Below are 51,239 nucleotides of genomic sequence, written 5' to 3' on the forward strand. Positions count from 1 at the left end.
ATGGACATCCAGTTTTGCCAGCACCATTTGTTAAAAAGACTGTCTTCCCCATTTAATAGACTTTGGTCCCTTGTCAAAAATCAGTTGGCCTTAGGCGGATGGATTTACGTCTGAGTTCTCAATTCTGTCCTTTTGGTCTATGAGTCTATCATTGTACCAGTACCAGGTTGCTTTGACTATCATGGCCTTATAGTAGTTTCTGAGATTAGATAGTATAAGGCCTCCTACTTTGTTCTTTTGCTTCAATAATGCTTTGTTTACCTAAGGCCTCTTTCCTTTCCATATAAAGTTGCTGATTAGTTTTTTAATCTCTTTAAAAAATGCCATTGGTATTCAGATTGGGATTGCTTAATATCTGTAGATCACTCTGGGTAGAATTTTCATTTTCACAATGTTGAGTCTTCCTATCCATGAGCATGGTATGTTTTTCCATTTATGTAGGTCTCTTTTGATTTCTTGAAATAGTATTTTGTAATTTTCTTTGTATAGGTCTTTTACATCCTGGTTAGATTTATTCCTAAGTATTCCATCTACTGGTTTCCTGATTTCTTTTTCAATGTTCACTTTGTTGGTTTATAGGAATTCAAAAGATTTTTTTTGTGTATTGCTCTTGTATCTTGCTATTCTGATGAATCTATTAGTTTCCAGTAGTTTTCTTGTAGAATCTTTGGGGTTCTGTATTTATAGAATCATATCATCTGCGAATAGGGACGCTTTTATATTTGTTCATTACTATAGAATACATACAAAATGGCTTTTACAATCTCAGATGTCTCTAGTTGTTGAATTGCCCATGTAATTTTATTACTGTTGTTTATGCTATAATGGATTCAGTAATCAAATTAAAATATAAGATTTATTCTGTCTGGAGTTTATACTAAAATGGAAATAATTTATTTATGAGATTCTTGTTTAAATCATCTCTGTCCCTTTTTTTGTAAAATACCATCCTTAAGATTATAATTTATTCAATCTGAACAAATGTATAGTCCTGTAAGTAAGAGCCATTTTTTAAATTAAAAATGAAAGTTTTTAAAATTAAAATGAAATCCAAAATTACATTTAAAGAGAAACAAAATAATTGATTTGTTATGGTTTTGGTTGTTCCTTAGTAGATTTATTTGAAGATTGAATCTACCTTGAGTAATCCAGCCCATGGAAAAGAAAATGAAGAAATTCTTCATCTTTAATGGAGAGGGTAATAGGTTAGACCAAGCCCCTAATAAGTGGTGATCTCCCAGGGATCCATTAGTACTTTCTGGGTGGGGTTGGAGACGAATTCCCTCTTCCCATGAACCGTCCCATGGCAGCAAGTGTATCTAGATTGAAGGAAGAGATGGAGGGACATAGACTAGTAGGGTTTACCATGGTTTGAAGATCACCACAACAAAGAACTTGTATGTCCCTGTTACTACCAGGGGCTCCATTTCCAAGGCAGGGAGGGAGGGAGGAAGGAAGTTAGTGTTATGGATTGACCTGTGTCTACCCCAAATATGTGTTGTAAATTCTAACCTCCATGACTATGGCTATAATCCCATTTGGGGGTGGGTTGTCTTTGTTATGTCAATGAGTTAGGATTAGTGTTAGGTGTGTTTTGAATCAACCTCTTTTGAGATATCAAAGAGATTAAACAAGCAAGATAGGAGGAGAGATGGGGTAAGATAGATGCCAAGATACACAGAGATCTCCAAGGAACCAGGAAACAGAAGCTGAAGAGAGAAGGACCTTCCTCCAGAGCCGATACAGAATGCCTGCCCTTAGAGCTGGCACCCCGAATTCAGACTTCCAGCCTCCTAAACTGTGAAACAGTGCATTTCTGTTTGTAAAAGCCATCCACTTGTGGTATTTTTGTCATAGCATCACTAGGTAACTAAGACAGTTAGTTTGAAGTTTTGTGAAAGTTATATGTACAAGAGATAGCTAGTTCTACAAGGTTTATAAATAAAAACAGTGGTCAGCAGCCTCCTGCTCAGCCATTTCCCTTTTCCTACAGAAAATCAATTCAACTCTTAAATGTTACTCAGTGACTGAAAGCCCATCTGAGTTACCCTATTTCCCTGGCCTCCACGATTTTATTTTCCTTCTTTCAAGAGGATTGAATTTTGTTTATGAGGGTCTGGATGTTTACACAATTTAGTGGACCTTTTTTAAGAAAAAAAAAGGTAACATTTCAAATATAAAATTAGATAGAGACTTGGAAAAGGCCTTGAAGCTTTAGCTTTTAGCTTCATGGTGAATCTGGCTCTGTCCTTTAAGAGAAAATCCACAAGATCCATTGTATTAAATTACCCCATCGCCACCTATGGACTGTTTCCAAATCCACATACCGTGTCTGGAACACCAAGATCTCTCAATTTTTTTTTTTCAAGTAGCTCCCAAGATCCCACCTCTTCTATAATTTTTTTCCTTTAGACTGCAAAAACAGTAATATTTCTCTAGTTGCACTTTCTCTAAAAATTTAATTCTGTGTTTTCCTTCATTTATCACTATAATACATACTTATCCCATTTGTTTTTAAGGCAATTAAAAAAAAAATCACATGTAGTCATTAGAAGCCCGTGAAGCACATGGTGGGGATGAAGCTGGTTTTTTCATGTTAAAGGAAATTAATTATTGGCTAAATCACTAAATTTGAAGGAAGAAGGCATTTTCTAGATGCTAAAAGCTTCAGGGAAAAATACCACTTCTAATATTTGACTTAATATGCCTGCTTTGCTAGAAAACAGAATGACAAGATATGAAATATTAAAGATGACCAGATGGTTGACGTTAAAGCCACTGAAAACAAAACCAAGTAGGATAAACTCACAGACACAAAATGTAACTCAAAGTGATGGTAGAGCTAAAGCTGTTTTTATTTAGCATTCTGAATCTATTTGCAAATGACAATACCAGAGCTCCAAAAAGGCAATCTTATACATCAAACTGTCATCTAAAAATGTGACTCTTTCCTGCAGTGTCATGTTACTACTGCACTGAAATTTTCATTTTCCTAGTAATACTGGAGGTGGTAACTACAGGATGTATCATTTCTAGCCAGCCATAATGGATATAACCATAGCATATTAAAAGGTTAATTGCTGTGCTACAAACACTGCAGCAATTAGCTTTTAGAGCAAGGAGTAATGTACTTCAAGTGAGAGTTAGTTTTTAAATGAAGGCTATCCTTTGTACTATGTTCATAAAAAAAAGGCTACCCTAAATTAAGTCATTGCATGATGAACTTCATGAATGTCACTTCGAGGGACTGGAGTCCTGGGTAGGGCTTCCAAGGGCTAGGTGAAGAATTTAAGAAAGGAGTTCAGGAGGAAGAAGGCCCATGCAGCTGTTGTAACTGCTTTCCTCACAAGTTGCTCCTTTTCATCTGTTCTCTTCTATGCCTCAGCTTAGCCTAGCCTCCTCTAGCTGGGGCCACCCTACTGCTCTTTGCTCCTCAAATCTCTGATGCCTTACCATCAGGCCAGCTGTTACAAGCAGGCCTGCCCTCAGTATTTGTGCAAGACCCAGGCAAGAGCAAAAATGAAAGGACTATAGTTGTTGTTGTTGTTGATGTGTGCCACTGAGTTGATTTTGACTCATAGTGACCCTATAGGACAGAGTAGAACTGCCCCATAGGGCTTTCTAGACTATAATCTTTACAAGAGCAGATCACCAGGTCTTTTCTCCTGAGAAGCCGCTGGTGGGTTTGAATCATCAACCTTTTGATTAGCAGCTGAGCGCTTAACCACTGTGTCCCCAGGGCTCCTTGGAAAGCACTATATGTCTAAATAGCTAAAAGTCCTAAATTAAGCTAACAAACTGTTAAATAAAATATGTTCTCTTTTCCCATCTTGAAAGCCAGACTTATTTTTTATTGAACTTTAAATGAAGGTTTACAGAACAAACCAGTTTCTCATCAAACAACTAGCACACACATTGTTGTATGACATTGGTTAACAACCCCACGACATGTCAACACTCTCCCTTCTCAACCTTGGGTTCCCTATTATCAGCTTTCCTGTTCTCTCCTACTTTCCAGTCCCTGCTCCAGGGCTGGTGTGCCCCTTTAGTCTTGTTTTGTTCCATTGGTCTGTTCAATCTTTGGCTGAAGGGTGAACCTCAGGCGTGGCCTCATTACTGAGCTGAAAGGGTATCCAGGAGCCATACTCTCAGGGTTTCTTCTGTCTCTGACAGGCCAGCAAGTCTGGTCTTTCTTTTTGAGTTAGAATTTTGTTCTACATTTTTCTCCAGTTCTGTCCGGTACCCTCTATTGTGATCCCTGTCAGAGCAGTCTTGTTGCACTGGACTCATTCTGGTGGAGGCCATGGTAGATGTGGTCCATTAGTCCTTTGAACTAATCCTTCCATTGTGTCTTTAGTTTCCTTCATTCTTCCTTGCTCCCGAAGGGGTGAGACCAGTGGGGTGCCCTAGATGGCCGCTCACGGGCTCTTAAGACCCCAGACACTACTCAAGAAAGTAGAATGTAGAACATTTGCTTTGTAAACTCTGTTATGCCAATTGAGCTAGATGTTCCCTGAGACCATGGTCCCCACAGCCCTCAGCCCAGCAATTCGGTCCCTCAGGGAGTTTGGGTGTGTCTATGGAGCTATCATGGTACTGCCTTGTACAGCCTGTGCTGAAAGCCAGACTTTTATAAAGACAAAAAAAAAAAAAAAAAGTTTTTAATGTATAAAGCTATATTTTAATGAGAGTAGGCAAAATTTCAAAGATGAATAAATTTACTTACTATTACACATGTCTGCAGAGTCTGATGATGGGCTGCAGATGTTTGTCTAAGTAATAAAATAAAAATTTAAAGATTCACAAATAATACATTTATTCAAAATATATTTTTCTTCCCTTCATCTCAGCTAAATCAATTATGTTATTATAATTAAGATTTTAATATAATCAATGTTCTATTAGCAATAGCACCAAATTACATAACTCAACAAACTACATATAGAAGGGAACTTCTTTAGTCTGATAAAAAGTATATATGAAAAGCCCACAGCTAAAATCATACGTAATGGTGAAAGACTGAAAGCCTTTAGCCTAAGATAGAACAAGACAAGGATGCTGCCTCTTGTCACTTCTTTTCAACATTGTATTGGAAGTTCCAGTCAGGTAAATAAAGCAAGGAAATGAAATAAAATTAATCTAGATGAAAAAAGACAAAGTAAAATGATCTCTATTTACAAATGACAAGATCTTGTATATAGAAAGTCTCACACACACACACACACACACACAACTGTTAGAGCTAATAAGCAAGTTTAGCAAGGTTACAGGAAAGAAGATCAATACATAAAAACTGGTTATAGTTCTACACACCAGCAAAAAACAAGCCAAAAGTTAAATTAAGAAAACAATTCCATTTATAATACCATCAAAAATAAATAAATAAATAAAGTGCTTAGAAACAAGTTTAACAAAAATAGTCCAGGAAAACTGCAAACATTGTTGAAAGAAATTAAGAAGAACTAAGTAAATGGGAAGACATCTGTGTTTGTGGTTTGGGATACTTAATAAGGTGAAGATGGCAACACTCTCCCAATTATTCTGAGGATCCCTGGTGGCTCAGTGGTTAAGAGCTTGATTGTTAACCAAGAGGTCGGCAGTTTTAATCCATCAGCTGCTCCTTGGAGACCCCATGAGGCAGTTCTATTCTGTCCTATAGGGTCTCTGTGAGTTGGAATCATCTCCACCACAATGGGTTCGTTTGTTCATTTTTTTGGTTTAATACTGTGAAGATGGCAATACTCCCCCCAATTATTCTACATATTCAACGCAATCCCTATTAAAGCTCCAACTCTCTTTTCTCAGAAACTGACAATGCAATTCTAAAATTCACATGGGAATTCAAGGGACCCAGAAGAGCCAAAACAATTAGGGGGGAAAAAAAAGTTACACTTCCAAAACTTACTACAAAGCTACAGTAATCAAGAGAGTGTGGCACTGGCATAAGGATGTACATATAGATCAGTAGAATACAATTGAAAGTCCAGAAATAAACCCATACATTAATGGTCAATTGATTTTGACAAGGGTGCCTTTAAACAAATGGTGCTAAAACATCTGCTTATCCATTTGCAAAAGAAGAAAGTTGGCCCCCTATACATACCACACACAAAAAATCAACTCAAAATGGATGAAATTCCTAAATATGAGGACTAAAACTATATACTCCTTAGAAGAAAACATAGGTGTAAATCTTCATGACCTTGGATTACACAATGGTTTCTTAGATATACGCAAGCAACCTATATATGTAATTTTTCATACACACACACACATATATATACACATATATGTATATGAGGAGCCCTGGTGAAGCAGTGGCTAAGAGCTCAGCTGCTAACCAGGAGGTCAGCAGCTTAAATCTACCAAGCCACTCCTTGGAAACCCTATTGGGGCAGTTCTGCTGTGTCCTATAGAGTCACTATGAGTTGGAATTGGCTCAATGGCAACTTATTTTTTAATATATGGAACTTCATCAGAATTAAAAACTTTGGGTGTAAAGAAGAAATAACACTAGTCCTTCCAGAAATCAGAAGAGGGAGGAACACTCCCCAGGTTAGTTTATGAGGTCAGCATTACCTTGATATCGAAACCAGAGAAAGACAGTATAAAAGAAAAAACAACCCTACAGGTCAATATCCCCCATGAACATAGACCCAATCCTCAACAAGATATTAGCAAATCAAATCCAGCAAAATATTGAAAGAGTAATACATCATGACTAAATGTCCTTTAGTGAGTGAATGGGTTGATGAAAGTCTTTTATATTTTCATTGTAGTGGTGGTTGCAAAAATCTTTACGTGTATTATAATTCACAGAACTGTACACATACAAACACACATCGATGTTAATTAAAAAAAATAAAGTTTAAGAAAAGAAAAAAACATAATGCAACAGATTGAATGCAGAAAGTTATGAGAACTCAGATGTCTGCTATTAAGCCAGACCTTAAAGCTGTTTGCGAAAATATCTAACAGTGCATGCTTCTCATTATTAATTTTTGTTTGTTTTGAAAATATAGTTGTTTTACATAAAAATATGATATCTATATTTTAAAAAATTGAATGTCAAAAAGCTCTATCAAAAGGTATAAAGGCAACCCACAGAATGAGAGAAAATTCAGCATATATAAAGAACTCTTACAACTGTATAATGAAAAGATAACCCAATTTAAAAATGAACAAGGGATTTGAATAAATACTACTCCAAGGATGATAGACAAATGGCCATTAAGACATGAAAGTGTATCTTTAATCATTAGAGAAATGTTAATCAAAACCACAATGAGATACTCCTTCATACCCACTAGGATGGCTCTGATTAAAAAAAGAAAACAAAAACAGAAACTAACAAGTGTTGGTGAGAATGCGGAGAAGCTGGAACTCTCATACAATGCTGGTGGAAGTGTAAAATGGTGCAGTCACACTGGAAAAGTTTGGCAGTTCCTCAAAAAGTTAAATATAAAGTCACCATGTGACCTAGCAATTCCACCTCTACATATATACTCAGTGGAGCCCTGGTGGCACAATGGTTAAGAGCTAAGCTAAGGCTGCTAACCAGAAGGTCGGTGGTGGGAATCCACCAGCTGCTATTAGAAACCCTATAGGGCAGTTCTACTGTGGGTCGCTATAAATTGGAAACAACTTGACAGCAATAGTTACAGGTTTTTCTTATATATGTTACTGTCGTTGTTAGGTGCCTTCGAGTTGGTTCCAACTCATAGCAACCCCATGCACAACAAATCAAAACACCACCCAGCCCTGTACCATCCTCACAATCATTGTTATGCTCGAGCCCATTGTTGCAGCCATGTGTCAATCCATCTCCTTGAGGGTCTTCCTCTTTTTCACTGACCCTCTACTTTACCAACCATGATGTCCTTCTCCATGGACCGATCCCTCCCGACAACAAGTTCAAAGTATGTGAGACATAGTCTCACCATTCTTGCTTCTAAGGAGCATTCAGGTTGTATTTCTTCCAAGACAGATTTGCTTGTTCTTTTGGCAGTCAATGGTATGTACATTCAATATCTTTGCCAACACCATAATTCAAAGGCGTCAATTCTTCTTTGGTCTTTCTTATTAATTGTTCAGCTTTTGCATGCATATGAGGGGATTGAAAACACGGCTTGGGTCACGTGCACCTTAGTCTTCAAGGTGACATCTTTGCTTTTCAACACTTTAAAGAGGTCATTTGCAGCAGCTTTGCCCAAAGTGTGTATAGTCACCATTTATGTTGTTAAAAAAAAGGTATTTGCAATGAAGAAGTCGTTGGTCTTGCAAAATTCTAGCATGCAATCTCCGGCATTGTTTCTATCACCAAGGCCATATTTTCCAACTTTTGTTCCTTCTTCTTTGTTTCTAACTTTCACATTCCAATCACCAGTAATTATCAATGCATCTTGATTGCATTGATTCAAAATGGCCAATACCAGTCCATTTCAGCTCACTAATGCCTAGGATATTGATGTTTGTGCATTTTATGTCATTTTTGATGACTTCCATTTTTCGTAGGCTGATGCTTTCCACATTCCAATTATTAATGAATTTTCAACTGTTTCTTCTCATTTTGAGTTGTGCTACATCAGCAAACGAAGGTCTCAAAAGCTTTACTCCATCCATGTCATTAAGGTTGACTCTACTTTGAAGAGGCAGCACTTTCCCAGTCATATTTTCAGTCCTTCCAACCTGAGGGGTTCATCTTCCCGCCCTATATCAGACAATGTTCCGCTGCTATTCATAAGGTTTTCACTGGCCAATTTTTTCAGAGGTAGACTGCCAGGTCCTTTTTCCTAGTCTGTCTTTAGTCTGGAAGCTCTGCTGAATCCTGTCCACCAACGGTGGCCCTGCTGGTATTTGAAATACTGGTGGCAAAGCTTCCAGTATCACAGCAACACACAAGCCACCACAATACCACAAACTGACAGACACGTGGTGGTTTATATATACTCAAGAGAATTGGAAAGTTATGTTCCACAAAAACTTGTACATGCCTATTCACAGCAGCATTGTCCATAATAGTCAAAAAGTGGAAACAATCCAAATGTTCAACAACTGATGACTGGAAAAACAAATAGCCATGTGACAGAATATGATTCAGGCATAAAAAGGAATGCTGTGATGTGGATGAACCTTGAAAGCGTGCTAAATGAAAGAAGTCTGACACGAAAGGTTAGATAGTGTATGATTCCATTTAAACATGCTTTATTGCAGGAGTCTTCAAAGCATGAGCTCACTGCATCTACTATCCTTTCTCTTTAACTGTCCTCTTTTCTCCCTCTCCTTCCCCTGGCATCTCCCTCACTTGTAATCTCTTAGTATTCAAGTCAAGTATTGCCTCTTCTTGGTAAGCCCTATGTTGAATCTTCCCCCGGGGCCCCGACACACCCCCAACCAGCAACAAACTAAATTATATGCCACATCCCTGCCTCCCCACCCTCACCCGCGTTTTCACAGCATTTTCGGAAAGGTTGCCGGTTGGAACCCACCAGCCGCTCTGCGGGAGGATGATGTGGCACTCTGCTTCCGTAGATTCCAAAAACCCAAAACAAACCCACTGCCATGGAGCGAATTCCGACTCCTAATGACCCTATAGGGCAGAGTAGAACTCCCCATGGGGTTTCTAAGGCTGTAATCCTCACAGAAGCAGACTGGCACATCTTTCTCCCGCTGACCGGCTTGTGGGTTCGAACCACCCACCTTTCGGTTAGCAGCCGAGCGCTTAAGCATTGTGACACCAGGGCTGCTGTAAGTTAGTGATCAGATCCCCCAAGTTAATAAAAGGGCTTTTGAGGACAGTTATCCAGGAAGATAAGCCTACCTCCACTTTCCAACTCAGATTACTTGGGCAAGTGGACTAAATAGAGCAAATCTGCCCTGTTTAAGAACTCCCAGCTCCTGAAAACCGAAATGAAGTGGGCTCTTTTATAGGAGGCTTTATTATTATTATTATTATTATTATTATTTTTGAGGCTCACCAAGAACTTATAAAATTCTTACTAGGCTAAACCCCTCCGGACTCAAAGGGCGAGACAGGATACAACCCTGTGCTTCAAGAGCCGTAACAAACGGCAAGGTGGAGGGGACATCCCGGTCCCACAGTCTGAGCCCGGCACCCCCGACACCATCCACCCTGCTCCCGCGGCGCAGCGGAGGCGGGGCCTGGGTGCAGGGTAAGTCCCGCCGCCGCCGCGAGCCAGGACCTGCCCGGCCGTGCTGGCGGCGCAGTCTCGCGGGATCGCTCAGCTCTCCCGCCCCGTGTGGCTCCGGCGGCGGCTTGGGTCCCGGACACTCCCCGGAGCCGTCTGAGGCCGCCGGGGGACGGTGGGCTGGACGGGGACGGGGACGGGGAGGGAGAACGGCCTTCGACCGCCGCCCGAAGTGAGGCTCCTCCGGCCCCTACCGGACGGGCGGCGGCAGCCGGGCGGGCCTGGGGCGGCCCGGGCCCCTAGTGGTGCGGGGTGAGCTGGGGCCGCGACCAGGGTAGGGAGGGCGGCCCGAGCCGGTGGGCTGCGAGCCGGTGGGGGCCGCGTCCGAGCTGGGGTGGCCGCGCGCTAGGAGCCGCAGGTGCCAGAGAGGCGGCGGCGGGACAGTCGGCACTCGCCGAAGTTTCCTTCGAAGTTGGAGCCAGCTCCTGAAAGGCGATGCTGGATCCCTGACTGCGGCGGGGACGCAGCTCTGGGCCCCGGGCAGGTGCCCAGCTGTGGGGCGGCCTACCCTCCCCAAGGCTGGAAGACTGGGACCAGGTGCGTGCGTGCGTGTGTGTCCGTGCGTTGCGGGGAGAGGGGGCGTATTCGTAATTCGGGCCCACACCCCAGAGGACCCCCGTCACCCTCCCGGGACAGATTGGCTCGTTTTCCCTTTCGGCGGGATCACTACACTGGAGCTCATGAAAACTACCATGTCGCTCCTCCGCAGAAGGAATCCTGAAAGTCTCCCTCTAATTGTCCTTTTGAAAAACAGGAAAAGTATATCCCCAGAAGACTGCCACCAAAACTGGCTTTTTAGAGCCTTTAAGAAGCTAAGAATTACTCAGGGCTTCAGGCATTTCCCTGGGCCTCAATTTTCCCGTGCTTAATATGATTTCCAGTAGAGGCCCCTAGATTTTATGATTCTTTTCATCCTTTTTCACTTAGTCCTAATCCCCAGTATTCCTTTTTCTTCCTTTCACTCATCTGATGCCCCCTTTTTACACTGTCCTCCCCACGGCAGAGAACAAACCTCCCTAGAGACAGGACTTCCTCAGCAAATGCCGCATTCTCTGCCAAAGCAGGTGGAAAAGTAGCTAGGTAGGATGGAATTTTCCATCGTTTTTCCAGTGCTAGTTACCTAGGGTGAAAATCTTAACTCAGCTCTTTGATGTCCATATTTGAGTTTTTGACAGATGTTACTGATATACCCTCTTGGTTGTTTTTACAGTAATTGACCCAGAACTAATTTTCAGGAAAACAGCTTCTTTCAAAATGGTAAAATAATGAGATGAGGAATCTGAACATTTCGTATTTGGATGGCAATCTTCTGAGAATGAGAAGATTAATACAAGCCATGTGGTAAAATCAGGAATTTGAAGAAAATGGAGATGTTTACATTTTTGCTATGTATTTTTCTACCCCTCATAAGAGGGCATAGTCTCTTCACCTGTGAACCGATTACTGTTCCCAGGTGTGTGAAAATGGCCTACAATATGACATTTTTCCCTAATCTGATGGGTCATTATGACCAGGGTACTGCTGCTAAGGTAATGGAGGTGAGTAGTTCTTCAGACCTTCATACAAAAATAGTTTATGTTCTGTTCTGGAAAAACGATAGATATGGCTTTTTTTAACATAATAAACTTCTTTAAGTTGTGTATAAGTCATATTTTGAATAAACCCTTTTGAAAATGAAATTCTCTACTAACTTACATTTTGTGTACAATTGGGACCCCATTTAGTTAAGGTTCATTTTATAAAGAAGTGTAATTACGAATGATTTTTAAAATATCTTGCTCCCAGCAAATATTTTTGTTTTCTGGAATCTATTATGGTTGTTCCTCCAAAAGTGCAATTCTGATATTTGCCTAATTGACTGAACATATAATTTATGTTGCTTTGATTAAAAGTGAAAAAATTTACATATTTTTCTCATAAGTGATTGTAATGTTCACTTGGCTTTTCTGAAGCAAATTACTGGGAGATTTTGGGGCTGTACAGAGTCTCTTATGGGGCTTTGAACCGGTTCATTCCAGTTCAAACCCTGCTGAGAATTTGCATTTCCTTCCCAGATATACTGAATCAGAATCTACATTTAGCAAGATCCCTGGTGATTCTTATGTAAAATAAATTTTGAGAACCACAGCTCTACTAGTGGTTCTCAGAACGGGTTCCTAACCAGCAGCATTAGCATCACCTGGGGACTTGTTAATGTAAAGTTGCAGCAGAGGTTCGAACCAGAATTCAAAGCCCTGTCTCTTGCTAAAAGTGACTGTTTTTTAAGAATACAACTTAAGTATTCTTTGTCAGATACTTGTTAAACTATGTGTCAGGGGAGGAGCAAGCAACACTAAAGATTGCCTTAGGTGCCTCAGTTACCTGCTCTGGTTTAGAGATATGCAGATGTTAGGGAAGTGTGAGAAGAAAGAGCTACGTGTACAGACAGGATCCTGCCCTCCCATACAGGTCTGTAAGGCTGGGAAGTCCAGTGAAAGGAAGGAGATAAACGTGTTGTTTTGTAGTTTTCTTCAGAAAAACTGTCCAAGGGTGGTAAAGGCTTTTTCCTCAGGTGGTTTATAATAGATGAAATGCCTAAAATTTTAATAAAAATATTACTTTAAAACCTGACTAGATTTGGTTTTGTAGCTTTCAAAGTCTTTCATTGTTGTTCATTTGAATAGTTGTCTGACTACTACTTTGTGGGCTAATGTCTAGAATAGGAGGGCTTTTAAAGACTAGGGCTTTTAAAGGATATTAGAAATTAATGTCATTGTAATCTTTTGGTGTAAGGAACCCTGATGGTGCAGTGGTTAAGTACTTGGCTGCTAATCAAAATGTCGGGGTTCGAACCCATCAGCAAGCTCCCGTAAAGATTACAGCCTAGGAAACCCTATAGGGCAGTTCTACTCTGTCCTATAGGGTCGTTTGACGTCAGAGTCGACAGCACACAACAACAGATCTTTTGGTGACTTTTCAAACTAGTGCAGGATGTCATTTTGAACAGTGAACATATGTGGTGAGACTTCATTGATTAGTCCGAACCATGTTGATGTTTGAGTCTGATTAAAGTATGTAGTGGGAATACCTTCAAGGAATAACTGTCCATTCACATTTTCTGTCATGTGAATATGTGAATACTAGTTCTATAATTCATGTCTTATAGTATTCTTTAAAATGTGTTTTTTTTTAAATCTGGTTTTCTTTTTGTGTGGTAGCCACATACGGTTTCAATTTGAACGTTAACACTGACCTTATAAATTGAAATCATTTAGACTGAGTTCCTTATCATAGAGTACCATTATAAAGGTAGGGGAGAGAGGCATCTCTGCTGTTAAATGCCTATAATTGTAGGATGGTTAGAACTAGTTTTTGTTTCATACATCTTTTAACACCAATTGTTTCTGACTAAAAAAAAAAAAATGCTATATATATGTACATATGTATGTATATGTATGTATGTTTAAGATACACATACCAAAAAACCCAGAAAACCCACTGCCATCGATTCCAACTCATAGTACCCTATAGGACAGAGTAGAACTGCCCCTACAGGGTTTCCAAGGAGCGGCTAGTAGATTTGAACTGGCGACCTTTTGGTTAGCAGCTGAGCTTTTAACCACTGTGCCACCAGGGCTCCAGATACACACACATGTATATTTATATATTTTTAAGATACATACACACACACTTAAGTCACTTAGCTTCTTTCCCAGGTGGTTTTATGTCTGGAAATTATCAAGAAGCATTTTTGTTCTTACCTCCTTTATTTGACTGCTAACATTACCATTCTCTCTGTATAAGCTTCCTCGTATACTAAGCATTCTTATAGCCCTTACTACTTAAAAGTTTTTTCCATAAATCATACTTCAGTAGGGTTAGGGATGCAAAAGTAGAAAGCCATCAAGCAATTGTTTAATACCAGCATTAACCTAACTATACAAAAGGAGGAAAATGGAAAGGCAAAATAATACCAACTTGGGCCAGATTTTAATCCCTATATATATATATATGATTTTTTGGACTTCAAGTATTGTACTTTCCCTGTTGCTCCATCTCTGTTTGTCCTTAGCCAGAGACTTTTTTTTTTTTAGGGCCTGTATTGAATGTCTAAAATCCTGTAATTCGAAATCGAAGTAACCCTAAAGATCATGCAGGGCTTCTTAACCTCTTTTGTGCCATTGACTTGTTCTCAAAATAATGTTTTTTAAATTTAATGTTTAAAATTAAATAAATAAAATGCATGGAATTACAAAGGATTTATGTAGGATTATATAAAAAAGCATAAGATTATAATTGGTTGATTATATTGAAAATACTTCTGTTCATGGCTCAGATTAAGAACCCCTGAATGTCTCACTTATATAGATGAAGAAACTGAGTCCCAGGGAAGCTATGATTTGCCCAAGGTCTGAGCGCTATAATCTGAACACGGTCTTCTCTCTCTACGTGTACCATAAGATTAACTTTTTTTTTTTGACCCTTGACTTTATTGGATAAGCAGGGAAATGTTTCCTAAGACTCAGAATGTGTTCATTTCAGTCTTTACTACTTCTATGCAAACTTCATTTGGATAAAAATTGAAGTGGGTGACTTTCCCCCCCTCTATTAAGCTCTTGTACTTTTTTCCACTCTAATCTGTCTTGAATACAAAGTCTGGTCAGAATTTCTAGACTGAAAATAAAATCTTTACCAGTATCCAATATCTTTAGTCTCGCCCTCAACTGGTGCCAAAATGATTTTATTATAATGTAAACCTTTACAGTCTACTTTGGGGTTAGAATTCTTCACCAGTTTCCTAAAGCTTAAAATATAAAGACTGTAGCGCAGCACCCAGGGTTCTTCTTGTGGAATCTTGCCTGCCCATCCAGCCTTCCGTGTTGCCCCTTCCTACATCGCATACTCTGCTTCAACCATACTGATCTGCTTACCGAATACAAATCCATATTACTCTCTATCACCTCCATACCTTTGTGCAATTAATTATACCCTCTACCTGGTGTGCCCTCTAACTACCCTTCTTCCTTTGGTCAGTTCCTTCAGTTCTCAGATAAAGCAGTCTTGGTGCCTCATGAAGCTTCTTTCAGCTTTCTCTCAAGCATATTTAATCAACTCACTCCTGTGTACTCTTATATATACATTTCTGTTAAGTAAATTCTGACCATGGTGACCCCATGTGTTACAGAGTAGAACTGCCCCCTAGGGTTTTCTTGGCAGTAATCTTTACAGAAGCAGATTGCCAGACCTTTCTCTTGCACTGCCACTGGGTGGATTCAAACTGCCAACCTTTTGGTTAATAGTCACATTTTGTGCCACCCAGGGACCCGTATACTTTTATAGTACTTAGTATTTATGACTGTTCTTATACTTATCAGGCTGTATTGCAGTTATTTACATGTCTCACTAGTTTGTGAACTTGGTAAAGGCAGGAATGGTGTTCAGTTGTCTCTAACTCTAATGCCTAGTATAGTTTGAACACAGTAGATGTTCAATAAAGACTGAATAAAGAAAAAAGGTGGTAGTTCCTGTCCTGACAAATCAGCAAAGAAAATTTGCCCCCCAAATCTTCACCTTCTGTCTGTATCTTCTGTGGTGTCCATGTGAAAGTCATATATTCTAATATTTTTAGGTAGTTTATATATATTCATTCTGCTCAGGGTGCTTCTAATGAGAGAGATTGACATCCTTTATCCTCGTTCCCATATTAGCTCTATGCGTGTGTGTCAGAATTTATTTAAAGAATTGGTTTTTAAGCATTTATATTTAAATGGAATTATTATATGGAAATTTGGACCATATGGGATAATAAACTATATACGTCAGATTTTTTTTTCAAACGTTGTACTTTAGTACTTATAGTCCATATAATTTGACTTTTACTAAAAATGTGTTTTGTAGCTTCTCTAAAGAACAGATTGGGCTTTATACTTCCAAACCAACTGCATTTGGATCCTGCTGGACCCGAATTGAATTTCCACTGTTCACTGTGAATTGGTGTTAGGATGAGGGGCTGAAGAATTACCTAACAATAACAGCAACCAGTTGTCCTTTTAGGAATTCAGTATAAGTCAAGAGATCTGTCTTACTCCTCTTTTATGCCTCAGTGTTCATTTTGTGTGAAGGCTAGTCTGTTCTGTAGAATTTAGGCATTTGTGGTCACTGTTTATCTGTGATTATATGAAATGGTTTAGAGCAGTGGTTCTCAGTTTAGTTCATAGACCAGCAGCTAATAAGCTTATTGGAAGTGCAAGTTCATGGACCCCACCCCAACCCACTACAGCTCCTTTCTGGAGAGAAGACCCAGGAAACTATGGTTTTATAAGCTATCCAGCTGTTCCGTATGGACATTACAGTTGGCGACCCACTGGTTTAGAGCAGGGGTTGGCAGACTTTTTTGTAAAGGACCAAGCATTAAATATTTTCTGCTTTGCAGGCCGTTCAGTCCCTGTCACAGCTATTCAGCCCTACAGTTGCAGCAGGAAAGTAGCCATAGACAATATGTAAATGAATGAACGTAGTTGTATTTCAGTACAACTTTATGTACAAAAACAGGCACTAGGCCGGATTTATCCCATGGACTGTAGTTTGCCAACCATTGCTTTGAAGTATTTGAAAGTGTTCTTAATAATAATATAATATAGCATCTAATAAATAATAAACATTATTGTGTATTCTCATTAATATGTTACCTAAGTTATACGTCATTTATTTTCCACATAATTTTTTTTTATTGTACCTTAGATGGTTTACAGAACAAACCAGCTTCTCGTTAAACAGTACCCATATTGTTTTGTGACGATTGCTTACCAACCCCAAGACATGTCAGCACTCTCCCTTCTCCACCTTAGGTTCCGTGTTACCAGCTTTCCTGTCTCTTCCTATCTCCTGGTTCTTGCCCCTGGGCTGGTGTGTCCCTTTAGTCTCATTTTGTTTTAGAGGCCTATCTAATCTTTGGTTGAAGGGTGAACCTCAGGAGTGACTTCATTACTGAGCTAAAAGGGTGTCCAGGGACCATACTCTAAGGGTTTCTCCAGTTTCTGTCAGGCCAGTAGGTCTGGTCTTTTTTTGTGAATTAGAATTTTGTTCTACATTTTTCTCCAGCTCTGTCTGGGACACTCTATTGTGATCGCTGTCAGAGCAGTCGGTGGTGGTAGCTGGGCACCATCTAGCTGTGCTGGACTCAGTCCGGTGGAGACTGGGGTTGTGGTCCATTAGTCCTTTGGACTAACCTTCCCCCTGTGTCTTTGGTTTTCTTTACCCTCCCTTGCTTTCAATGGTGAGACTAGTGGAGTATCTTAGATGGCCACTACAAGCTTTTAATCCACATTAATTTTTTTTAAGTCAGGTTTCTTTATCACAAACCAAAAGATCTGGCTGAGATATCCTGGTTCTTTAGTTGAACTGAAATTTCGTTGCAGGCATTGCTTGAAATATGGAACTGTGGTTTTTTGCCTTGTATTTTTGAAGAAGTTATTTGTATTACAAAGAGTTAATTTACGATTCTGAATAGCAACTTGGCTTTGTAATGAAAAGGATGTTGTACAGTCTAACTCTCCCAAGTGGAAAAACAAATGGCTGCTGGTTTCCATTGTGTTCCTTTTTGTTCCATATCTAGAGCATTGTTTCTCAAATTGTGAGGTTGACCTCCCTTGAGAGTCTGATCTAGGGAAAAAGGAAACAGGAATATTGTATTTTTCTTTTTGAATTGTCTTCATTGAGGCCTAGGCAAAAGCAAAGTCATGTATTGTTAGGAACGGCATGTGGTCTTCTACTTTTAAACAGGCTAAAGGGAAGGGAGCCAAAAAAAAACCTTTCCATTCCACCTGTTAGTATGGACTACTAAAATGGCTCTGGTCATTTAAAAATAAAGGGATGAAGAAAAACTGGATAAACAAACTTTTAAGAGAAAATCTGTTTTCCCTTGGGCAGTGAGTATTTTTTAAAATTGTCATTTTTCAGCTTTTAGAAGAGTCCAGTGGACCCCTTCCTACTACCACCTTTCCTCCTTTCTAGATAAGGAAAGAAAATGTTTAGTGTGATTAACCTCTTTTCTTTCAGGGAAGAATATCAGAAAATAGCTGTAGCTATTCTTGAAGGAAGCTATTGAGTCGCAAAATGAAATAGATAATGAAAGATATTCCAGGTTAGGTATGGTAGCTACTGTTGTGTTTTAAATATAGAAACCACATGCTTGCCTTCCTTGCGATGTTTTTTTGAAGTGGCAGGGAAAGCATCTTTGATTACTTCTGGTCTGCAGAATAAGGGTAGTCAGCAGAGAGGACAATATTTCTCCTGGAAGACTGCTGGTAGGTCTTTGGTATTCCATGGTCTGAAGTATTTCACTTACGCCCTTGGGAGATTCTGTCTACAAAGGGACATGGCTCTTTCAGAGCATGGGAATACTGATGTGCTGTGGTTATTTCCTTTCCTTGAGACTGTAGTGTGCAGATAGTGAAGTTTCATTACTCTAGTTTATACATTTATCGTATCTTCAGTGATGTTGCTTGAATGTGTACCGAATGTGTAGCTTTCCTGGAGTTATAGTTTTTTAAGTTTACATGTTTTAAATTAAGAATTGATACTTCGCTAGACAGAATCTTTTGTAGCAGCAACCAGATAATACGTATATTTGTCTAATTCCCAAAGGAAAGCTCTATTAGAGAAATAATTAAAAATTCCTAATGTACTCTGCCAAGAAATATTTCAACAGCCACAAGTTTCCCATAAGGGAAATGTACAGATTCCTGCTTTTTCTTCTTTGCTTGTGTTCCAGCTTCTGCTTTGCTTTTTTAAAGAAACTGACTTACCTGAGATTGGTCACGCTTATGAAAATAAGTGGCAAAGTTTGCACCTTTTTCTTATACAGTAGTCCACTGACATTCTCAAAGGATTTACTCAAGACCCTTTGTAACCACTTTGACAGTATTTGCTCTGGCAAGTGTAATTGAAAACATTAAAAATCCCTTTAGATTCTTAATGAGTCAGCTGTCTAGCTAAGGTCAGTAATTTTTTTGTCCTGTCACTCTTTAGACTTCTTCACTGTCTCTAAATTTTCCTCACTATCACTAGAATTTGGCTTTCTTTTTGGTGTCATTTTAAAACAAGAAATAAAGCTTTTATTACTCCATCACTCTGTGTGTTGCTATGAGTAGAAAGCAGAAATCCTGAGCAGAGAATCCGATGCTTTGCAGTCACTTGGACTTGTTCACTGCTTCCATATACCGGTGGGATTCTGATGTATGCTTCAGACACATGACAAATGTTTATATGTCTCAATCTATAATGAGAGTTTGATCCCAGCATGTCCAAGCAGGGTCAAGTCAAAATCAAATCTGGAAAAAAGGCTTATACGCTAGTTATAAACTGTTAATATATATTGACTGCTGAGGGTGCTTGATTAAGGAGGAAAGAACACAGTTTTAGATGGAGCTAAGATATACTGATGTGGGTATATTTTTTAGAGGTTATAGATCCAAACTTGTAGCTTCAGAAAGTGGGAGTATGGGCTTTTGACAAACTCCACTCACTGTAATTTCCTGAGCTCATGAATGTATACTTCAGATAGCTGTGTTTAGCAATAGCACAATTCACACCACCATTTATGGTTTCCTGGATAAATGCTATTATGGTAAACTGGTTGCCACTGAGGCAGTACCAGCTCATGGCGACCCATGTGTACAGGACTGCTGTTTAGGGTTTTCTTGGCTGTAGTCTTTATGGAAGCAGATCACCAGGCTTTTGTTTTGCAGTGCCACTGGGTAGGTTCTGAGGACCAGCCTTTAGGTTAGCAGTCGAGCACAAACCATCGGCACTACCCAAACAAAACAAAAAAACAAACCCAGTGCTGTCGAGTCAATTCCGACTCGGCGACTCTATAGGACAGAGTAGAACTGCCCAATAGAGTTTCCAAGGAGTGCCTGGTGGATTCGAACTGCCAACCCTTTGGTTAGCAGCTGTAGCACTTAACCACTGTGCTACCAGGCACTACCCAGGGATGTTATAATTCCTATAGTTGTTTTGAAATTTATCTCCAGCTCAGCTACTCAAGTCTTTATTACCCTCTTCATAAACTTTAAAGCTAGAAACGTCCTTAGAGATCATCCAGCAGTTCATTGTTCTTGTTTTACTGATGGATACTTTGAGACTCAAAGATGGAAAATTATCTCCCAAAGGTGGTGCAGGTGGTTAATGGCAGAGCTAGGACGAATTAAAATGCTGGCATTATTTCCAGCACAGGATTATATAAAATACTCCAGGTATTTTCTTCTCATTATCCATTTTTTTTTTATACTGTTTGGCTCTGGCTAATTTTCAGAATGGAGGTATGAATTGCCTTCTTAATTGTCATCTTCTTTCTCATCCCTGCCAGTACTATTAGTAACTACCACTGAATTACTGCCAGGGACTGACCATTTCCTTAAGGAAGCTCACTTTTTATTTCTCTGAGCACTAAAACTGTAATCAAAGTAGAACTATTTTAGTTACTGTTGAATGGTAGAATTTCAAAAGCATTACTGACACTTTATGTTGTGATTAGTTACTGCATGAGTTTCAGAGCCATCTCTGGGAAAGAAAGTTGAAAAGGGGAAATTCATGAGCAAGATCACGAAGGCACTGGGTTACTGAGAAAACTGGAGATCTGTCACTAAGGAAGAAGGAAGGGAACAGACTGAAGAGACCAGGGAGTTTGAATCTTTGCTTAATTCACAGTTTATGTAGCACTTACCATGCTAAGTACTAGTTTAATGATATGAAATTCAGAGTATAAAATTAAGAGCATAAGAAATGTCACAATGATTGGAATAATGAGTTCAATAATTGCCTGACTACCCACTATTTAAAGTATTATTATTTGGTCTAAAATTATTTGTTCCAAAACTACCTGCTTCAAGAGGTACCTACATCATCTGGAATGTGATAAGCATAGCTTGAGTAATCTTATAGCCATTGGTTGTCATGTGCCTTGTGAACACTTAGTTTTTCGGACTGGAGGATTTCTTCCATGTAGAAGATTCCCAGTCCTTTTTTGCTCTTTCCTTCCCATGTCTGTGTTAGCATTTTTGCCTGTGATGGTGCTTTGGGGAAGGGTAGTTTTTAGGGAGAGTTGGTGGCAGCATAGTGTAGGGTTAAAGAGGGCACACCCTGGAGTGATATAGACCCAGGTTCATGTTCTGATTCCACCACTTACTATGTGACTCTGCACAAAAAGTTTCATCTCTCAGATCATCAGTTTCCTTGTCTGCAAGGTAGAGATAAGAGCATCTATGTCACAGGGTTGTTGTAAAGATACATGAAAAGGCAATGTGCCTAAAACTTATAAAAAATGGCTAAATAAAGCAGAACTCTGATTTATTGTTAGTAGCTATAGTTTTTGACTCAGGAATGAGGACATCAGGATTCTAATTCAAGCTAGATTTCTGAATTTCAGTAAGAAACTTAATGTCTGAACTTCGGCTTTCTCACTTGTAATCTGAGGGTTTGGTGGGTGATTTTCACGCGGTGACCTGTGGCAGCACTTTGAGGTCAGAGTAGGAGAGAGGAGGAGTGAGAGGTGCTCCACCGGGAGGGCTTCCTGTTCAACCAGAGCACCTGGGCTTTTATTTATTTCACGTGTTGGGCTTCTCTGTAACCTGTTACTTAAAGAAAATGTTCATTGGCAAAATTCACACACAGGCTTTGAAAATAATTGACTTAAAAGCTCTCTCAGATCCCTTCCAAATCTAAAATTCTTTAAGTCTATTGATAGACTCTGCAACAGAACTTGAAAATTGGTGACCTGAACACGTGTTTGTCCTGTGCATACAGTATTTTAAATATTTACGTTAAACGGACAAAATTTAAAAATTGGGAGATTGTGATCATGTAAAAGTCCAGATTGTTTTCTTTTGAAAAATTGAAATACCTGACAATTCTGTGCCCACATTCCCAAATGACTGTCTGTTGGATTTGAGTTGCAACTGCTACCAAACTACCCCCTATTTTCTTACACCTTTTTAAATTTACCTGTGTGGCCTCTGAAGGCATTTGACTTATATTCTGCAAATTGCATGAATGTCAACAATATTGGATTAGCCAATGTTGGTATCTTAGAAGAATTAAAGAAAGGAAGTGACTTGCCATGTGTACCCTTTAAAAGCATTTTTTTACTATAGCAAAGGTACGTGTGTTATTTTTATTTTGCCTGCCATTGAATGGGACAGTAATAGTTCTTAAGTGCTGTCATGGCTATTACAGAGTGGCTTCTGAGTTAGAAGAAGCCACAGTCTGTTTTAATTTTCTCCACCACATAGTCTCATTACCACTCAAAAAAATTAGAAACTGGGCTTATTTGGGACAGTAAGCAAAAAAGTTGTTCTTGTGTCCGTTGAGTCAATTCGGTCTTATACTGACCCTATGTGACAGAGTAGAACTGCCCCTTAGAGTTTCTTAGGCTGTAATCTTCGCGGGAGCAGATCGCAGGTCTTTTCTCCCGTGAAACCACCGGTAGGTAGGTTTGAACCACCAACCTTTCTGTTAGCAGTGGAGTCCTTAACCATCGCGCCACTGCCTATGCTTCCGTTTTCCCACATCAGGCCCAGAGGAGGCCACCTTCCCTGTGGGAGACAGGAAATGAGGAAAAGTGCTGTGCTGTTTGCTTTCTGACAAGTTCCTGTGAGGGGCCAGAGGGTCAGGTCTCAGAGCATCATTCGTGTGAGAGATACAGCGCACCAACTGCGCAGCCCTGTCTCTCCTCAGTCACCTTGTCTTCCCATCAGGACAGGGTGGACGCTCCACTGGCCCAGTATCCTCCAAAGTGCAGTCCTCTAATAGTTGAGTGTGGGGTTCTGTATGTGCCCTTCAAATCAGATTTGTTAATTATAGTGTTCTAATCAAATCTCCTGTTTACTTACTAATTTTTTGTCTGCTTTTAACCTCTAATTTACTAAGAAGATATGTCGAAACTTCTCATTAGGATCATGTAATTGCCCATTTCTCCTTGTCATTTTTTGCATTAAAGCTATTTTATTAGGTATATACAGTACTCAGCAATGCATTTTAAAGTATATTTGTTATAATTTATGAAGAATCTGAATGTTTTGTGGCAGGAGACCATTTTTTAATATTGAGTTACCACATTGCTAAAAACAGAAATCCTCATCCCTTCTTTTTATCTTTCAGAAATTTCTCAGTTTATAGTTCATCAATGATACCTTCCTCCCTACCTTTTTTTTTTTTTTTTGATGTGTGCGTATGTAGAGCTATGGATTTCATTTTTTATTTTTAAACCTTTTCGTTTGTTTCAATGGCATTTAGAAAGGAAAGATGTTAATATGTAGGTTCAGTGCATTCCCCTTGAATCAGAATCTCATTTTCTCTTATTCTACATGTTCTCCTTAGGTAATTCCATTCAGTTATTTCAGTTACCGTTTTTATACTGGTGACTTCCCAATCCATATCCTTAGCCTAATGTAGTCTCTCCTGTTCACTTTATCCTGATGGATTAATACCTTGTTTTTTTTTCTTTATTATCAAAGCAAGGGGAGGGGAAGGAGGTAAACATATGTGGTCAATCTACCATGTTTACCTAGAATTTATCAGAACTCTCTGAGGTACAATCATCACAATAACTAACATTTATCTAGAGCTTACTATATGCCAGACATGGTTCTAAGTGCTTTACATTTATTAACTCAGTCTTCACAATAATCTTATGAGGCAGATACTGTTATTATTCCCATTTTACAGATGAAGAAGCTAAGGCACAGAGAAGTTAAATAACTAGACCCAAAGTTACACAGCTAGTGTGAGCCAGGATACAAACTCAAGTTGTCAGACTCTGAAATCACTTCCTGCTTAAAGCTCTCTGCAATAGTATCCCATTCCTTTACAATAAAGTACAAGTGATTTAGCATATCATTTGTACTCTTTATGATCATGTCCACCTCACCTTTCCAGTCTCATCTCTGCATTCTGTCCCTAACTCCATCTCTTTGACCTCTGAGATTCTTGCCCTGAATGTACCATATTCTCACAGTCCTTGTGCCTTTTTCATGCTATTTACTCTGTCTCACACACTCCTTTGTCTTCCAGAATACTAATACAGTGTTAAGGTATTGCAGCATATACTTGTAAATTGAATATTTGAATAATGTATTTCACCTAGCAAGAAAATCATGCTTTTGATTTGTTTTGATTTAGCATGCATTCTTGAAAACTGTATAATCAATAAAATAATAGTACTCGATTATGTATGATGGGTTCATAAGTCTAACAGACTAAACAAAATTATCTCCTTAAAATTTGGTTGTATGGAGAGGGAAATGTAAAGATTCTTTTGGAAATATATCAGGAAAGTATACATTAAACAGTAAATGTATTAATTTCATCCCTTCATTAGTAAAATGTTTTCTAACCTTATCTTGCCGTTTTACTTTATAGCATTTTCTTCCTCTCGCAAATCTGGAATGTTCACCAAATGTTGAAACTTTCCTTTGTAAAGCGTTTGTACCAAGCTGCACAGAACAAATTCATGTGGTTCCACCTTGCCGTAAATTTTGTGAGAAAGTATATTCTGATTGCAAAAAAATAATTGACACTTTTGACATCCAATGGCCTGAGGAACTTGAATGTGACAGGTAAATTTTGTTTTTGACTAAAAGCTATTGATGGTACTTTAATATTGGTTAGATCTCCAAAATGCTAGTGACAGGCTTACTTCAACAGATGTTTATTGTATACCTGATATATGCCAGATACCCTGGTGATAAATGTTGGGGACATATTGGTAAGCCAAAACAGACATGATTCTTTCTGTCAGGGAATTTACAGTGTGGTGAGAGAGACAGATGATAAATAAATAATTATACAAATAAATGCGGAATTACAACTGTGGTAGATACAACATGATTCTATGAGAACATGTAATGGTACATTTGACCTCAACTGGGAGAAAGGGAAGGTTTCCTTGAAGAGATGACTATTGAGCTACAGTGAGAAGGTAAGACAGAAGTAATTAGGCAGTGAGAGGAGAAAAGAACATTTTAGGCAGAGGGAGTAGCTTGTTCAGAGTCCCTATGGCAGACGAGAGCCTGGCATATTCAGGGAATTAAAAGACTAGCGTGACTGGAGTGATGTGGGTAAGACTGTGAACAAGATAAAGAAGGAGAGAGAGGCAGCAGTCAGGCCACTCAGGGCCTCTATAGTGTATGCTTTCATGCTAAAGGCTTGAAAAGCTCTTGAAGTATTTGAAGATAGAGATTGGGGGACAGGCTGGAGATGATCATGCTGGCTTCTGTGTGTAGAGCATGGGTTTCATGTCACAGCCTGGTGAGGGCTGGGCAAGCTCTCTTTGGCAGTTCACCTTAGGAATCTAGGCTGCTTCCATCTTGCACCTCTGGCAGCCATGTGGATGGGAGAACAAGAATGTAGAGAACTGGCACCTCTTCTTAAATGCATCACATCTCTCCCCTTTGCATTCCTGTTGGCAAGATGTCAGTCTCACGATTACAACTGAACTACTAGGGAGAATGGGAAATGTGTGTCCAGAAGGGAAAAAGATATTCAAAGCAGAGAAAGTGTCAAGTACTGCTGGTTAGTAAGAACATTGTTGTTAGGTGCCACAGAGTCCATTCCGACTCATAGCGACCCTCTATGACAGAGCAGAACTTCCCCATAGGGTTTCCTAGGCTGAAATTTTTACAGGAGCAGATCACCAGGTCATTTCTTCAGTGGAGCCACTGCTGCCGACCTTTTGGAAAGCAGCCAAGTGCTTAACCATTGTACCACCAGAGTCCGACTTATAGCAACCTTATAGGACAGAGTAGAAGAAGTAGGAACATTAAAAAAAATAAAATTGCTTGTACTATTTCACTAGTGTGGTGAGGGCAGAGGGCAAATTGCAATGGGTGAAGGGTTAAGTGGGAAGTGAAACAAGATATACAGATAATTGGCAGAAAATTTGACAAAAAGAGAGAGGAAGAGAGGTGTGGTAACCAGAAGGAGGAAGTCTGGGAGTTTTTTTGTTTTTTTTTTAATGGGGAAGAGCTGACTACTTTTACCAACTACTAGGAGATTACAAGGAAGAGGCAGATGAGGGATTGCCCATGGATTGCCTTCATTGTAGCAGGAGGGAACGAGGATAGGATGGTTACAGATGTAGGTCAGGCTTATATATTTGGTAAGAATTGCTGTGAGAATTCCTATCTGATGGTTTCCATTTTCATTGTGAAGCAGTAAGGGTCTGGGGAGAAAGAAGGCAAGTTTGAAGGCAGTGGAAAGAATGGGAGAGTAAGTAGACCAGAGAGACTTGGTAACATTTTAGGTAAATCAGGTGATCCTGAATTTGTAATGGATCTCATTTGACCTGTTGAGACCCTGTCCAGCAGTGCTAGGATTCTTGGGGGCAAGTACAGAGAAAGCAGATAGTTGGTTCATCTCTGGTTGGGGTTTTCCCAGATGGATTCAGTGAAAAGTCAAAGGAGTGGTGAGAAAGTTAAGGACAACCGAGAAGGGTGTTACTAAAATGATAGACATTGAACATGTAAGTGGATGAGGAGTGAAAGGCAGGAAGGAAAGGACTGATGTTTTGAGACAAGGTAGTGGAGATCCCAATGACGTTAAAAAAAAAAAAGTCATAGTGGGAGTTTTTTAATAAACCAGCTGCAAGGATAGGAACTTGTGGTTAAAAGGCAGGATTCTTGAGTTAACGATTTTAGGAGGTAGTGTGCAGTTACAGGTTGTGGCAGGGTTCATTGTCTGACCATGATTTATAGGTGGCCAGAGTGGGATAGGGATGGTCATTGAAGATGAGGAGGTTAAGAAGCTGAGAAGCCAGAACATTGAAGGGTTGTCCATGTGGATGGTCAAGTCACCAAGGATGGTGACGGCAAAAGGAAAGGAGAGAAAACTGGTGATTCTGTCAACAAATATTTATCGTGCTGTTACTATGTTTCAGGACTGTTCTGGGCCCTAAGGATACAGCAGATGAAAATTCCTGCCCTTGTGGAGCTTACATTCTAGTGGAGGGAGGGAGAAGGTGAAATAAATAAGTTATATTGGAAGGTGATAAGGCATGTGGAGAAAAAGAATATATAACCATTGTTTTTTTTTAATTGTGCTTTAAGTGAAAGTTTACAATTCAGGTCAGTGTCTCATTCAAAAACTTACACATGCATTACTATATGACCCTAGTTGCTCTCCCTACAATGTGACAGCACACTCCTTCTCTCCACATTGTATTTCCTATATCCATTCAACCCACTCCTGTCCCTTTCTGCCTTCTCATCTCACCTTCAGACAGGAGCTGCCCACATAGTCTCATGTGTCTACTTGGGTTAAGAAGCACACTCCTCACCAGTATCATTTTATGTCTTACAGTCCAGTCTAATCTTTGAAGAGTTGGCTTCAGGAATGGTTTTAGTTTTGGGCTAATAAAGAGTCTGGAGGCCATGACCTCTGGGGTCACTCCAGTCTCAGTCAGACCATTCAGTCTGGTCTTTTTACTAGAATTTGAGGTCTGCATCCCACTTTTCTCCTGCACCATCAGGGACTCTCTGTTGTGTTCCCTGTCAGGGCAGTGATTGGTGGTAGCCTGGCACCATCTAGTTCTTCTAGTCTCAGCCTGATAGAGTCTCTGGTTTATGTGGCCCTTTATCTTGGGCTCATATTTTCCTTGTGTCTTTGGTGTTCTTCATTCTCCTTTGCTCCAGGTGAGTTGAGACCAATTGATGCATCTTAGATGGCTGTCTGCTACCTTTTAAGACCCCAGACGCCACTCACCAAAGCGGGATGCAGAATGTTTTCTTAATACACTTTGTTATGCCAGTTGACCTAGATGTCCGCTGAAACCATGGTCCCCAAACTCCCGCCCCTGCTACTCTGCCCGTGGAAGTGTTTGGTTATATTCAGGAAACTTCTTAGCTTTTGGATTAGTCTAGTTGTGCTGATTTCCCCTGTATTGTGTGTTGTCCTTCCCTTCTGTTTAGTTATTTTTGTGAGTCCAAATCTTGTTATTGTTTCACAATGTTTATTTTATCCTAAATGACACTTCAATTTACCGAATACTTATTCTTTCTTTATAGGATTGCCTACTCAGTTTTAAAGCAGGGGAGGTTGTAAAACTTGCAGAACTTTGCTCTGGCACTTAATTTGTAATTCCCCACCCTTTTGGAGTTTTGATCTTTGTAGTTTGATCTTTTGAGAAATGGATACCTTTTTCTTATAAGTAAGCCAAATCAAATTTATTTCACGTTTGAGAATGTTTGATACATTAAATCAGCATGTTCTTGCTGCTGTTAGGTGCTGTCGAGCCGGTTCCGACTTAGAGTAACCCCAGGTACTACAGGACGAAACACTGCCTAGCTCTGCGCCATCCTCACAATCGTTATGTTTGAGCCCATTGTTGCAGCCACTGTGTCAATCCATCTAGTAGAGGGTCTTGCTCTTTTTCGTTGACCCTCTACTTTACCAAGTATGATGTCTTTCGCCAGGGACTGGTCTCTCTTATAATTGGGATGTTGAGTCCATTTTTTAAAATTATATGTGTATTCAAACTGTATCCCACTAATGTTAAGTAAAAATCACAAGCACCCCTTTAGTAAAATGTTAAGTGGGTCAATTACATATAAGAATAATTCTGGTATTATTATACCAGAGAAGTTTTATTTTCTTCATTTCTATAAATAAGACTTCTAGGCCTTTACAGTATCTTCTTTATTTTGGAAAAACAAAAAAAGAAAGAAGCTTCTGATTGAAACTCTTAATTTTGAGCTATTTAAAGGTTTTAGCATAATAAAATGTTTAACATATTTAGCTATATAGTAAAAACGTATAAGCATTCTTATTATTTGAGAAACCATTTCTGAGGTTATGGCATACATGGAGCTCTTGGCTACCCACAAGAATGCCTTTGCATTCCACTGCCTTTGCCTGGGAAGTAAGGTAAAAGGTTCATGAATTCTTAGAGGCCTCAAGGATCCTCAGCTTGTCAGAGCACCCTTTTGTACGTGAGGAGTTTTGCGGCAAACGGGCTTTCTTCTTGCTATGGGTCAAGCTGTCTTCTGATAGCTTGTCAAGAGATTAATCGCTCTCATTGTGACCTATTGCCCTTCTCTTTTCTCACCCTTTTCCTGCAGCAGTGCATTGAGGGGCTATGGAATCTTACCAGTTTCTGTTATTCTGTTTTCTTTCACTTTTTTTTTTCCTGTCTTTATTATGATAGTCAAACTTTTCCTTCAAAAGATCTATCTGCCTTGCCTTCATGAAAATGTACTCTTCTGAGCCAACTCTAACCTGTAATCTGCCTAGGTTTCTCTGTCTTCCCATCAATTATGAACATATAAGGTAGTACTTTACAGTTGAAGAGCATAGCATTAAAATAGTCAATCAATAAAAAATGTTGATGTCATGTATTTAATTTTTATAATCTTTACAGATTACAATACTGTGATGAGACAGTTCCTACAACTTCTGATCCACCCACAAAATTTCTTGACCCTCAGAAGAAAACAGAAGAAGTCCAAAGAGACATTGGATTTTGGTGTCCAAGACATCTCAAGACCTCTGGAGGACAAGGCTATAAGTTTCTGGGCCTTGACCAGTGTGCGCCTCCTTGTCCCAACATGTATTTTAAAAGTGATGAGCTAGAGTTTGCAAAAAGTTTTATCGGAATAGTTTCCATATTCTGTCTTTGTGCAACTTTGTTCACATTTCTGACTTTTTTAATTGATGTTAAAAGATTTAGATACCCAGAGAGACCAATTATATATTACTCCGTCTGTTACAGCATTGTATCGCTTATGTACTTTATTGGCTTTTTGCTCGGCAATAGTACAGCCTGTAATAAGGCAGATGAAAAGCTAGAGCTTGGTGACACAGTTATTCTAGGCTCTCAGAATAAGGCTTGCACTGTTTTATTTATGTTTTTGTATTTTTTCACAATGGCTGGCACTGTGTGGTGGGTGATTCTTACCATTACTTGGTTCTTAGCTGCAGGAAGAAAATGGAGTTGTGAAGCCATTGAACAAAAAGCAGTGTGGTTCCATGCCGTCGCGTGGGGAGTACCAGGTTTTCTAACTATTATGCTTCTTGCTATGAACAAAGTTGAAGGAGATAATATCAGTGGAGTTTGCTTTGTTGGCCTTTATGACCTGGATGCTTCTCGTTACTTTGTACTCTTGCCACTGTGCCTTTGTGTGTTTGTTGGCCTTTCTCTTCTTTTAGCTGGAATTATTTCTTTAAATCATGTTCGACAAGTTATACAACATGATGGTCGAAACCAAGAGAAACTAAAAAAATTTATGATTCGGATTGGAGTTTTCAGTGGCCTGTATCTTGTACCATTAGTGACACTTCTTGGATGTTATGTCTATGAGCAAGTGAATAGAATTACCTGGGAGATAACTTGGGTCTCTGATCATTGTCGTCAGTACCATATCCCATGCCCTTATCAGGTAAAGGCTGTCATTTGGATTATTTTACCATTTAATTTTAACTTAGAAAATGTTCCCTGGAAATATACCTTTATTAGTAATGAACATAAAATTAGATTTCGGGTAAGAAAATCCAACAGACATAGTCTGTGCATCCGCTGAAGCTAAGAAAAATGTCTCAAGTACTCTCTTCCCAAGATTTAGCTTCAGTTAAAATTGTAGAATGCCTCATTTAGCTATTCTTTTAAAAATTGAGTTGCAGAGACAGATTCATGGTAGTAATGAAGGACAGAGTCACAGGACATGTTATAAGGACTGTCAGGGAAAAAGAGAAGCTATTTCTGCTGAATTGGGGATTTTTTTATTTAAGTCTTGTGTGATTCTTGTTTTTATTTCTTTAAAATAAGAAAAAACCTTATTTGGATATATTTATTATTACATTTTTATCTTATTTTTGTATAGCTTATGCATTGTTATAAAAACAGAACTTGATTTTTGCCTAAACCTATCATTTCTTAACTAAACAAAAAAAAAATTGAACCAAAATATTTCATGTTGATGTTTATCATTAGTACTAAAGTAGTGTTTTTAAGATTGAAATAAAGTCCATTCCTAAAAATATGAAAATTCTTAAAAGCATTTTAATTGTGGTTTTATCTATAGAAAGTTTGTTTTTTTAATAACTTCATAATTTTCTTAAATATGTATGATATTCATTATATTAATGAGTAATTCTATCATCACAGTTTATCAAATCAAGCAATGTGTGAGCTAAATTGTTTTACGTAAATTTGTGTTCTAGAAAGTGGAACCTATTTTTTATACTGATGTGGGGATAATAGTTTTACTTGCCTTACAAGCTATCCACAGTCTGTTTTTACTGTATACTTAATAAGGGAACCATGTCCTAAGGTAATCCCGCTGTATTAAAATGTCTCCCAGACAAACTGAAAGAATAAATGAACACATACTGTTAAAACCTTTAAGATCTACAGTTTGTAAAAATTATATTTTATTGAAAAAACTATAAAGTATTAGGATAAAATGAGAAAATAATTTTATAAACGTAAAATGGAGGACTTTATAAGTATGATATAAAATTCAGAAACCATAAAATGAAAGCTTGCTAAACTTGACTAAGTAAAAAACTAAACATTTAAAAAACACCATAATCAAAAAAAATCAGCTGGGGAAATTTATTTGCAATTCACTTTATAGTTGAAGGGCTAATGTCTTTAATTTATAAAAGTTCACACAGATCAATAAGAAGAAAAGCAACAATCTGATATAAAAACAGAAAAAGAATTTGAGGAGGGTTCACAAAAAGAGCAAATCAAAAGACGTTTCTTAAACGTGAAAAAATGTTGTAATAAAAGAAATTAAAATTATAATAAAATTAAATTTTGTGAGATGGAAAATAAAGGTTTTATAACCATTGTGTTGGTGAAAGTGTGGCAAAATAGGCCTTTTCAGACTTGGCTATTGAGAGTTTCAATTAGTACAGCTTTCTATGGAGAACAATTTGACAATATCTGTTAGATTTAAAATGCACATACCCTTTATTCTGCCACTTTGGAAATTTATCAACAGATCTACTCATAAATGTGTGAGGAATGACATATGTGCAAAGATAGTCTCTCCAATATTATTTGCAATGGCAATAGATTTGAAGTAACTTAAATATTAATAACCAACCAACTCATTGCCATTGAGTTGATTCCAACTTATAGCAGAACTGTTCCATAGGGTTTCCAAGGAGTGGCTGATGGATTTGAACTGCTGACTTTTTTGTTAGCCAACGAGCTCTTAACCACTCCTCCACCAGGACTCTGTAAATATTAATAGAGATAGTTAGGTAAATTATTAATAGGGATAGTTAGATAAACTATGGTTCATCTGTACAATGAAATACTAGGCAGCCTTTAAAAAGAATGAAGAGTGCTATTTGTTCTGATATAGAATGGCCTCCAAGAAATATTAAGTGCCAAAAGCAAGATACAGTATATAATACATAGTATTTTGACATTTGTGCAACATTTAAAAAATAATACATGAAAGTTTATACTTGGATAAAAAGTATAATTTAATTTTTGTGAAATTTACACATTCTAATCTTTTGAGAACACTGGCATTTATTTTATTCTAGCCAGCTAAAGTTTTTTGTTGTTTTTTTTTTAACATAAAGTGTTGTTATAATGAGTCTAAATGTACTTATTTTTTGTTATTATTTTTTGTGGTAGGTTATTGTGAAGGAAAACTGATAAAAATTTAGAGGCAGATATTTTAGCAATTTGAAGGTACAGATTTACCTATAGGAGGAAAATGCCAGGAAATCAGTATTTCAGTATCTTTCCCTTTCTAGCTCTGTATTTTGATATACAGATAAAGGTTCTTTGCCAGTTGTTCAGAACTTCAGTAAAGAATGTATTGCACTAAAAGCACTATTTATTATGTTATTTCAAACCTCATACAATAAAATAGACTTTGAAGATTTGTACTTTCTGTTTGACTTTTACATTCACTATATAGGCTTTTCTACTTTAAATCTGCCACTGAAATTTTTATTATTCATGTTTTGTTTTGGTCTTTTTGCAGGCAAAAACAACAGCTCGACCAGAATTGGCTTTATTTATGATAAAATATCTGATGACATTAATTGTTGGCATCTCTGCTGTCTTCTGGGTCGGAAGCAAAAAGACGTGCACAGAATGGGCTGGTTTTTTTAAACGAAATCGCAAGAGAGAGTAAGAACCTATTAAATTTTCTGATATTATTTTAAAATACACAGATCAAATACCAAGGAACTATTCAAATCATCGTTGTACTGGAATTTCATTGCATCAACTATTGCTTGAATTTGATGAGCTTCCTAATGTTTGCAAATCTTTTTCATGGGAGATATGCTTTATTTTGGCATTTGTTGTAACAGTGTTTGACATATACTGTCCTATTTATTATTATTCTCATTTATTCTTTTGAGTGTGACATTTTTAATAGTTTTCTCATTTTATCAATAATATGAGGATTAAAGAAATGAAATATATAAGCATATATAAAGTACAATTCACTGTAAGTGATGTGTTATGATCATTGTTTACTACTACCTTAAATTCTGATACTTGTTGTTCTCATTATACTCATCCTTACTCATTATTTGCCTTGTTAAAGTGGTAAAAACTCAAATTCACAGAATATTCTGAAAAAATATACTAGATGTACATTTAGGAGTAAAGAATTCATTTTAGGTTTTTTTATATACATGGTGTACAATATACTATCAAAAAATTACTGTAGACTTTGAAAAACTGTTCCACATTGGTCTGATTAATGAACTTTTTTGTGGTATGAATTTCAGAACTGTAGACCTTTTCACAATTTTTGAGGTCAGAAAAAGCGTGCTTTAATTTATTTTGCACATTCTATTATTACATGTCTAGCGCATATTTATATGCCCACACTAACTTCAGTGTCGGTTTTTTTTTAGCGCATATTTATATGCCCACACTAACTTCAGTGTCGGTTTTTTACTTTAATGTTAGAAAGCAGTTACATTTAAATAAAGATAATTATATTCTATGGAAACCCTGGTGGCGTAGTGGTTAAGAGCTATGGCTGCTAACCAAAAGGTCAGCAGTTCACATCTACCAGGTGCTCCTTGGAAACTGAATGGGCCAGTTCTACTCTGTCCTATAGGGCTGCTATGAGTTGAAATCAACGCGATGGCAACAGGCTTGGTTTTTGGGGTTTTCTCTTCTGTTTGCCTTTCCGAGGAGTCTGATTGCCATTAATCTACTTTTATGTTTTAGCAACCCTATAGGACAGAGTAGAACTGCCCCACAGGGTTTCCAAGGAGCGCCTGGTGGATTCGAACTGCTGACCTATTGATTAGCAGCCATAGCTCTTAACCACTATGCCACCAGGGTTTCCTACATACAGATGAGTCCCCCCTCTTTATGCTGCTTTATGTTTACTTGCCCTCGTCATTTGATTTTGCTTATTAATTTCTCATTGGTCTAACACTTGTCTTGACAAAAGCCAAAAATAGTGCATGTACAAAAGATTTCACTTTAAGGCAGTCTACTTATATCTCATAGTATTTATAATCTCAGGTTTTATAAGTAATATAAACTATATAGAATTTCTAACTTCTATGCATAATGATTTTGGGCCAGAGATATATGCTTTGTGGAGTGTCTGGTGGTACAAATGGTTAAGTGCACGACTACTAACTGAATGGTTGGCAGTTCAAACCCACCCAGAGGCACCTCAGAAGAAAAGCCTGGCAATCTACTTTACCTACTCCATTCTACTTTGCCTATATGGGGTCACCAGGGGTTGGAATCCACTCCATGGCAACTTGTTTAGTTTTTGTTTTTTATGGCTTCTACTATAACACTTAGTATTTATCAAGTAAATCTTTCCTTCGGATTTTCTTACAGTCCAATCAGTGAAAGTCGAAGAGTACTACAGGAGTCATGTGAGTTTTTCTTAAAGCACAATTCTAAAGTGAAACACAAAAAGAAGCACTACAAACCAAGTTCACATAAGCTGAAAGTCATTTCCAAATCCATGGGAACCAGCACAGGAGCTACAGCAAATCATGGCGCTTCTGCTGTAGCAATCACTAACCATGATTATTTAGGACAAGAAACTCTTACAGAAATCCAGACCTCACCAGAAACATCAGTGAGAGACATGGGAGCGGATGGGGCAAGCACTCCCAAATTAAGAGAACAGGACTGTGGTGACCCTTCCTCCCCAGCAGCATCCAGTTCCAAACTCTCTGGGGAGCAGGCCAACAGAAAAGGAAGGAAGGCGGCGAATGTGAACGATAAGAGCAGCGTGTCTGAAAGTGTGCGGAGTGAAGGAAGGTAGGATTTAATTTTCTTATCTAAAACCATCACTATTTGGAATATTGCATTGTACATTTTTTATGAAAGCATAACACATCTGGGAAGAAAGCATTTTATGAGCAGAAGATGTCATTTCTATACATTTACTCCAAATTTTCTACAAAGTTTGGGTCCTACCTATAAATGTGCTTTGTAGTAGTTTAATTCTTAGCTTTGAGAAGAGCCTTAATGGACATTGTTTAAGTAGGGAAGTAATATTCATTTCTGTGGTAATTAAGAGTTGTTTGCACATTTAGGTAAACGTTTAAGATTCATCTGAAATACAAGCCATTAAGTTTTCATTTTCTCGTTGCCTTCAAGTTGATTCCGACTGCTGGTGACCTTATAGGACATAGAACTGGGCCATAAGGTTTCCAAGGAGCACCTGGTGGATTTGAACTGCTGACCTTTTGGTTAGCAGCCAAGCTCTTAACCACTGTGCCATCAGGGCTCCAAGTTTTCATTAGTACTACATTATTACACTGTCTAAAAGATACTTGCATTTTATACAAAGATAATTATAAAATATTTTTATTTTCTAAACCTCAAAGGATATTGACATAATCTTTAATGAGTTTGCACAAATGGTCATAAGGTGATCAGAGCAGAGGCAAACACCTAACAGAATGCTGATAGCTGACAACTTTAAGGTCTCAGGGTTAAAGGATATGGCACCTACCCCTCCCAAACTAGGCTAAAGGCACTGTCTCTATGTCCCCATGACACCTTCCACATAACTGGATTGTAACTACATACAGGCTTTCTTCTCTACTTGATTTGTACACTCTTCAAACATATAGTTGTAGTCTTATCTTTGAATGGGTGTCTGACCCATGGTGGGAAATCCATAAAACATTTGCTAAACTGAGGGCAGGAATCCTGTTTTACTAATGGTATTCCTCACGAGACACCATGCTTATTAGCCCATGCTTGGTGGTGCTTGATAAAGTTTCTGAAGTCAGTAAAAATTGTATTTGATAATAAGTTATTTGCATTTTGAAGTTTTTGACTGTACATAAAGAGTTTTCATTAATGATCCTTTGATAAAGGTGGATAGCAGTTATAAAGACATCTGGCATCATAGGTATGCTTGTGTATGTATATATGTCAACTTTCTTTCTTTTATCTAGGGTAAATCCAAAAAATGATTTTACTGAAACTGTCCCAGTGCAGAGCAACAACTTGCAGATGCCCAGTTCGTCACAGCCTAGCAGCCTCAAAGGTTCCACGTCACTGCTTGTTCACTCGGTTTCGGGAGTTAGAAAAGAGCAGGATGCGGGCAGTCACTCAGATGCTTGAAACACGGTTTATCCCCCTACTTAGAAGGGATTCATGTTACACTGGAAGTGACCAAAGCACTGTCTTATAAACTGTTACATTCTTATTTTGCACTTAAAGCTACTTACTACATTCCTACTGTTACACTGGAAACAAAAAAAAGATTTCAAGGATAACATGATTCATTTCACAAAAAAGTTCATGACGGCAGTGCACCTGAAAAATAGAAATGTGCAGGTTAATAATATTTTTTAACTCATGCAGGAGGAGAGAGTTAGAAGGAATCTTTTTCTATTTATGAAGATTCTCCTCTTGTTAAAAGTATTTTAAGATGTACTATGCTATTTCACTTTAATGATAAAAAATCAAGATTTTTCTTTGCTGAAATATTTACAACTTGGTCTTTGTTTTTTTATATATCTGGAAATAAGTTTATATGTATTTGAACCTTTTTTTGGAAATACTGGCAAATATTATGTTATCATTCTCATATCTTATTTTAGCACTACTTTGGTAGATTTTACACTGAATTTCCAAGAAAATTGAAAAATATCATTCTTTTGTAGTATAAAAAATAGTTGACACACCAGAAGGTGTTATAATGGGAATTCAACTTAAAAAAAAACCACTTATTCTACCTTTAAGTCTTAAATGTGGGAATTTTATGTTTCATCATTTTAGAAATCTCAAACTTCTATCATTATGCAGCTGAAATAAGGTGCTTACTTGAGTGTCCAATGTTGATTATATCATGCTGCTCACTGACCCTTCTACTTTTTTTCATATAATGCCCTGAAGGATTAGTAGTTGAAATGTTAGTCTTTCATAAATTAAAGCTTAGTGCAGTTGATTTCTTCTTTTTTCATGGTTCATGGGCACCCAAGATTGTATTATGACCATGGACACTTCGCATATACTTTTGTTTTAACTTCTGTTTTTAACATTAAGACTCGTATAAATACTTTGTATTTGTACAGCATCTTTCCCAGATATTATATGGAATTCATTTCTCCAGCGAAGTAGGATTTTGATGACCATTTAAAACTATGATAGTAATATTAATGTGCCAGTCAAATAGGGCAAAGAATGTAGTCCTGATAAAATAAAAGTATTTTATACAACATAGTAAAATTTTTAAATAATTTTCTTACCCAGTAAATATTATTCTGTGAATTTCATTCCTTGAGTATTACTTTCCAATGCTTTTGGTTTTCTCTTTCTTTACCATTCTATTAAAGCATAAAAAAGTATCATGTACTGTATGGAAAATGTTGTAAATACTAACTTTTCCACATTTTTAAACAGATAAGTTTGTATACAAGAACTTTGTTTTGTGTGATCTTTTCAGTAATAAAATGTTCTTTGTACAAGAGATTGTGAAATATTATTCTCAGGTTAGGTGTAGTGGTCCTGGCCCAAGACATGCTATAATTTCTCAGATCAGTGACTCCATGGCTAAGCAGCAGAAGCTGCTTTTGAACAGGTAAGTATAGATAGTCAAGACTCTTTTTTGTTTGTCACAACTGCTTTCCAAAAATATAAATTATACAGCCATATCATAATTTTCTTTAAATTTTTAATATGGTAAAATAGATACAACCATAAGTTTGCCATTTTAACCACTTTTAAATGTAGAATTTGGTGACATGAATTATTTTCATCATTTTACCATCACCGCTATTTCCAAAAGTTTATATCACTCCAAATGGAAACTCAGTACCAACTTGGCAATAATTCCTATTCTTTCCTCCCCACAGACCCTGGTAATAAGCATTTGTCTCTGCATTTGCCTGTTCTAGATTTCATATTACTGTGATCATAAAACATTTGTCCTTTTTTATCTGACTTCCTTCACTCAGCACAACGTTTGGGAGGTTCGTCCATGTCATAGCATGTGTCAGAATTTCCTTGCTCTGTATGGCAGAATATTCCATTGTACATACGTACCACATTTTGTTTATCTGTTCATATGATAGACACTTGAGTTTTTCCACCTTTTGGCTTTTGTAAATAATGCTGCAGTGAACATGGCTGTACACATATCTGTTTGAGTCCTGGCTTTCAGTTCATTCGGGTATATACCTAGGAGTGAAATTCCTGGATCATATGGTAATTCTATGTTTAATTTTTTGAAGAACCACCAAAATGTTTTCCATAGGGGCTGCACCATTTTCAATTCTCACCAGCAATGCATGGGGATTCCAATTTCTCCATATCCTCACTAACACTTCATATTTATCATAACTTTTTTACACCAATGAGAGAACTAGGGGGTTGGGAAGCAAAGGAAACCCAGGACCTTGCTTTAGCTTCTGATAATGGATTAGGTAATTTTTATAAACCTCCCCCCAAAGTCTAAAAAATACAGATGAAATAAAACAATATATTACCCAAAGCATTAAACAATGAATAAGATAGTGAGGAACCGCCAGGCTAAGACCTGAGTGAAGGCAGAAATTCACAGAAATAAACCCAGTGTCTGGAGCTAATTTTGCCCAGGGAACATTTGCTGATTTGTAAAAGGTGGCTGAGAGGTAAAAAAAAAAAAAAAAGAGGTACAGCGGTATTATTAACAGCCTCAAAGGGCTGGAGGACAAGAGGAAGGACACTTAGAATTGTGACCTCAAAGGGATGTATCCTAGGAGTAAGTGTGAACTGTAAGTAAAACAACTCCACTTCAAGTTCCCTGCGTGGATTGGAAAAATCTCAAACCCTGAAATTACATTCTGGATTGTCCCTGGGTAGCACAAGCGGTTTGAAATCAACTACTAACCTAAAGGTTGGCAGTTTGAACTCTTCTGAAGAAAGGCCTGCAGATCCTCTGTTAAGATTGTTGTTGTGAGTTACTGTTGAGTCAATTCCAACTCATGGCGACCTTGTGTGCAGAAAGGAACTGTTCCATAAGGTTTTCAAACAGACTGAGCTTATCTTCTAAGGCACCTCTGGGTGGATTTGAACCACCAACCTTTTGGCTAGTAGTTGAGTGCTTAACCATTTGCAACATCCAGGGACTACCAGTTAAGATTACAGCCAAGAAAAGTCACTGGAGCAGTTCCACTCTAGTACATGGGGTCGCCATGACATGGGAAGCAACAGTCATGGGTTTAATTCTGGATTAGTAGTGCAATGAAAACGAAATGATTGGTAGTTTAAATGAAAACCCTTTCTGGAGGAAGAAAATATTCTACAAATACTTTTTCAAATACAGTATTCAGCATACAATCAAACATAATTAAGCAGACAAAAAGACAATATAACATCAACAAGAATCGATACAAACATCAAACAAGAACAAGATTCACAAGTACTCCCAGAATTACCAGCATAGATTTTTTAAACTCATGTAACTTAAAAATAACCAACAAGGAAAACAGTGAGATATTATGACATACCTATTAAATGGCTATAAGGTTGCTATGAGTTGGAATCGACTTGACGGCAATGGGGTTTTTTTTGGGGGGGGTGGTTATTAAGCTGGCTAAAGGCCAAAAAACCTGGCAATACCAATTTTTGCTAAGAATGCGGAGCAACAGGAAGTCTCATTCATTGCTGGTGGGAATGTAAAATAGTACGGCCACTTTGGAATACAATTTAGCAGTTATTATATATATAATACAGCAATCATATTCTTAGATATGTACCCAACTGATTTGAAAACTTGTGCCTACATAAAAGCCCGCATTCAAATGTTTATAGCCGCTATATTAAACTGAAAACAACCAAGATGTCCTTCAGTAGGTGAATAGATAAATTGTAGTACATCTATAAAATGGAATATTATTCAGCAATAAAAAGAAATGTGCTATAATGCCACAAAAAGGCACGGATGAATCTTAAATGCATACGGCTAAGTGAAAGAAGCCAATATGAAAAGGATACATACTGTATGATTCCAATTATATGACATTCTGGAAAAATCACAACTATAGTGATTTTGCCAAGGGCTTGAGGGAACGAGTGAGAGCAGTGAATAAGTGAAGTATGTGAGTTTTAGGGCAGTGAAACTAGTATGTATGATACTGTGTGGATATGTTGCGTTATGCATTTGTCAAAACTCATTGAACTTTACAGCACAAAGAGTGAACCTTAATGAATGCAAATTAAAAAAAAAAAACATTTAGTAGGTGGGGGAATCCAAGGATGGAATATAGAATGTGACCAATCTAACTGCATTATAAATGTGTGAGATAACCTCATGAAGGGAATTATGGAAAAGGTTGCTGACCTTTGTTCACCTGGAGCAACAGAGGAAGAAGGAGAGTCAGGAATAGGAGGAGGATATGGAATGTTTGGCTAATTGCCTCCATGAATTACTGCCTCCTTTGCCATGAGACCAGAAGAACTGGATGGTGTCTGGCTACCGTTACTGAACATTTTGTCAAGGATTCCATAGAAGAATCCTGATCAAAAGGGGGAAAATGTAGAACAGAATTTCAAATTCTCATGAACTCTAGGCTTTCTGGAGCCATGGAGGCTAGATGAACCCCTGAAACTATTGCCCTGAGATAATCTTTAAGCCTTAAACCAAAAGTATCCTCTGAAGTCATCTTAAAACAGAACAATAGTTTAGCTTAACTAGTAATAAATGTTTGCCTTAAGCATTATGCTCTTTTAAAAGCTATCTGTATGGAATCAAATTGACAACAGCAACTCGGAAGATTAGATAAACAGTGGGTTTATGTTAATGGGGGAATAACTCAGAAACGGAGGTTGAGAACAGTTGCACAACTCAAAGAATGTAATCAGTGTCGCTAAATTGTACATGCAGAAACAGTTGAATTGATGTGTATTCTCAACAACGAAATAAAATTTAGAAAGAAAAATTTGCTGACCTAAGTAACTTGGAAATGAGTGGAGTCTGTAAAACTAAAGGCAAAAAGAACTATATATAAGCATTATACTCTAGTTGATAAAAGTTGTATCCCATGGAAGTATAGGTTACCAATTCTGATACTGTTCTACATGTATATTGGAATTGAACAAGTAAATGGATGGTAGATGTTGGAACCAAGTTTCCCACTGTTAGTGTGGGAATTTATAGATAAGCAAGGGAAGGAGAATAGAATGATCCATGTGGTAATGAATTAGAATTGGAGACATTAAAATAAATTCATGTTTCATTTAACATAGGTCCAAATGATTAGGTATCAAAATATTTAACTAATAACATATATACACAGGTTAGTAAACACATATACACTTCCTTGCTCTGTCGGCTGAAAGGTCCTAGAAGCAACAACATCTCAGTAGCAACAAGCACACATAGCACCCAGATCTTGGTTTCTAATACCATTCTCCAACAAAAGGAACCGGGGCTCCTTGGAGAAATGACTGACTAGGACTGGGGCAGAAAATATACAAGATGAGCCCAAAGCATTTTGCAGTGCCAGAAAGTAAGGAAGTGCTCAAACAAAAACTATTTTGATGGGGGTAGTGTGTTAAAGAGACACAGGAGCCAAGTGAAAGAGTTCCCAATGGCCAAAGCTAGAGCAATTTGAGCAACTAAATAAAGCAGTATTGGATTATAACCCAAAGTATAAAATAAATTACCAAGAGCCCGTTTTGATATAAATAAATGATTAAATAAACACAAATGAAGAAGAAGAGGCAAATCTCCTGTGCAGAATTCTAAATAATTTTCGTAGATACTCTGGTCCTCAAAGTGGAGCATTACCCCACAATCCTCAAGTGTTGGCAGTGCCTAGTGGCTTCCTTCCAAAAAGTACGCTGTGTGTGGCGGGGGTGGGGGTCGGGGGGATAACTTCACAGTGGAAAACCTGACAAACATCACTTCAGCTAGCTGATCAAGGTCAACATCAACAGCAGTCACAAATCCATACCCAACTGAAGGGAGGCTGAGAAATGTAGTCTAGGTGTGTGCCTAGGAGGGAGAAGAATAGGTTTAGCGAGCAATTGGCCAGCAATGTTTCAGTCTACTAATATGATATATTAAATAGATTTCCTAATATAATGCCATACTCGATCATGATATATTATTTAATATACTGCTATATTTGATTTGTTATTTATTGAGGGGGATAAACATTTGTATCTCTTTCCAACTATATTCTAAATGATTTATCAACCATGGGCATGAGTATTTGTAATCAGTAAACTTGAATTTTAAAAAAAAGTATTCATTTTTAACAGCAAGCCCCCAAAACTAGGTAATTCAAAAGCAAACAGTAGTTTTTGTTGTTATGGGACCAGACACTGATGCAACAAAAGCTTACTATTTTAGAAAGTGTGACTTAAACTTTTATAAGAATTCCATAGCATATTTTAATCAAGGAAGTTGACTTAAACTATATATTTACATTTACCGTAACACGACTTTGAAGCTAAACCTATAGCGGTATGGATGCGATAGATCAGCATTCCACTTGAAAGGCTGCTACAGACCCTCAGCAGAACTTTACGGAATGCCATCTTTCAAAAAGACCCAGTACCTCCGTTGGAATACATCACTGCTAAACTATTCATGGCTCTCAAGGAATCTTTAGACTTTCCCAGAAAATCGAGGCCAAAAACAGCTTGTAACTGCCACCCATCATCAAAATCATACTTTTAATGCTTCCTCACTCTCACCTCTCAGAAATGTCCTACTAGCGGGTGTTTCCAGCTACTACTATTGGAAAGTTCTAACATTGCCAAGACAGGCACTTGTACTCTCAGGAAATGAAAGATATAATTTTAATAACCACAAAAAATTCTGCCATTGCTTTTCTGCATGGAAAACATAATCTTTAATACCTTACTGCCCACGACACAAGTCAAAGACTTAAATTCCAGGTGCTAAAGGTTTTAGCAGTGGCCACTGTGATCTGTCATGTGCAGAAGAGTCAAACTTCCATTAACTCACAATGGCAATGTGTCAACAAAGACAGCAGGAAAGCAAAATGATCAAAAGACATTGGGACCCAATGCTAGAATGTAATGAAAAGTGGCATAGTAAAGTTTGTAAACATCACTGGAGAAGGCGAACCAAAAGGGAGCAATACGAAAAGAAGTGTGATAAAAGGAAAAGAAGGAAAGAATGCAAGTGGTTAATACTAACCAGAGATTAAAATGATTGCTAATATGAATAAATTTTAGCAGCCAAATCTGAAGCACAGGGTTTTTTGTTTGTTATTTTCCATACCTAGACAGCAAAGGGTTTGTTTTTTTCATACCTAGAAGGAATGAACGCAATCCTTGGATGACACAAACGATTAAGGTTGGCAGTTCAAACCCACCCAGAGAGACCTTGGAAGTAAGGCCTGGCAATCGGTTTCCAAAAGGTCACACAGCCTTGAAAACCCTATGGAGCAGTTCTACTCTGCACACATGGGATCGAAATGAGTTGGATCAATTCAACTTTATGGCAACTAACAACAGTAACACAGAGAAAGAAGGGAAAACCAGGAAAGATTTTGAAGAATAAGTTTTCTAATTTTCCCCCACAGAAGGAGGAGGTGAGGAAAGGCGAATCTATGTAAGTCTTCATAGAAACATCTTAGAGAAAGTATTTTCAGTAAATTATTTTCCAAGTACATGCTATAGTTAATCTTCACTTACACTGAACACCCTTTAAATATTTCCTATTTACTTGGTTTCAGTTCTACTCAGTTTTAACATGGCTAGTGCAAAGTCTATCAAACCTTACGTAGTTAACTATGTTCAGAAATACACTATCACATTTACAATATCTCGAGAAGCACAGTCAATAGAAATTAAGAGAAAGTTCTTCCTAAAACCAAAAGAAAATAAAGTTATCTCAGTAACTTCATCTTAATTTCCAAAGTGCTAGTTAAAATGAAACTGTCTAGTTTGTGGGTTTATTGCCTTTGGGACCTATACCAGGATATAATTAGCTTCACCAAATGTACCAATCTGAATATACAGACTCCAGACTTTAACTAGAAAAATTCACCAGCAAAATGACAGTTCTTCTAGTGATTTTAGGTCCTTCCTAACAGTCAGTTCAGTGACACCTAAGAAAACTTTCATGAAACAGAAACCTCTAGAGCCTGGAAACAAAGTTGACCACTGGCAAACCCTTGCTGGCATTTCCAGCCTCTTAACTGCCACGTCCATTAGCACGGGCTCCAGGTGAGGAAGAATGGCATGCTATGTTTCTAAAGCTGGCCTTGTTGGCAGGCTGCAAGCACTGAAAAGTCCGGTAAAACAAAACAAGAGGACTGTGTTTCCTCAACTGACAGTCATCACTGCCTCTTTGTCACTGGTCCTGAGTCCAGGCTTACCCTGCAAACACTGAGAGTTCTAACTGCTTTCTATATGAAACCAAAGACCGTGACGGTGGCATGTAATACATCCAAAGCTGGGAAGAAAGTGCCTCAGAGGCTTTGGAGGCAGGGCAGAGTCTGGCTACACCCCACACTCTGAAGAGACCAAAACTAATATAAAAATATGTTCTCCCCCATTCAAAAAGTGTACAGAGTGATGAAAGTGACTGAATCCACTTGTGCAAGAAATAGGACCATCTAGAGAATTAGCAGTTAAAAGGAATGAAATCTAAATGCATCCCCATGGAAGCCTTCTGAAACATTACCTGTGGAAAAGGAAGTTGCAAAATTATACATATAGAAAGATACCATGTGTGTAAACAACCCCCATACCACAGAACAACACTACGTGTTTACTATGTTACATTAAAAAAAAAAAAATTGCCATCGAGTCAATTCCAACTCATGGTGACCCCATGTGTTACAGAGTAGAACTGCTCCATAAGGTTGTCTTGGCTGTAATCTTTATGGAGTAGATCACCAGGAAGCAGATTGCCAGGCCATTCTTCTGTGGCACCACTGGGTGGGTTAGAACTGCCAACCTTTAGGTTAGCAGTCAAGCGCAAACTATTTGTGCTACATAAAGATGTACGTAAATGTACAGAAGACTTGGGAAAATGTGGCAACATTGGTTATCTTTGTGGAGGTGATCAGCGTTGTAGGTGTTAATCAAAGCAGACTTTTTTAATGTTTAAATTTTTATAAGGAGAATGTATTAATATATCACAAGACATAATTAAAAATTAATTTAAAAAAAGAGAAAATGGGGAGGACCCCATACCACCAAGAAAGCAGCATCGGGAGCAGAGTGCGTCCTTTGGACCTGAGGTTCCAGTGCTGAGATGCTCCCAGACCAAGGGAAGATGGATGACAAGGACCTTCCTACAGAGCCAACAGAGAGAAAAAGCATTCCTCTGGGGCCGATGCCCTGAATTTGGACTTGTAACCTACCAGACTGTGAGAGAATAAATTTCTCTTTGTTAAAGCCATCCACTTGTGGTATTTCTGTTATAGCAGCACTAGATGACTAAGACAGAATTTGGCACCGAGAGAGTGGGGTACTGCTCTAACAGATACCTAAAACTTGGAAGTGGTTTTGAAACTGTGAATGGATAGAAGGCTCAGAAGGAAGTGAGGAGAACTGTTAATACCAGAGAAGGCGCAGATGGTGAGAAATAGCAGCAGAGGACCGGCAGCAGCAGAACCAAGAGACCAGTGCTCTGACCCATGGAGCGAGAGAGCTGAGTGCCCGTGCACAGGAGGCTTCCTCTGGGCACTTATTGGTGAAGCTAGGTTTGCCGACCCACAGAGCGAGAGTGCCTTCCAGCCAAAGTTTACCGGTGTAGTGGGGTGCCTCCAGGCACTTATTGGTGGAGCTACACAGCTTTGGAACACTTGCCCCAGCAGGACAGATGCAGGTGTGAGGCCCAAGGAGCCTAGAGGCCAAGAAAACGGGAAGCAGAGGCTGAGGAGACAAGAAAAACAGGAAGTTTAGCTGCCCTAGTCTCAAAAGGTATGGCCTCGAACTCTGGGGTTTCAAAGAGTGGAGCCAAAGCTTCTGGTGTTTCTAAGTGTAGCCGCCATTCAGATGGACTAGGAGAATGGTGTGCCTAAAGCCGAGGGAGCAGAGTTGCTGTCCCACTGGGGATGGAAGGTGGAGCTGAAGCCCAGGGTGGAAGGTTCTCCACTCAGAATCCGGAGAGTGTGGCCAATACCTAGAGTCTGAAGGGCAGGGCTATTGTGTAAATGCTCTCAGAGAACAAAGGATTATTTTCAAGCCTTGAGGGCTAATATAATGTGTTCTGCTGACTTGCTTGGTGCCTGTTATCTCTTCTTTCCCTCCAATTTCTCTCCTTTGTAATGGAATTATCTAGCTCGTGCCTGTTCTGCCATGGTACTTTGGAAGCAGATAACCTATATGCTAGATTTCACAAATGAAGAGGAATTTTTGGATTTTGGACTTGGAATTGAAGTAAGACTTTTCCTATGATATGATGGGGTGAATATGTATTACATGTGGCAAGTACACGAATTTTGGGGGGCCAAAGGGTAGAACATCATGGATTGAATTGTGTCCCCCAAAATATGTGTCAACTTGGTTAGGCCACGTGTGGTTGTCCTCTATTTTGTGATTATCCTATGTGTTATAAATCATAATCTCTGCCCGTAGTTAAAAAGGATTAGGCTAGGATGTAACACCCTTGCTCAGGTCACATCCCTGATCCAGCCAGTGTAAAGGGAGTTTCCCTGGAGTGTGGCCAGTACCATCTTTTATCTCACAAGAGATAAAAGGAAAGGGGAGCAAGTAGACAGTTGGGGACCTCACACCACCAAGAACGCAGCGCTGGGAGCAGAGCAAGTCCTTTGGACCTGAGGTTCCTGCACTAAGGCGCTCCCAGACCAAAAGAAGACTGATGACAAGGACCTTCTTCCAGAGCTGACTGAGAGAGAAAGACTTCCTCTGGAGCTGACGCCCTGAATTTGGGTTTGTAACCTACTAGACTGAGAGAATAAATTTCTCTTTGTTAAAGCAAAAAACAAAAAGAGAAAATGTACTAACCATATATCTAGCTGATGGTGACACAGGGGGTCCAACCACATTGGCCTGAGAGGGTACTGGCCTGGATGCAGGAATTGCTCAACTGGATGCCAGGAAGGGACAGTCCACACCATTGAAAGTGGAAAAACCTCGTTCATCCAGTTCAAACTCCCTTGAGTTCCTTGCTTCTTTGCTTCTCTTCTTTCTCTAAAACTATATTCTCTTTTTTTGGCAATATCACCACGTTTATTGAGCACCTTTGTGCCCACTTCTTTCTCTTCAACCCTTTCCCCAGATACCACTCCCCTCCCCACAAATAAAGCCTAGAACAGCTGACCGAATTTCAGCCCTGGGAAATCAGAAGAGATCAGAGGGCCAGCCTCCCAGGGTGTGATATGGGGGGGAACGGAGGGAAGGAAGGGAGGCAGCAGTTGGCTGAATTCAGCAGAGCACTGTGGTGGTAAAGGCTCTCTATCCATTAACCACCCTTCCACACACAAACACAACCACTATCACCACCTCAAATACCCCCCAAAAAACCAGTTGCTGTTGAGTCATTTCCAATTCATAGCGACCCCATGTGTGTCAAAAGCAGAACTGCACTCCTTAAAGTGATCACGGCTGTGATTTTTTGGAAGCGCATCACCAGGCCTTCCTTCTGAGGAGCTTCTGGGTGGATTTGAACAGCCAACCTTTCGGTTAGTAGCTAAGCGCTTAACCACTTGCATTACCCAGGGACTCCAAGTGCCCCCTGGAACCAAAAACCAACCCACTCCCGTCAAATCAATTCCAACTCATAGCGACCCTGTAGGACAGCATAGAACTGCCCCATAGGGTTTCCAAGGAGCATCTAGTGGATTTGAACTGCTGACCTTTTTTTTGCAGCCGTAGCTCTTAACCACTACTCCACCAGAGTTTCCAAGTACCCACAGTAGCGAGTAATTCATCACTACAATTTACTTCTATATTCCTCAACCTTAGGTTTAAAAACTGGCCAAAAATGTAAGAGTCTGGGCTCTAAAGGTCAGGGAGGGTCTAAGGCATTAACGAGCTTCTACAGAAGGCAGACCTCCATGCTTCTTTAGAAGCTCTACCAATGTACTCAACCACACTCCTTAGAGCCAGGGATGTTGGCCGAGGCCCTTGAGGTCTATACAGAAGCATAGAAGCCCATTGAGCTGAGAAGAAAGTTGGCTGTTTACACTTGGCTCTGTCCTAGTAGCCACGTCTGGGTGTTCTTGGGGCTGACCAGTTTTGGTGAACAGTTCCCAGCTTCTTGGGTGGTTCCAAATTTAGGCTGAACTGTGAAGGGAATACGCTTCTTGTCAGTGCTTGCCTACTGCTTCAGCTACTAAGAGATTAGCTCTTGATTTTAGAGTCTGACCTATTCCTTTCCCTCTAAGGCCAGGTAAGTCAATTTTTCCTCTTTACATGTTTGTCAAAAGCAAAAATAACATTCCTAGCCACCTGACACTTAAAACAAAGATTCATTCTTTTTAACCAAGGAGACAAAATGTTACAATAGGAATAATACCCGCCCCCCCCCTCCCCCCCAATATATCAGGCAACGGTAAGGTCCAGCTGTGGCCTAGTTAGACCATCAGAGTCCCCTGGAGCAATTCTCTCACTTCTGGCTTTGCCACTCAATTTCCAGAATATAACCAAGAAAGAAAATCCATATGATATCTTTTGGTAAGATATCATACAAACTATGAATACTATGAACTCAGTGAATCCTAATAACTATTCCATTTGCTTGTTTGAGGTCAGTTTTATGGTTTCTGTAAAACTAAAAGCTGATGTCCAAATTGTACTCTCTTCCTCCTCACAGCCAAGGTAGGTGCTGCAGCCCTTCCCCCTCATTTTCTGGGGTAGGTGAGAGGGGTTGAAGGAGGAGATAAAATCTGCTATTATCTGTACTTCAGGCTGGGGGATGAAACTTGAGGTATACCAAGGAGTTGAAATACTATGTATCATACAAAGAACAGGGAGTCCATAGGAACCCTTATTTTTTTCATATAACCTTATTTTAAAGATATTTTTTATACTAAAAATTTTTTTTTTATTTTACTAAGATGCCTATTCCATATCACTTTGCTTTGGAAACAGTACTCCTTGATGATAAAGGCCTATTTACTAAGGCAACCTGAAGGCTGTACTTGCCTTTCTAGGTTTTTAAATTGATAAATAGCAAGCCTGTGTATGTGTAGGCGCTCTGGTGGCGTGGCGGTTAAGCATGCGGCTACTAAGTGAAAGGTCGGTATTTGGAATCCACCAACCGCTCTGTGGGAGAAAGATATGGCAGTCTGCTTCCGTAAGCATCACAGCTTTGGAAACCCTGTGGAGCAGTTCTACTCTGTCCTGTAGCATCACTATGACTCAGAAGCAACTCATCGGCAGCGGGTTTTTGTGTATGTGTGTATGGGGGGTGCAGAGGGCAAAGAACGTAAGCTTTTGAAACAACACTTAGGAACTACAAAGAACACCCCACATCAAGTCTCCATCACACACCTCAGGTCAATGAGCCTGTTCTGCAGCCCTTGGGATGTTCTGTTTGGTGGGATGTTCTAAGGCCTAAACTCAGGAGGGTTAGGGGGCAGCGAGCATAAACAAACCCGTTTGGCTCTCACAAAAAGCCATATTCTCCAGTAGCAGTTTCAACATTAACAAAAGTAAGATTTTTATCTTCATCTGACTTCTGTGTCAACCTCTCAATTGTTTCCAAATATGGGTGTCGTTAGGGACCCTCAAACGCAAACATTTAGCCTGCAGTCTCAAAAATCATGGGCCATGTAGCTAAATGAGGAATCACTCAGACAAGTCAGAGGGATCAATCTATTGGTAAACCAAACAGAAAAGAGAGGTACTATTTTTTTTGCTTGGAGCCCTGGTGGTGCAGTGGTTAAGAGCTCAGCTACTAACAAAAAGGTTGGCAGTTAAATCCACTAGCTGCTCCTTGGAAACCCTATGGGGCAGATCTACTCTGTCCCATAGGGTCACTATGAGTCCCCTGACTCCACGACAAAGTTGCTTTTTTTTTTTTTTACTCAGCCATGTGTTGGTAATCATACGCAGTATTTCGGGTGCCAAGGATACAATCCGGAGTAAGAGACAAGGTCCCTGTTTTCATGGAATTTGTATTCCAGGGAGTGTCAGACAATAAATAACTAAATAAACAAGCAAGATAAATTCAGATAGGGATTAGCATCATACAAGAATATTACTCAATGCTATTAACTGAAGCATCATTTATAATAGAAACCTGAGTGTCTCCAGATACGGGACTGGTTGTATAATTTATTCCACTGAATGGAATACTGTGGAAACATTGTAAAGGACAGGGAGTTTATAGAGAAAGATGTTCAGGATGTATTGTTAGGGAAAAAATGAGAAGTACGTTATAACATAATACGTATAGGGTGATTTTCTTTAGTTTATATTCAAGTAGTGTTGTGTGTGTGTGTAATAACTAGAAACATATATATCAAACTGTTATGAACTGAATTGTGTCCCCCCAAAATTATGTGTTGTAAGTCCTCACCCTTATACTCGTGGCTGTAATCCCATTTGGGAGAAGGGTTTCTTGTTATGTTATGAGGGCACGTCACTGTAGGTTATGTCTTAAACCCATCACCTTTTGAGATACAAAA

General features: G+C 38.7%; 1 protein-coding gene across 2 annotated transcripts; it reads left to right on the forward strand.

Moving 5' to 3' along the window:
• The first annotated feature begins 10,297 nt into the window (after nucleotides 1-10,297).
• Nucleotides 10,298-38,075, forward strand: FZD6 (frizzled class receptor 6). 2 transcript variants are annotated; one of them, XM_010588439.3, is made up of 7 exons: nucleotides 10,298-10,745; nucleotides 11,419-11,746; nucleotides 24,606-24,802; nucleotides 29,599-30,616; nucleotides 33,191-33,339; nucleotides 35,035-35,466; nucleotides 36,618-38,075. In XM_010588439.3, the coding sequence occupies exons 2-7, from the start codon at nucleotides 11,573-11,575 to the stop codon at nucleotides 36,784-36,786; spliced, it is 2,139 nt and encodes a 712-aa protein (XP_010586741.2). In that variant the 5' UTR covers nucleotides 10,298-10,745; nucleotides 11,419-11,572; the 3' UTR covers nucleotides 36,787-38,075. The 2 variants fall into 2 exon arrangements, with proteins under 2 accessions (XP_010586741.2, XP_003408475.2); XM_003408427.4 differs by having other exon boundaries at nucleotides 11,444-11,746.
• The last annotated feature ends 13,164 nt before the right edge of the window (nucleotides 38,076-51,239 follow it).

The sequence above is a fragment of the Loxodonta africana genome, chromosome 14 (assembly GCF_030014295.1).
Source record: "Loxodonta africana isolate mLoxAfr1 chromosome 14, mLoxAfr1.hap2, whole genome shotgun sequence".
NCBI lineage: Eukaryota > Metazoa > Chordata > Mammalia > Proboscidea > Elephantidae > Loxodonta > Loxodonta africana.

Coding starts and splice junctions, on each gene's coding strand:
- FZD6 (XM_010588439.3), top strand. CDS start 11,573: ATGGAGATGTTTACATTTTTGCTATGTATTTTTCTACCCCTCATAAGA. Junction 24,803..29,598: donor GAGGAACTTGAATGTGACAG/GTAAATTTTGTT, acceptor TAATCTTTACAG/ATTACAATACTGTGATGAGA. Junction 30,617..33,190: donor ATATCCCATGCCCTTATCAG/GTAAAGGCTGTC, acceptor GTCTTTTTGCAG/GCAAAAACAACAGCTCGACC.